The following is a 72089-nucleotide window of genomic DNA, read 5'->3' on the forward strand; positions in this document are numbered from 1 at the left end:
ACCGAGTATGATCCGTGCTCAGGACGGTCCACCTTCACCTAAGGATATCTCGAGGAGGGTGCATGTGGTGGGTAGGCCGATGCTACTGACTAATCTGCTCAATGCTGCAACCGGTGCTATGCGGAGTCTGCATGATAGTGTTCTTTCTTTGGAGAAGCGGCGTCTCTCCGAGAATGATGTGGCATACCCGGTTTTCGTGGCCAAGGTGCCAGAGGGCAAGGGCTTTGTGGATAGCGCCATCGGGGGTACGATCGTCCTGTGGTTTGATGACATCTTCGCTATGTTTAACCTTCATCCGCTGCACTACACCTTCGTTCGACTATTTAAGCTGAGTATGGAGATGCGGATCATTAGAGACAAGACCCCGGACATCGTGATAGTCGACCCCTTCTACATGTGTGCCAAGATCTTGGGCAGCGCTGGGGACCGGCAAGTCGCGAGTTCATACCTCGAATGCGTCATTCCGGCAAACCCAGATAAGGATAACTTCCTCGCGCCTTACTTTCCCGAGTAAGTCATCCCGTCACCGCCCGTAACATATGATTTCTTAGATTTTGATCATTCTTTTTTTCTCTAACATTCCGTGTTTTGTGCAGTGACACACATTGCACACTCATCCTCTTAAGCCCGAAATATTCCATGGCCACGTATTTCTCGGACCGTCAGTCGAAGAAAGACTACACAAATATCAAGAAAGTTCTTGATGATGTTCTCCCCGGCTACGCCAGATCTGGAGGCACCTCCAGCAAGCCAGTTCGTAGGTACGGCAAGCACGTGTTCACCCACAATACGACGTTCCCCTGCGTCAAGCAGCCATCTGGCGGTCAGAAGGATGCCTAGTACGCCCTCCATCACATGCGGGCGATCGTACGGGACCATAATCACCTTCTGCTACCAAATAATCTCAAAGATTGGGCCGCAAGCTTGTCGGCAATCCAGGACGCGGACATCAGACAAGAATTCTTTCGCATTCAGTCGGAGTTTGCGGAAATCATCCATCAAGATGTCCTTCGTAGCTCGGGGCAGTTCTACCTCAGATATCAACCGTCCAACAGTGAGATAGAAACAACGCTACAAATGCAGGCTGACAACGCCCGCGATTTCATGACCATCACGACAGACGGCGGCTTCATCCACGCTCCGGTCCCTGAGTCGAGTCGAAAGTAGTGATGCTATGTAGTTCTGAAATATCGATTAGCTCATGTTGTAATTAAACTTTAATGAACTTGTATGTCTCTTTGGTTTGGACAGTCGCTCAACTTATATGTAATCGATGCTATTTATTAGTAGGACCATGAATCGTGCTATTAATGTCTTGCTTTTCTCTTCTGATCCTTTTGTTGCATACTTATATATTGCTTATGTATTGTCCGTGAATTGCTACTAACATTTTGTTTGGCTAGTGCATAGAGATGCTGTCCTATGTCGTGTGCAAGGGTAAGGTTCCCGGAGTCTACGACGACTGGGAGGAGTGTCGGAGACTGGTTCACCGTTTCAGTGGTAACAGTTACAAAGGGTACACCACTAGGGCAGAGGCGGAAGCTAGATACGCGCGCAATCTAGCGGGAGAGAGGAGGGAGCGGAGGAGGAACCGGATGAAGACCAGTTTCATCGCGATGATGCTCATCGTGATGACTGTAGCTCTCTTCTATGTGATGGTAGTTTAGATTATCGATATCGACTTGTAATGTGAAGACAAACTCGCTACTCGCAGTCTCGAGACTTGTAATGTTCTAACTTTGTTCGGTATTTTGAATTCGGAGACTAGCTAATATGATGAATTGTATTCGGAGACTAATCTTCTAGTGTATTCGATGAATCTGCTATTTATATGTTTTGCTGTCTATAATCTGTGCAGTAATATATTTTGTAACCTGTGCAAATATCAGAAAAGAAAAAAAATAATTCCTAATATTCATACTAGTGGCGCACCATACAGCACATTAGTGGCGCACTGCTATAAAAAATACCAGTGGCGCATTATCTGTTAGTGCCACATTAGTAACCCAGAGCACAAGGTAAATATGGCCCCCTGGGAGGCATACTAATGGCGCACCAAGTTAAATACTAATGGCGCACTGCCTGGTGCGCCACTACTGTCTGGTATACTAATGGCGCACCAGGGGTGCGCCATTAGTATTAGTTACTAATGGCGTGATGATAGTGGCGCACCTGTAGTGCGCCATTAATGGCCAAAACAGGTGCGCCACTAACATGCCTTTTCCTAGTAATGGTACAATGAAAGAGTATGAGCACCGACAACTAGCAATGAGTGTGTGAACATGAATGTAATGTCGGTGAGAAATACGTACTCCCCCAAGCTTAGGCTTTTGGCCTAAGTTGGTTTATTGCCACGGATGGCCTGGCGGATATCCATAGTTGTAGTTGGGGTCGTACTGAGATGCGGCAGCTATTGCCTCCTGAGCTGCAGCGTGACGGCGACCTGCCTCTGCCCTCCTCTCGTACTCATCTGCCTCCTCTCTGGTAATAAAATGTCTTCCTTTTGCCTGATAATCAAAGAAGGCAGGAGCAGGGAGAGTAATACGGACAACACGACGTCTGTCAAAGATTAAGCGATACTGGAGAGGCGATTCATTCCTCTCAACAAACTGATGGTGAACCAAGCTCAACAAAATTGATAGCAACTACTGCTACAAGTGCCTAGAGACCATATCAAGCATTAGAACTACTTGGAACCATATAAATTTGACATGCAAGCTCAAGAACATGGTCACCTAGGCAGCACAAATTTGCAATGAATAAAGCACTAGAACAAAAACTAATTGGACCAATGGAGGAGTAACATACCAAGGAACGACCCCCCCAAGCAGTTTTGTGAGAGGTGCTTTGAGCAAGGAGATCGAAAATCGCAGCAAAATGAGCTAGAACTCGTGCTTGAGCTGAATAGTGATTTTTTTGGGAGGAAGAAGAAGTGTGTGGGTGCAGGAATAAGTAGAGGGGAGCCATCATGGGCCCATGAGGCAGGGGGCGCGCCCTGTAGGGGTGGGCGCGCCCTAGACCCTCGTGGCCAGGTGCTTGCTCCCCTGCTGTGTTCTCAGTGCCAGATATCCTCAAATATTCCAGAAAAAATCATATTTCAATTTCAGGGCATTTGGAGAACTTTTATTTTTGGGGTATTTTTATATTGCACGGATAATTCAGAAAACAGACAGGAAAATACTATTTTTGCTTTATTTCAACTAAATAACAGAAAGTAGAGAGAGGGTACAGAAGGTTGTGCCTTCTAGTTTCATCCATCTCATGCTTATCAAAAGGAATCCACTAACAAGGTTGATCAAGTCTTGTTAACAAACTCATTCTGAATAACATGGAACAGGAGAAATTTCGAATAACACTATGTTACCTCAACGGGGATATGCACATTAAGAATATCATATTTCTTTTTGACAGTAGGAAGAGGAAATTCAAAACCTCAAAAAATAATCGATGGAATTTTTCCAATAGAATTGATACTATGAACTTGAGGTTGTTTCCTCGGAACGTGTACCGTATGCTCATTACCATTAACATGAAAAGTGGCATTGCCTTTGTTGCAATCAATAACAGCCCCTGCGGTATTCAAAAAAGGTCTTTCAAGAATAATAGACATACTATCGTCCTCGGGAATATCAAGAATAACAAAGTCCGTTAAAATAGTAACGTTTGCAACCACAACAGGCACATCCTCACAAATACCGACAGATATAGCAGTTGATTTATCAACCATTTGCAAAGATATTTCAGTAGGTGTCAACTTATTCAAGTCACGTCTACGATATAAAGAGAGAGGCATAACACTAACACCGGCTCCAAGATCACATAAAGCAGTTTTAACATAATTTCTTTTAATGGAGCATGGTATGGTGGGTACTCCTGGATCTACTAGTTTCTTTGGTATTCCACCCTTAAAAGTATAATTAGCAAGCATGGTGGAGATTTCAGCTTCCGGTATCTTTCTCTTATTAGTAACAATTTCTTTCATATACTTAGCATAAGGATTCATTTTGAGCATATCAGTTAATCGCATACGCAAAAAGATGGGTCTAATCATTTCAGCAAAGCGCTCAAAATCCTCATCATCCTTTTTCTTGGATGGTTTGGGAGGAAAAGGCATGGGTTTCTAAACCCAAGGTTCTCTTTCCTTACCGTGCTTCCTAGCAACAAAGTCTCTCTTATCATAACGTTGATTCTTTGATTGTGGGTTATCAAGATCAACTGCAGGTTCAATTTCCACATCATTATCATTGCTAGGTTGAGCATCATCATGAACATTATCATTAACATTTTCATTAGGTTCATGTTCATTACCATATTGTGTTTCAGCATCAGAAATAGAAATATCATTTGGATTCTCAGGTGTTTCAGCAATAGGTTCACTAGAAGCATGCAAAGTCCTATCATTTTTCTTTTTCTTCTTTTTAGAAGGACTAGGTGCATCTATATTATTTCTCTGAGAATCTTGCTCAATTTTCTTAGGATGGCCTTCAGGATACAAAGGTTCCTGAGTCATTCTACCGGTTCTAGTAGCCACTCTAACATCATAATCATTATTCTTACTATTTAATTCATGGAGCAAATCATTTTGAGCTTTAAGTACTTGTTCTACTTGAGTGGTAACCATAGAAGCATGTTTACTAATGAGTTTAAGTTCACCTTTAACTCTAGACATATAATCACCCAAGTGTTCAAGCATATCGGAATTGTATTTCAATTGTCTACCAAAATAAGCATTGAAGTTTTCTTGTTTGACAATAAAATTATCAAACTCTTCTAAGCATTGTCTAGTAGACTTATAGTGAGGAATATCACCTTCATCAAATCTATAGAGAGAATTTACCTTTACTACATGTGTCGGGTTATCAAGACCATGAGTTTCTTCAATAGGTGAAGGATTAAGATCATATGTTTCTTCAACAGGCGGTAAATTAAGACCATGTATTTCTTCAATAGGAGGTAAATTCTTAACATCTTGAGCTTTAATACCTTTTTCTTTCATAGATTGGTTTGCCTCTTGCATATCTTCAGGACTGAGAAATAGAACACCTCTCTTCTTCGGAGTTGGTTTAGGAATAGGCTCAGGAGTTGGCTCAGGAAGTGTCCAATTATTTTCATTTGTCAACATATTATTCAATAGAATTTCAGCTTCATCCGGTGTTCTTTCCCTGAAAACAGAACCAGCACAACTATCTAGGTAGTCTCTGGAAGCATCGGTTAGTCCATTATAAAAGATATCAAGTATTCCATTTTTCTTCAGAGGCTGATCAGGCAAAGCATTAAGTAATTGGAAAAGCCTCCCCCAAGCTTGTGGGAGACTCTCTTCTTCAATTTGCACAAAATTATATATATCCCTTAAAGCAGCTTGTTTCTTATGAGCAGGGAAATATTTAGCTGAGAAGTAATAAATCATTTCCTGGGGACTACGCACACAACCAGGAACAAGAGAGTTAAACCATATCTTAGCATCACCCTTTAATGAGAACGGAAATATTTTAAGGATATAAAGATAGTGAGATTTCTCATCATTAGTGAACAGGGTGGCTATATCATTTAATTTAGTAAGATGTGCCACAACAGTTTCAGATTCATAACCATAGAAAGGATCAGACTCAACCAAAGTAATTATATCAGGATCAACAGAGAATTCATAATCCTTATCAGTAACACAGATAGGCGAAGTAGCAAAAGCAGGGTCAGGTTTCATTCTAGCATTAAGAGATCGCTGCTTCCATTTAGCTAATAGCTTCTTAAGATCACTTCTATCATTGCAAGCAAGAATAGCTCTAGCAGATTCTTCATCCAAAACATAACTGTTGGGGATATTACCACTGGGCGTAAACCGGCCAGGAGAGGCCGGGTTAACTTCATAAGTAGTTCATCTGTATCTGAAGCCCATGAAGACAGACGGTGACGCTTCATGAAGGCCTAGGGCCCAAAGCCGGTTTAAGGCCTGTAGACACAAACCGGCATTGAGATGTAAACTTGTGTTGTAAGATAGAAGTAGCAGGGACCGAGCCGGACACAATTATGAGCCGTCCTCGGAGTCTGTAAACCGACGGGCGTCAACCAATGTATATAAGGGGACGACCCGGCGGCGGTTCAGGGACAACAGACAACAACTCGAGACTCAGGCAAAGCGTATTCGCTCCCTGGTCATCGAAACCCCATCAATTCCATCACAACTAGACATAGGCTTTTACCTTCATCGAAGGGGCCGAACTAGTATAAAACTCTCTTGCGTCCCTTGTCCGCTTTAACCCCTTCAAGGTAACCCGTAGCGATGGCTCCATGACTAAGTCCTTTCTCTAGGACATCTGCCGTGAAAAAACCACGAGAGTTGGCGCCCACCGTGGGGCTATCGCATGATGGTTTCAAGTTCTTGGAGGGCAGCTTCAAAGGACTCAAGGGTTATGCTGTGGGCCGGATGACCAAGAGTCATCGCGGCAAGCTCTACATTGATGATGCAGGCTGGGGCCCCGAGGCCGGCTCAATCGAGTACGGGTACCTGGTCCCCTTTGGTGACATACACGTTTTCATTGGGCAAGATCGGTGAACTGGGCCCTGAGCCAGACATCTGCGCCGACCTCGTCAAAACGGCTCAGCATGCGAGATCTGCCCGGGTCAAGCCTGTCATGAAGCTTGCCTCCGTGGGAGTTATCCATGGAGGTGAATCTGTGGATAGATCGGAATCTGGTGGTGAGACCGTCGTTTATTCCGGCGACGAGTCATCGACTGGAGAGACCGAGTCGTTATATCAGTTACAAGATGGCGGGATTGGGGGCTGTTCCGATGGCGACAGTATTCCGGACCCCTTTGATCTGCCAAACCGGGTGGCGATCTTCATGGCCGGCACACAACAAGCGCTCCACTCTTCAACCGCAGCGCCGATGATTTCCGGATCAGCAGCGGCGGCAGCGGCTGGGGCAGGAGGCCCTGTGCGACCGCTGGCTCAAGTTCTATCTGACTTGTTTGATATGTTGGCAACGCTAATGGCGGAGGTTAACCCGGCGGATCAGGATGCACACAATGCGGAAGTCGCGAAAGTGAAAGATCAGATCACCCAGGCAAAAGCCGACTTAGCAGCTGAGGATACCAGGATAGCCGCGGAGCGGGCCGCTTTGGATGCACAAGCTTACCGGATTATGCTGGATCAGAGTGCGTCGAACGAAGTCCTGAAGAGGAGGCACCGATCTCGCCTGCCGCCGGTTTATGAAGCTAGAAATCTCTTTAACACCCCAGGAGCAGGAACCAACAATCCGCCGGTGGTCAACCGGGCAGAGGCACCCAGAGCAGGTGCGCCGGTTCAGCCACGTTTGGTGGATCCGCCTCGTCAGAACAACGTTGTGGTACCTCATGTCCCCACATCACTGGGTCATTACTCTAACCCAATGGACAACATTGTCGCTGCCGCTTCACGGCTGGCGGCCATCCCGATCGAAGACGATTCTCCAGCAGCGGTCGAGACGCGTCGGGTTAAGGAGCTTCTTCAGACAGCCTTGATTAAGCAGGAGGCTTATTCATATAGTCGCGATCGGGTTCATTACACTCCCCGTCCAAGCCAGAGTTACAGCAGGCGTATGGATGAACCGACAGTATCAAGCAATGCGCGGAACCGTGATCCGCCCCGTGGCCTAACCCGGCGGGTGGTACCGGTGAGGCCCAGGATGTGGTGGACCGGGCTCGGGCACGCAGAGAGGCCGAGTTAGCGGCGCAGCATGAGGCCCGACAACTTACTCCGGTTCGTCCAACCACATCGGTGGAACCAGGGGTTACCTCTAGTTACTTGGGAGTGCCATGTCTTGTCCCAGCGTTGCGCAATGTGCGCCTGCCCAAGGATTTCAAGGGCCCGCGCAAGGTGCCGAATTACACCGCCGATTTGTCCCCTGAAACATGGGTTGAAAGCTACGAGATGGCCATGGAGATGCTGGACGTGGATGATGCGGCATGTGCGAAGTACTTCACCATGATGCTAGAAGGAACGGCCCGCACTTGGCTAAAGAGTTTATCGGCTAATTCTATCAGGTCATGGGCTGAGTTGAGAGCCCGGTTTGTTCAGAATTTCAAGGATACATGCAAGCAGCCCATGTCAATTGTGGACTTAGCTGCCTGTGTCCAGGAGGAAGGAGAGTCAACAACCCATTGGGTGCGCCGGGTTTCGGAGATTTTGCATTCATCAGACCGCATCAACGCTGACACCGCAGTTTTAACATTGGAAGGCAATTGCCGGTTTCAACCCTTGAAGTTGAAGTTGGGACGGCTCAAACGTCATTGTAATGACATGGGAACTCTCATGGCTACACTAGTGAAGTATGCCGACTCTGATAGTACCAAGGATCCTGAGTCTGACGATGATAAGATAGGGAAGGGAAAGAAGAGCGGCAACGCCAAGGGGCAGCACCACAACCCGGCGATTCATGGAAACGGCGGCAAGCGTAAAGCGGACCACGGTTTAGACTTTGTGGCTAACACTAACACGCACGACAAGGGCCAGCAGCGTAAGGGTAAACCGCCCCAGCGGAATGGAATGCCGAATCCTAATCCAGACTGTTTGTCGTATCTGTTGAACCAGCCCTGTCCAAAGCATGGGACGAAGGAGGAACCATCTACACACCTCTGGAAAGATTGTTATATCATGCAAGAGTTCAAAAATTCTGATTCTTTCCGGTATGATCTTGGATCAGGAGGCGGTTCGGGCGCTGGCTCTCATGGGCCGGGTTATGGCGGAGGAAATTCCGGTTCGGGATTCCATGGCAATCAGGGTGGACATAACAATCAAAGTAATCAAGGTAACCACAGTGGCTATAATCATCAGGGCAATCAGCAGCAGCAGCAGTCGGGTTACCAGAGCAACCCGAAGCAGTTGAATAGCGGACATTATCATGTCTTCACCACTAGCTTGGACAAGCGCGATCAGAAGCTTCATAAAAGGATGGTGAATGCCGTTGAACCAGCGGTGCCCCATTATTTGCGCTGGTCCGAGCAGCCCATTGTGTGGAGTAGAGACGATCATCCACCCCGGGTTGACAATCCGGGTCATCTGGCTCTGGTGGTGGCACCTCAGGTGGGAGCTTATAAGTTCACTAAGGTACTCATGGATGGAGGGAGTAGTATCAATATCCTTTATTATGAAACTTTCCGTCGCATGGGGCTAACAGATAAAAATCTTAAACCGTCCAATACGGTGTTCCATGGTGTGGTGCCTGGTAAGTCAGCATATCCTGTTGGTAAGATAGCTCTGGAGGTGGCTTTTAGAGATGAGCATGACTCGAGATCAGAAACCTTGACCTTTGAAGTGGTGAAAATCAGAAGCCCGTATCACGCCCTATTTGGACGGCCAGCTTATGCTAAGTTTATGGCACGACCTTGTTATGTCTATCTACAGCTCAAGATGCCGGGTCACAAGGGAACTATAACCGTGCATGGAAGCCGCAAGATTGCTCTGGAGTGTGAGGAAGGTGATGCGGCTTATGCGGAGTCGGTTTGTGCAACAAAGGATTTGAAGTTTTACAAAGACAATGTTGATCCGGCAGATATGACTTCGTTGAAGAAACCAACTACGGAGCATGATCTGGCCCTGAAGTTTAAATCGGCTGATGAAACTAAACTTGTTGACTTCGTGCCTGGTGATTCGTCCAAGCAGTTTAGCATCAGCGCTAACTTGGATCTGAAATAGGAAAGCGCGCTCATCGAGTTCATCCGTGAGAATCGGGACATCTTTGCATGGAAGCCTTCTGACATGCCTGGTGTACCGAGAGAACTCGCTGAGCACACTCTCAATGTTGATCATAAGTATCAACCGGTCAAGCAGTTTCTCCGCCGGTTCAATGAAGAAAGACGCAAAGCTATTGGAGAAGAAGTAGCCAGGCTCTTGGCGGCTGGATTTATCGTTGAAGTATTCCATCCTGAGTGGTTGGCTAATCCGGTGCTGGTCCTCAAGAAGAATGGCACTTGGCGTATGTGTGTGGACTACACAGATCTCAACAAATCATGTCCAGCAGATCCTTTTGCCCTCCCCCGTATTGATCAGATTATTGATGCTACGACGGGTTGTGAGCGGTTAAGTTTTTTGGATGCATATTCTGGTTATCATCAGATCAAAATGGCAGTTAAGGACCAGGAGAAGACGGCCTTCATAACTCCCTTTGGAGCCTTCTACTATGTGTCCATGCCCTTTGGGCTCAAGAGTGCACAGGCAACTTATCAACGGTGTGTGCAGAATTGTCTTCATAAACAGATCGGCCGCAATGTTCACGCCTATGTGGATGATATTGTGGTGAAATCAAGGAAAAAGGAGACATTGATTGATGATTCGAAAGAAACCTTTGATAACCTCCGGGTTTATAAAATGATGCTTAATCCGGCCAAGTGCGTCTTTGGTGTACCTGCAGGCAAGCTCTTGGGTTTTTTGGTGTATAACAGGGGCATTGAAGCTAATATAGAAAAAATCAAAGCCATCACCTCCTTGGCTAAACCGAAGTGTATCAATGATGTTCAACGCCTGGCAGGCCGGATTGCCGCGTTGAGCCGTTTTGTCAGTCGCCTCGGCGAGAAGGCCATCCCTTTGTATCAGATGCTGAAGAAAACGGATAACTTCGTCTGGAGTGACGCCGCTAATGATGCATTTGAGGACTTAAAGCGGCATCTAGCTAATCCGACCGGTTCTCGCTGCTCCGGTTGACAAAGAGCCATTGTTGCTATATGTGGCAGCTAACGCTCGGGCTGTTAGTGTGGCTATTGTAGTGGAGCGCAAGGAGGCAGGAAAGGAATATCCGGTTCAGCGACCGGTTTACTATATTAGTGAAGTACTCATTGAATCCAAGCAGAGGTACCCGCATTGGCAAAAATTGGTGTATGGGGTTTTCATGGCAAGCCGGAAGCTTAAGCAGTATTTCCAAGGTCATCCCATCACGGTGGTCAGCTCTGCTCCTTTGGGGGATATAATCCAGAATAGGGAGGCAACTGGTCAGATTGCTAAGTGGGCTATCGAGCTCGGGCATCACGGGTTGATGTACATACCCCAAACGGCGACCAAATCTCAGGCACTTGTGGATTTCATCAATGATTGGACAGAATTACAAGCACCAGAAGAGAAGCTGGATCACACTTATTGGACTATTCATTTTTGATGGGTCCAGACAATTGGAGGGCTCGGGGGCTGGAGTCGTGTTAACTTCCCCACAAGGTGATAAGTTTTGTTATGTTCTCCGTTTAATGTTCCCTTGCACTAATAATGCAGCTGAATATGAGGCCTTACTCCATGGTCTTCGGATGGCTAAGGAGATGAATCTCAGCCGAGTTAAATGCTTCAGTGACTCGGATCTGGTGGCTCAACAAGTGTCTGGCACTTGGGATTCCAAGGACCCACTAATGGCAGCATATCGTCGTGAGGTGGATATTGTTGCAGGTCACTTCAAAGGTTATCAGGTGGATCATGTGGACCGGCGGAAGAATGAAGCGGCAGACGCTTTAAGCCGCCTGGGTTCCCAATGTAAACCAGTTCCACCTAATGTCTTCCTGGATGTTTTGCATAATCCGTCCGTCAAGCTCCCTGGTGAAGAGGATTTGGCTGTTCCTGATCCGGAGGCTCAGTTGGTGGCGGCTTTACATGTTATCCCGGATTGGACGATTCTGTTTCTGGCGTATATAAACCGGGGCGAGTTACCAAAGGATGAAACTTTGGCCAGGCAGATAACCAGGCGGTCCAAGTCCACGACTATTATCAATGGAGAGTTGCCTCATTGCAGTGTGACAGGGGTGTTTCAATGTTGTGTATCTCCTGATGAAGGCCGTGAAATTTTGCGTGAGATCCACGAAGGAGACTGTGGACACCACGTCGGTTCGAAATCTTTGGTGGCCAAGGCATTTCGTCACGGTTTCTATTGGTTGACAGCTCATGCTGATGCCAAGGACTTGGTTAAAAGATGTGATGGCTGTCAGAAATTCTCACGGCGTGCTCATGTACCAGCTCAAGAATTGAGGATGATTCCAATCACCTGGCCGTTTGCAACTTGGGGGCTGGATATGGTTGGGCCTTTCAAGAGGTCCAAGGATAAGAAGACCCACCTTTTGGTGGCGGTTGATAAGTTCACGAAGTGGGTGGAGGCAGAGCCAGTTAGTAAGTGTGATGCAGCCACGGCAGTTCAATTCATCAAAAAGGTGATCTTCCGGTTTGGCTTTCCACAGAGCATTATAACAGACAATGGTACCAATCTGTCAAAGGGTGCCATGAAGGAGTTCTGTCAATGTGAGCACATCCGGCTTGACGTGTCATCAGTGGCTCACCCCCAGTCCAATGGTCAAGCGGAGAGGGCCAATCAAGAGATCTTGAGAGGCATCAAACCCCGGCTTATGGTTCCTTTGCAACGGACGCCGGGTTGTTGGGTTGAGGAGTTACCTTCAGTGTTATGGAGCGTCAATACCACACCCAACAGATCGACAGGCTACACGCTGTTCTTCATGGTTTATGGAGCGGAAGCGGTTCTTCCTAGTGACGTCCGTCATGACTCGCCTCGTGTAGCGGCATATCTTGAAGCGGATAACGAGAAGGCATGGCAGGAAGCTCTTGACCTGTTAGATGAGGAGCGTGACATGGCGGCAGCCCGTTCGGCGATTTATCAGCAAGATCCGCGTCGTTATCATAGCCGCCGGGTTAGAACCAGAACCTTTCAAGAAGGAGATTTGGTGCTTCGACTCATCCAGGATCAGACGGATATGCACAAGCTATCCCCCCTTGGAAAGGGCCTTTTGTGATCAGTAAGGATTTGCACAATGGGGCGTACTACCTAATCGATGTTCGCGAGCGTAAAGACTCACGTAAATCGGAGGAGGAGACCAACCGGCTGTGGAATATTGCTCATCTTCGGCCCTACTATACTTGAGCTACAGGCTCTGCTTATGTACATATTATGACATTGTATATATTATGATCAATATAATAAACCGGAACCTCAGCTAAAGCGGGGTATCTGTTGTTTTCTTACATCACATGTGGTTACATGGAGCTTACAAAGCGGCGTCCGGTTTACCCCTTGATTTAGCTTCTTAAAGCTTGATATCAGATCACTTGGGGGCTTGGTCGTATCCGAACCATAGCTACACCTCTTGATCGGCGCAATGCCACAGCATCACTTGGGAGCATGGTCGAACCCGAACCATGGCTACGCCTCTTGATCGACGTAAAGCCACAGAATCACTTGGGGGCTTGGTCGTATCCGAACCATAGCCACGCCTCTTGATCGGCGTAATGCCACAGCATCACTTGGGAGCATGGTCGAACCCGAACCATGGCTACGCCTCTTGATCGGCGTAAAGCCACAGAATCACTTGGGGGCTTGGTCGAACCCGAACCATAGCAATGCCTTTTGATCGGCGTAATGCCACAGCATCACTTGGGGGCTCGGTCGAACCCGAACCATAGCAACACCTCTTGATCAAATTTGGGGCCCGGCAGCCCGTGAAAAGCCTCGACTACAACGGTTTTATTTGCCTTTTGCTAAGTTTCATTTTCTTTTGCTAAGATTTGTGATGTTTTCAAACCAGTGTTTATCAACCCGGTTGGGCTGTCAACTACAAGTTGTCAGTACATGACCAAGTTATAATTCGGAGACTATCAGCCCGGTCTGGTTTTGACTCATAGTCACCAGTATGGAATAAGCCGGTGTTTATCACAACCTCGAACGGTTTTGTTGTAAACCGGCATTATATAACAAGAGATACTTTTACTCCGGATTAAGGTTATTACCTTCATTACAAGGTTGGTCAGCCAACACTATGCCTAAAGGTCGCAAGTATCATATATTTCCATACTTGGTTTTCTTTTACAACCTTGGTTATAAAACTTGGTCACATATATAGTTGGGTATCATGACCCGCCCGGTGGTAAACCGCTAGGGCGCTTTAAGTTTTTATTTGCAGGAACAACGGGAATAAATAGCTATGGATTATGAACATCATATCTCAAGCATGGCGGATTAACACGCATCAGTTTCAGATAAATATGCACGAAGGCATAACAGACCAAGTGTTTTAACTAGCCTATTACAAGGCGTTTCAGTGCCCAAAGGAATAATTGTTTCTCAATAAACATTGCAATATGGAAGATTAAACTGGCCCCCGGGTTATGATCACTGAGCAGCTTGACCTGACGGCTGCGGGTCATCTTGCATCGGTTCTTCTTCTTCGTCCCTACCGAGCGGCTGGAAGTCAACAATTGTCCAGTCGATCCCAGTTAAAGCTTGGAACACAGCTTCGTCGCTTATAAGGGTGGACGGTTCAATATCAGGGGCATAAGTGTGCTTACGGATTGGAGGGATCGGGTTTTGAGCCTCAGGAGCTGGCGCTGCAACCCGTTTGTTATTGATATCATAACTCGCCTGATAATGTGAAAGATCAGCCTCTTCAGCAAGTTGACAAGCCAGTGGACGTACTTCCCGGTTTATGGCGCGGAGATCTTCAGTGCAAAATTCTGATCCGTCTTCTTTCAAGCTTGGGTAGCCTTTAGCCACGTCCGTCGGGCATCCTTCAAACTCCCCGTGTACTCACACATCAAACCGGGGCGCCGGCTTAAGGGCAGAATGCTCCAGCTTATCCAGCAACGAGCAAGGTCAACTCCTGTCAAACCGTTCGCCATGAAGGCTCTAAGCTTTGATAGTTGGGGAGCATAGTTGGCCCGTTCTCTTGCTGTCATCCTCTGAGGAAACGGGTGTGTGTTGCTCAGGCATTCAGGGCGGTAACCCGGCAGGGGGTTTTCATCAGATGGAGAGGTATCCATGCAGTAAAACCAAGTTTGGTTCCACTCTTTGGGTGACCGTGGAGTTTGGGATGGGGGAAGGTCACTTCTTTCCTCTTCTGAACCGCCATTCCGCCCAGTTCCGTATTGGGTCCATCTGAGAACTCGGTGCGACGGTTTAAGTGAAAGAAATCCCTAAACAGTTCGACTGTAGGTTCCTCTTGCAGATAAGCTTCACAGAATACTTGGAGATGGCAGATGTTGGTACCAGAGTTGGGACCGATGTCTTGAGGGTGCAGCTGAAAATTGGCTAGCACATCTCGGAAATTTTTTGAACCGGGAGGGCTAAAACCTCGTCCAAGATGATCAGCAAACACGACTACTTCTCCATCCTTGGGTGGAGGAGGATTTTCCGGGCCAGGGACCCTCCAGTGGATGACATCTTTCGTGGCTAGGGCACCCGTTTTAACAAGGTTGTTTAATTGCTCCTTGGTTACTCGAGAGGGAGCCCAATTGCACTCATAAACTTGTTTAGCCATGACAAGGAAAATCTGAAACATGAGTATTACCGGTTTAAGATTTACAGTGGACAACTATACAGCGGTACGAGGATACTAGCATATTGGTAAACCGGAGTCTGACAATGGAACGGTGTAATGCATTGGCGGTTCAACAGGGGACTAATGGTATCTACCGGGTCATCATTTTTTTCTGTGAGGTTAAACCGGCCAATCTGGTATTCAAAGGGTGTAAGAGAAGGAAGAAACAAGTTTCACATCTTGCTATGGTAATTTCAGATGTACCGCGCATAGGAAAAACAAAATATATTCTGACCTAAATTCCAGTATACTGAAGGTTCACCAAGATGAGATGAGTTGGATATCAAACAGGTGCTGAAACTGCTAAAGCACGAGATCTATGTGGTTTAAACTACTACCGCACGAGACCTATGTGGTTTTTGGATCTAACCCATGGATATAAATAAGGGAAAAGAAGGGCGGCGACGAACACTGATGAACGGCAGAAACCCTAAGTGCAGATCTATGGTAAGAGAAAGAGGAGACTTACGGATGCTGTAGAGCAGCGGCGGCGCGCGGAGGAGCTCTGGTACGTTCAGCTCGATGCAGTGGCCAAGGTTGGTGCAGCAGTCGAAGGTTGACGGCGGCGGCCGAGGTCGAAGGTTCGGGCGTCGCGAGGAGGAAGATGAAGCGAAGAGGCACGAGGGGGAAACTGGAAAGACCCCCTGGCCCTATTTATAATGAGATAAAACGACAGATGCAAAAATCGAGGAGCCGGATTTTTTGATATGAGGTGATGCTGTCGCCTCGATTGTCGGAGGCTTGTTAATGACAGGTGACGTCACGGCGGTTTACCATGATCCTAGCAAATGATGTCACGGCGGTATACAAGATTGTGTGAAGATGTTGAAGAAGAAATTTTCTTAAAGTATTGAGGATTGACATGAACCAGTTCAAATCAATCTCGGGCCTAATGTTGGGGATATTACCACTGGGCGTAAACCGGCCGGGAGAGGCCGGGTTAACTTCATAAGTAGTTCATCTGTATCTGAAGCCCATGAAGACAGACGGTGACGCTTCATGAAGGCCCAGGGCCCAAAGCCGGTTTAAGGCCTGTAGACACAAACCGGCATTGAGATGTAAACTTGTGTTGTAAGATAGAAGTAGCAGGGACCGAGCCGGACACGATTATGAGCCGGCCTCGGAGTCTGTAAACCGACGGGCGTCAACCCATGTATATAAGGGGACGACCCGGCGGCGGTTCAGGGACAACAGACAACAACTCGAGACTCAGGCAAAGCGTATTCGCTCCCTGGTCATCGAAACCCCATCAATTCCATCACAACTAGACGTAGGCTTTTACCTTCATCGAAGGGGCCGAACTAGTATAAAACTCTCTTGCGTCCCTTGTCCGCTTTAACCCCTTCAGGCTAACCCGTAGCGATGTCTCCACGACTAAGTCCTTTCTCTAGGACATCTGCCGTGACAAAACCACGACAATAACCCTCAAGAACTACATGCAATTCATATTTATTAGGGGGAGAGTCTGCATCATCACTATCTTCAATATTATCAGTTTCAATAATTTCATTCTCTCTAGCCCTAGCAAGTTGTTCATCAAGAAATTCACCAAGTGGCACAGTAGTATCAAGCATAGAAGTAGTTTCATCATAAGTATCATGCATAGCAGAAGTGGCATCATCAATAACATGCGACATATCAGAATGAATAGCAGGAGCAGGTTTAGGTGTCGCAAGCTTACTCAAAACAGAAGGTGAATCAAGTGCAGAGCTAGACGACAGTTCCTTACCTCCCCTCGTAGTTGAGGGATTAATTTTTGTTTTCTCGTCCTTCAAGTTCTTCATAGTGACCAGAAGATATAAATCCCAAGTGACTCAAAGAATAGAGCTATGCTCCCCGGCAACGGCGCCAGAAAATAGTCTTGATAACCCACAAGTAGAGGGGATCGCAACAGTTTTTGAGGGTAGAGTATTCAACCCAAATTTATTGATTCGACACAAGGGGAGCCAAAGAATATTCTCAAGTATTAGCAGTTGAGTTGACAATTCAACCACACCTGGATAACTTAGTATCTGTAGCAAAGTGTTTAGTAGCAAAGTAATATGGAAGTAACGGTAACAGTAGCAAAAGTAATATTTTTGGGTTTTGTAGTGATTGTAACAGTAGCAATAGAAAAGTAAATAAGCGGAGAACAATATGTGAAAAGCTCGTAGGCATTGGATCGGTGATGGAGAATTATGCCGGATGCGGTTCATCATGTAACAGTCATAACATAGGGTGACACAGAACTAGCTCCAATTCATCAATGTAATGTAGGCATGTATTCCGAATATAGTCATACGTGCTTATGGAAAAGAACTTGCATGACATCTTTTGTCCTACCCTCCCGTGGCAGCGGGGTCCTAACGGAAACTAAGGGATATTAAGGCCTCCTTTTAATAGAGTCCCGGACCAAAGCATTAACACATAGTGAATACATGAACTCCTCAAACTACGGTCATCACCGGGAGTGGTCCCGATTATTGTCACTTCGGGGTTGCCGGATCATAACACATAGTAGGTGACTATAGACTTGCAAGATAGGATCAAGAACACACATATATTCATGAAAACATAATAGGTTCAGATCTTAAATCATGGCACTCGGGCCCTAGTGACAAGCATTAAGCATAGCAAAGTCATAGCAACATCCATCTCAGAACATAGTGGATACTAGGGATCAAACCCAAACAAAACTAACTCGATTACATGATAGATCTCATCCAACCCATCACCGTCCAGCAAGCCTACGATGGAATTACTCACACACGGCGGTGAGCATCATGAAATTGGTGATGGAGGACGGTTGATGATGACGACAGCGACGGATTCCCCTCTCCGGAGCCCCGACGGACTCCAGAACAGCCCTCCCGAGAGGTTTTAGGGCTTGGCGGCGGCTCCGTATCGTAAAACGCGATGAATCCTTCTCTCTGATTTTTTTCTCCCCGAAAGTGAATATATGGAGTTGGAGTTGGAGTTGAGGTCGTTGGAGCGTCAGGGGGCCCACGAGGCAGGGGGCACGCCCCCACCCTCGTGGACAGGGTGTGGGCCCCCTGACGTGGATTCTTCTTCCAGTATTTTTAATATTTTCCAAAAATATGTTCCGTGGAGTTTCAGGTCATTCCGAGAACTTTTGTTTCTGCACATAAATAACTCCATAGAAAGTCTGCTGAAAACAGCGTCAATCCAGGTTAGTTCCATTCAAATCATGCAAGTTACAGTCCAAAACAAGGGCAAAAGTATTTGGAAAAGTAGATACGACGAAGACGTATCAGCCACTAATTCTCAATATGGTGCGCCACTACTATGAATATTAGGAATTATTATTTTTTGCTTTTCTGGTATTTGCACAGGTTACAAAATACGTTACAGCACATAATATAAACATCACACAATAGAATTCATCATATTAGTCTCCAAATTCGAAATAGCGAACAAAGTTCAAACATTAGCCAAGTTTAGGTCTCGAGACATTAGCAAAGTTCATCATATTAGCCGAGTTTGTCGTCACATTACAAAGTCGATATCGATCATCTAAACTACCATCACATAGAAGAGAGTTGCGGTCACGATGAGCATCATCGCGATGAAACTGGTCTTCACCCGGTTCCTCCTCCGCTCCCTCCTCTCTCCCGCTAGAGATAACACGCGTATCTAGCTTCCGCCTCCGCCCTAGTGGTGTACCCTTTGTAACTATTACCGCTGAAACGGTGAACCTGTCTCCGACACTCCTCCTAGTCGTCGTAGACTCCGGGAACCTTACCCTTGTACACGACATACGACGGCATCTCTATGCACTAGACAAACAAAACATTAGTCGCAATTCACAGATAATATATAAGCAATATATAAGTATGCAACAAAAGGATCGGAAGAGAAAAGCAACACACTAATAGCACGATTCATGGTCCTACTAATAAATAGCATCGATTACATATAAGTTGAACGACTGTCCAAACTAAAGAGACATACAAGTTCATTAAAGTTTAATTACAACATGAGCTAATCGATATTTCAGAACTACATAGCATCAATACTTTTGACTCGACTTAGGGACCAGAGCGTGGATGAAGCCGCCGTCTTTCGTGGTGGTCATGAATGTGCGGTCATTGTCAGCCTGCATTTGTAGCGTTGTTTCTATTTCACTATTGGACAGTTGATATTCGAGGTAGAACTGCCCCGAGGTACGAAGGACATCTTGATAGATGATTTCCGCAAACTCCGACTGGATGCGAAAGAATTCTTGTCTGATGTCCTCGTCCTAGATTCCCGACAAGCGTGCGGCCCAATCTTTGAGATTATTTGGTAGCATTAGGTGATTATGGTCCCGTACGATCGCCCGCATGTGATAGAGGGTGTAGTAGGCATCCTTCTGACTGCCAGGCGGCTGCTTGACGCAGGGGAACGTCGTTACGTGGGTGAACACGTGCTTGCCGTACCTACAAATTGGCCTCCTGAATGTGCCTCCAGATTTGGCATAGCCGGGGAGAGCATCATCAAGAACTTTCTTGATATTTGTGTAGTCTTTCTTCGACTGACGGTCCGAGTCAAAATACGTGGCCATGGAATATTTCGGGCCTACGAGGATGAGTGTGCAATGTGTGTCACTGCACAAAACAACGAATGTTAGAAAAAAGGAACGATCGAAATCTATGAAATCATATGTTACGGGGCGGTGAGGGGATGACTTACTCGGAAAAGTATGGCATGAGGAAGTTATCCTTATCTGGGCTCGCCAGAATGACGCCTTCGAGGTATGAACTAGCGACTTGCCGGTCCCCAGCGCTGCCCAAGATCTTGGCACACATGTAGAAGGGGTCGACTATCACGATGTCCGGGGTCTTGTCTCTAATGATCCGCATCTCCATACTCAGCTTAAATAGCCGAACGAAGGTGTAGTGCAGCGGATGAAGGTTAAACATAGCGAAGATGTCATCAAACCGCAGGACGATCATACGCCCGATGGTGCTATCGACAAAGCCCTTGCCCTCTGGCACCTTGGCCACGAAAACCGGGTATGCCACATCATTCTCGGAGAGACGCCGCTTCTCCATAGAAAGAACACTGTCATGCAGACGCCGCATAGCACCGGTTGCAGCATTGAGCAGATTAGTCGGTAGCATCGACCTACCCGCCAGATGCACCCTCCTCGAGATATCCTTAGGTATTGGTGGCCCATCCTGAGCACGGATCATACTCGGTGCCGGTTGTCTCGCACCCTTGTTATTTTTTCTTTTCCGTCCCTTCTGCTTCTTCTGCTGTAATGGGATCGAGTTCTGCTCAGAGACCACCTTCTTGAGTGTGTTGGGGCTGATAATATTTCGCACCTCGGCTATTTGAGTCTCGGTGAAGGCGGGAGCTGGAGGCGTCTCCTGAGAACTGAACGCCAGACGACGCCTGTTGCAATTGGGTTTCTCCGCGGTACCAGCTAGATCACGATCGTCTTTTGCAAGGTTGGGTTCTTGAGAAGGAGGCCCCAAGAATTCGTCACCGTACCCATGTTCATTGAAGTACTTATCGATGTTGGAAAATGTACCGTTGTCATCGTCCGGATCCTGTGCCATATGCATGTCCGGATCATCTGACGGCGGTCTTGCCATGCCTTGGCGTCGGCACGACTGGCGGTGTTGTCTGTGGGGTGGTGTCCCCCGCCCCCAAACGAATCTGGCTCTTCGGCCAAAGCATGGACCAGCCTAAGAAGGCGCTGAGGGTCATCACATCATCTACGTCGGCCCCAGGGGGTTGATACGGAGGTAACAAGTCGTCGCAGCCCCGCAGCACCCGAACCAGTTGAACCCTATACACGGTGGGTGGCATCGGATTACCGTGGAACACGCGGTTGCCCGGTTCAACGATTTTGGCCTTGGCGACATCGATCAACTCGCCGTCCACGAAGTGCAGGAGAGTGCATGGAACGTTGGCGGCACCCTGCGAAAACATGTAGGGCGTCAGGGATGCCCAGTCAAAGGCAAGGAGATGAAGTCATCGGCCGAGGCTTAGTTAACGTGATGGCGTCGAGCTCGGCTAATGTCGAGGCACCGCCAACGGCGGGCGTGCAAGTGACGGAGGGGCCGCTTGCTGCCGAGGTGCCGGCCGGCGTATTCTTCCCACACCCGGGTGCATTAAGCTCCAATGCCGGCGCCGACGCCGGAGACACCAATGCCGCCTCCGCCGGAGACACCAATGCCGGCGTGTTGTGCGAGTTGCTGCCCGTGAAGCTGGGAATCGGGTCGGCCCCTGTTGGCCGCCCGCAATCCACGCCTGCAGCCCCTCAAGCAAGGTAGGCATAATGGCGGTGATCGTCGCTCCCAGTTGGTCTCGCACTTGCTCTTGGACTATCTCCGGAATCCATGCCACTTGTGCCTTGAGTTCTTTAACCTCGCGCTCCTGGCTTTCCGGGCTGGTCTTTCTCTCCTTTCGCGGCGTCCTCATAGCTGTGAGGTTCTTCCTCCATCTCTTGGGACAGCTCCTAGAATGGCTTGCCCGAACCGCCGGCCTCATCGTTGTCGGCCATGTTCGCTCTAAATAGGAAAAAAAGGCTACTAGAGTTATTGGATGAGATCAGGGTAGTATCTATTCTTCTCAGATTTAGAGGAATATTTCTGTTTCGGTTGAGAATCGGGCACCTTCTAGGTCAAGAAAATTGGGCATGACCTTTGCTAATTTTCTTGACCTAGGAGTGCCCCATTCTCAACCGAAACGGAAATTAATCAACATTTCACGAGAAAGGGGTCCTTTCACATCAGAAGCTGCCAGCATTGGAATCAGAAGCTGCCAGCATTGAACATCAGAAGCTGCCAGCATTGGAATCATTTCATAAGATATTTTTATCAAGCATCCACATCCACTCGAATCAATAGAGCAAACGGATCATTTCATCTAGCTCATGCCAGGCAATCAACCAAACCAAATATGTACATGAAAGGTTCATCAACATCAGTCAATTAAGATACTACACCATAAGCTTCATCCAGCACATGCCAGGCAACCTAGCAAATATGTACAAGCAAGGGGTCATGTTTACCTATAGTTATTAGGCCTTGCCTCACTGCTACTATTTTGTAATTAGTACACCTCATACACTAATGCTCCCAGCTGTGCTAACCACTTAACCAACAAAGACTCGACTGTTGTCATATATCAATGTCTTCCAGAATTTGTGAACAAACACAATGTATTCATATTCTTCAGTTGAGAAATTTATTTAAGTTCCCAAGTCAATTATAAACATGTTGTTGTGTGAACCGGAGGAAAGTAGATGCTGTAAAATTACAGCCAAACAAAATGAACGATACAAATTGTGTGCTCATAAGGAAAATAGCAGTACTACCGTCATTAATAAGTGGAACATAGCAGAGAAATACAAAATACGTCATGACCAAACTGCAGTAACAACCAGCAGTCATATTCAACATTTAATTAAAGTATAAGAAATTATATGACACCAGTAATGAAACAATACTCAGCATGATTGATAATTGCCCATAATCAGGAGTTACAGTTGACACCTAAATAAACTTCAAAACTATATAACAGTATAAACAAGCTGTCAAGTGACCCCTGTATGTACATGTGACATAAAGCAGTAGCAACTGACTAAAAAAGTAGCATGCCTCATGATAGTAGTACTGAGCACAATCAGTAAAGCCTTAGACTAGTAATTCATGCCTTTTATCCTAACAGTGTTACAAAACTGATAACAATAGCACAATTAACAGTACTAGAAAACCAGCAACTATATCCATAGTGCCAACAACAGTAGAAACAACCTAGAACCACTTGAACTACATACAGTAGGATGTCAATAACATAGTGGCATTATCCAAGTTCTTACACAAACCAGAACAACAAATCATATACATAAGCAAGACCATGACCACAGGAGCAACTAAAGGGATAGCAGCAATTACTGGCAACATTAGAATAACCTTTAGTTTGTCCTAAAACAATCACCAGTAGCAACAGCAACACACAGCAGCAGGAGCCGCGGCGGCCAATAGAGCAGCAAGCCGCAGCCGTAGCGGAGCAGCAGAAGACCGCGGCGAGGCCGGCGTGCACGCCCAGAAGCAGCCGCAACACGCACGCACACACACACGTACGTACGCGTATTCGGGAGCTCGGACGAGCTCGGAAACGACGGCAAACGGTGACGAACCGAAGGGGAAAAGTAGGGGATCGACAGAGGAGCTCACCGTGACCTGCAGGTGAGCAAAGCGGGCTCGGGGGAGAGCTCGCCGGAGTGAATTGTCGACGGAGTCCACCGGGCCGAGGAGGAAGCCGGTGGCGGGGAAGGCGTCACGGGGGCGTCCGGCGTCCTGCGGCTTGTCTGGGGAGACGTAGTCAAGGGAGGTGGAGTGCTTGGGCACGACGGTGTGGCACGAGGTCGACGGTTGCCACGGCGGTGCGAGGTGGCCGGTGACGGGCGCGTCGCGCGCGGGTTGCCGACGCGGATCTGGGGGAGAGGAGAAGGCGGAGAGGGCGAGGGGAAGCGCGAGGGGGCAAGTGGGGAGGGGGCCCGAGGAGGCAGGGCGGTGGCGCAGTGGGTCGGGGCGGCGGCACAGGTCGGGGGCAGCAGGTCGAGGGCTGAGAGAGGTGTGAGATTGGGGATTGGGGATTTGGGATCTTTTAGTGGGGGGAGGGTTAGCAATGGCGCACCTTTTAGGGGTGCGTCATAAAAATTGGTATATCAATGGCGCATCTTTTAGGGGTGCTCCATAAACACCGTGATAGCAATGGCGCACCTTCTCCTGGTGCGCCATTACTAACTTCTTTTTTATTTTTTTGGATTTTTAGTTGCATGTAATAATTTAAGATTTAAGATAAAAGAAAAGGAAAATGCAAATGGAGTGATAAAACCATTGTGCAAAGATTTAGAATTAGATGACATGGTTGAAATCAAGTGATACATGTAATAATTTAGTTGCATGTAATAATTGAGCTTGCCACTGACACACACACGCGGCCGACACGTCGTGATTCGATCTTAGCTATCTTTTCACAATCTTCTTGCCCTTCTTTTTCGCAAACGGAGTTCTTCTCTTGAACGGACGTCCTTTAGGTAGGGTGGTCCTGCTTCTTCTTGTGGTGTATGGTACTTCATCGTCGTCATCATCTTCCATCTTCGGGTCGCCGTACTTGTCGAAGTCTTGCTCATTGGCGACTCCATCCATTCCGATGATGTTCCTTTTGCCTCTCCTCACGACAACACGACTGGGCTTTGACGGGTCGGTAATGAAGAAGCATTGGTCCACTTGGTAAGCCAGTACCCATGGCTCTTTTTCGCGGTGACGTTTGCGCCCGCGGTCTTGGATTTTTCTCCAGGTATAACCATGGTGGTGAAATACCGGTCTTTTTTTAGGACGCTCTTGGCCCATCTGACACGGAACATCGGGACCTTCTCCCCAGCGTAGCTCAGCTCCCAGATCTCCTCAATCCTTCCGTAGTATCTGTCCTTGTCGTTACCGGTGTAGGATTCCATCGTTACCCCGGAGTTCTGATAATCGCTCTTCATGTCCTTGTCCTCGGTGCAGAATGTGTAGCCGTGTGATATCGTACGCCTCATAGGTCATCAGGTTGTGCTCGGCGCCCTGTGACAAGGCGAATATGAGTTTTTCTTTTGCGGAAGAATCCTCATGTAAAGGGTACGACAGAAGCTTCTCCTTGAACCAACGCGTGAAACATGAGTTGTGCTCTTTGATTATATCTCCGTCCGTCCTCTATTGGCCTCGGTCATTGTACGTCTTCTCAATAAAGGTTTTGTGCTCTACCACCCAAGGATCGACCACATCTATGTGTTGTAGCGCGACTAGGTTTGCTCTTTCAAAGTCGGCGAGTCGACCCTTGAAGTCGACATGCATTTCGCGACGACCCTCGCGGTGACCCCATCCAGCGAGCCTGCTGAGGTGCCTGTTGACGGGCAGACCAACGGGGTTCTAGATGCCTAGATAATTCATGCAATAGGAGATGCACTCTTCGGTCAGAAAGCCCTTGGCTATGCTTCCATCTGGACATGCCCTCTTGCGAACGTATCCTTTGATGACACCATTCATCCTTTCGAACGGCATCATGCTGTGCAGGAACGTCGGCCCGAGTTGGATGATATCCTCCACGATATGGACCAGTAGATGCACCATAATGTCGAAGAATGCGGGCAGGAAGTAGATCTCAAGCTCGCATAGTATCACCACGATCTCTTCCTGTAGCCTTCTGAGTTGCCTCAAGCCAACCGACTTTCGAGAGATGATGTCGAAAAAGTTGCATAGGCCAAATAGCGTTTCACGGACGTGCGCGTCCATGATCCCACGGATTGCAACTGGAAGTATCTGCGTCATCAGCACGTGACAGTCGTGAGACTTCATCCCGCTAAACTTCTGCTTCACTGAGTCTAGGTATCTGCTTATCTTCACAGCGTAACCGTAAGGAAGTTTTACTCCTACGAGGCAGGTGAAAAACTGCTCGATCTCCTCCTGACATAGAGTGAAGCACGTACGCGGGAGGGCAGTCATATTCGATCTTCATGGCCTTTTTGCCTTTGCGACGACTTTCCGTGTCCTTCGCCTCATCATCATCATCATTAGGGCATTTTGCGTGAAGCTCCGCCCTGATGCCCATTGATTGCAAGTCTGCCCTTGCTTTCGGCCCATCTTTGGTCCTTTCTGGCATATTGAGCAGGGTACCAAGCAGACTCTCGCACACGTTCTTCGTGATATGCATGACATCAAGGCTGTGAGGCACACGGAGGATCTTCTAGTACGGCAAGTCCTAGAAAACAGACCTCGTTTTCCATACCTTCAGCAGCGGCTCTGGCGCCTTTCGCTTCTTTCCGGCGGTGGGCACTCTTTCCAATTTTTCAACAGCTCGTCTATTTCCTCGCTGCTCCTCGTACACGGGCGTCTTCGGGGTTCAGTTTCACCATGGAACAGATCCTTGCGTTTTCTCCATGCGTCATCGTCGCGAAGCCACCTTCGATGTCCCATGAACACGGTTTTCGAAGACCCGGGATCTCTATCTAGCTGGCGATACTATGTGTCATCCATGCACCTGACGCATGCACAAAATCCGTGGACCACCTGCCCCGTGACATATCCGTAACCGAGATAGTCGTGCACCGTCGTGAGCAGTGCGGCTCTCATAGGGAAATATTCTTTCGCTGCGGCGTCCCACGTATTGGCTGGCGTTTTCCATAGCGTGTCTAGCTCCTCTTTCAGCAGCCCCAGATACAGATTGATGTCGTTCCCTGGTTGTTTCGACCCTTCAATTAGCATACTCATATGAATGTACTTCCTCTTCATGCACATCCAGGGGGAAGGTTGTACATCCACACAAACACAGGCCAGGTGCTATGTGTGCTTCTCTAGCTGCCAAACGGATTGACTCTATCGGTGCTCACGCCCAGCACGATGTTCCTTGGATCGTCCCCAAATTCTGGGTGTTCGAAGTTCAACGCTTGCCACTAGCTCGCATCCTTAGGGTGACTCAGCATCTTGTATTTTTTATTTATCTCTGGATCATTTCCGTCATCTTCTCGCTTCTTCTCGTCCCTATCCGCGTGCCAACGTAGGAGCTTTGCTAGCTTAGGGTCCGCGAAATACAGCTGCAGACGAGGAGTGATCGGAAAGTACCACACCACTTTTCGAGGAGCTTTCTTCCTCTTCTTGTATCGAGTGACGCCGCACACCGGACATATGGTAGACTCCGCGTGCTCGTCCCGATAAATGATGCAATCGTTTATGCACACATGGTATTTCACGTGCGGTAAATCCAGAGGACACACGATTTTCTTCGCCTCCTCGAAACTGGTTGGGCACTTGTTCCCCTTGGGAAGACGTTCGTGCCAGAATGACATGTTCTCGTCGAAGCATGCGTCGGTCATTTTGTGTTTTACCTTCATCTCCAGAGCCATGAGCGTTACTTTCAGGCGGGTATCCTCGGGCCTGCATCCTTCATACAATGGGGTAACCGCGTCTATCTCCAGTTGATCCAGCTTGGCTTTCTCTCAGGCGGCAGCTCTTGCGTTACCCGTCTGCTTGAGAAGCAGCTGTTGAATATGAGGGTCATGCACCCAGCCCATCGATGGTCCATCGTCATCTGCTCCGGCATCTTCATATTCATGATCATGCCCTTCGTCTTGATCTTCCTCATCATCATGTCCGGAATCTTCTACACGATGATTGTGTCCTGCATCTACTTCGTGATCATGTCCTGGAGATTCTTCATCTTCTCGCCCGCCCTCGCTGCTATTGTCTTGCTGCCCTTCCTTATTTCTTGCCCGGCCCCCATAGACTACTTCATAATCATCTTCATTACCTTGCCACTGATAGCCATCCATGAAACCACGCAAGAGCAGGTGGTCCCGCACCTGTCTGGAATCCGGGTCCATAAGGCTCTTCAGCTTGCATCTTCGACACGGACATGTTATCTCCGTCTCGTTCTTTTGAAGCATCTCGGCCTTCGCGGAGCTCAAAAACCTATTCACGATGCCTTCGGTCATCGTGCGGACCATGGTCGCCTGCGGGGTAGAGCAAAACGATATTTTAGAACCAAAAAAAATTGGCATGACTTTGCCTAAAAATAGGACCAAAAAGAATGCATAGTGCCAAATTCTCACCGAAACGGAAATGAATCAACATTCCGGCAAAATATTGGCAACTATCGCATTTCAAATACCGGTACCTGCAAACACAAACATATGCAACACCACAAACATACGTAGATCTAGGCCATAAAAAGTGTGTACGTTGTTGGAGGGAGAAAAAAGTAGATCTAGAACATAAAGAAATCTTTCGCCATACTTACCCATCAAAAAAAGGAAATTTAACCACTTAATTTGGGTGAATCTATGGTGCAAATGAGGTGAGGAGGAGGAGGCAGCCGAGACCAAGCTTGGTAGAGGTGGAGAAAATGAAATGAAGAAAGTGAGTGTGGTAGGTGGCTGTCAAAAATATCTAGCTGCTCTCAGGTTACCAATGACGCACCTCCTAAGAATGCGCCATTGGTAACCAGGGTTACTAATGGCGCACCTGGTGTGTGGTGCGCCATTACTAGTTTTGAAAAAAAATAAAAAAAATTGTTAGTAGTGGCGCACCGTGGATGTAGTGCGCTATTACTAGTTAAAACTAGTAATGGCGCACCAAACCACGGTGCGCCACTGGTAAGTCTGGGGAGGGGGGTGTGCCCAGGAGAAACTTAGCGGTGGCGCACCACACACAAGGTGCGCCATTAGTAATATAAACATTAGTGGCACACCCATGCATGGTGCGCCACTGCTATTTATACATAGTGCGCCACTAATGTCTATATTAGCTATAGCTTTTTTTCTAGTACTGTTGGCTTAACAAAATGAACTAGCTTCGCTAAATGGACATTTATGTAGCACAACATTAATAGTCTCATTCAAACAAGGAGCAATCTTTTTGCAAAGGACGCTAATAGCCAGCAAACATTCGTTGGGGGATGGGATTTGCGAACGTTTTTACTGGTAGATTGATCAGAGACGCATGACAATTCTTCACAACCTCATGGCAGTTTCCTCAGAGAAAGACATTTTGTCTTCCAAAAACTGCCACCATTTGATCTCACGTCGCAACTAAAATTCTTAGAAAAATGTGTTCGTTTGCCACCCCTCCTCCCAGGGAATGCTCGCCAGTTAGTGTTTCCGTTTCACAAAAACAATGTCTCTCTTATTACAAGACATCCATTGAGTTTCGTTTTCTTCTTGCTAGAAATTAAGACCCAGCATGAAATCCAATAGAAAGACAAGGTGAATATATGGTAGTATCTTGTTTTCTTTTCGTTGCTTTGTTATTTTGTGAGTGCCGAAATTGTTCAAAATAAATAAATATCGAGTGCTGCCAATACCATAAAACGGCTCTCACACGCCACCTCTTATAGTGCACACCCTTAGTCTCCGGCAACGATGGTTACTTGTCTTCTTCACATGGGTGTTGCCTTCTTAGAATAAGAACATGAGGGCCGTTGCTCTCCTCTGTGGAAAAAGATTCGCCCTACTGTGACCGTCAGATGCAGGTGATTTTTCAGCCTCATGATTTCTGTGGCGTTCCTTAATTTTCTCACATACTCCCTCCGTCCCATAATGTAAAACGTTTTTTCACACTAGTATAGTGTCAAAAAGCGTCTTACATTAGGGATGGAGGGAGTACTAAGTAAGTGCCAAAAAGAGATAGAGAGTGCCAAGGAACCTTTGTAAAAGGATGGTTACTTGTCCTCTTTAGTTAGACACTGGGAGCATGGCGGGGGTGCGTGTGTGTGTGCATTTGGGTGCGCGCGTGCATGTACACGTGATGCGCCGTAGTAGTAGGACTCCGTTGGCGAACTGGTCCGGGTGATCCAGGCGGTCTGTTGCGGGCTCGACGCGAGCTGAGCGCGTGCGTGCGCGTAGTGGCCGCGGCCAGAGCGGGCCAGATTGTGGACTCGGTTGAGTGGAGGCGTGTGCGTCGTGCCCAGTGCTGGCCCAGGGTATAAAACCCGTGTGGGGTTCGTTGTAAACGGTGTGGTGTAGCTCGAGTTTGTTGCTTGAGGAAAAACTTGGCCGTCGTTCTGGCTGGGCGTTCGAGCGCCGGGAGCACCACCATGTCCTCTGTTCTTCTCCTTTTTCTTCTTCCTCCGTCGGGTTTGAGCCACAGCGAGGCGACAAAGATAGAGAGAGGTAGGCTAGAGGGAGAGCTAGTGCAAGGTTAGACACCAACAGATTTTGTTCTAAAGAAAGTCTGCAGGGGACACATAATCTGTTTAATTTTAGACCTCAAAGTCTAAACAAAGTCTTAGGGGACATATTTTGTCTTATAGAAAGTCTCTAGTCTGTTCTATAGAAAGTGTTCATTTTGTTCTATAGAAAACCTAAAGATCAGCAAACAAAGTTTATTTATTCCAAGAAATAAAATATTAAACAAGGCACAGTCATTAGATTGGCTTAATCTGGGGAATAAAATATTAGAGCGGGAGGAACCGTCATTAGAATAGCTTAATAAAGTATTAACGAAAAAGGGTTTCCCCGCTTTATAGTATAAAGAACAACCGCAATACATCCGAGAGACGATACAAACTCATGCCACCAACGCACACAACACACACACCCAAGGAAAGATACAAAGGTGCCGGGCACCGAAACACCACTCCACCGACCACCAAGCTAACTACGAATATGCAAAGGAGACCGCTTGGAGCCAACGGAGACCTCCATCATGACAAACCACCTTGGAGAGGTGAAACGGACAACGACAAAGCCAGGACTCCAGAGCGGTGCCTCCCAGAAGGTAACGACCATAGAGCCGCCACCTCCCGATCCAGAGATCAGGTTTTCACCTGGAGGGAGGCGGAGGGAGAGGGAACGCCGCGACGGAGCCTTCGGGAAGGGTACGACGTCACCGACGCCGCCACCATCGGCCAAAACACGGCTGGACAGGTGATATACCCCGGCGCTCACCCACCCCCCCCCCCCCCCCCCCGCCCCCCCCCCCCCCGACGCACCCTAGCTTTGCCAACCACCCACAACCAAGCCACCCGCGTGGCCATTGTTGCTTGCCCGCACCTGAGACGCATGCTCCGCCCAAGAACGCCGCGCCTCCCACCACCCGGGTCGCCGGCCTACATACGGACCTCCCCAAGAGCAGCCAAAGTGACCAGCTTTGGTCCGAGAGGACACCCAAAACCGACGCAACCGCAGCCCCCATCCCGCCTTGAACTGCCTGGAGCTGCCGCCACACACAAACGGATGGGGAATGGGGAGGAGGGGGAGCGGACGCATCCACGGCCGGCACACCTCGTGCCGGCAACGGGCAACCTGAGCGACGACGCCGCCCATCCCTCCCACCAACCTCCCCACCGGACACCCACTGTGCCGCCCCACCGCGGCGGTCGAAGTAGATCCGCACAAGGCCACCAACGAAGGTCCGTCCACCGGCAAGGGGACCCCGCAGACCGCCACCTACTACCAAGATCGCTCACCGAGAAGTCCAACCATACCGCTCGCCGACGTCCAGCCACCGAAGCCAGCTGGAATCCGGCCAACACGTCCGCCAAGGCCGCCGCTGCTGCGCCGCCACCCCTACCAGCCACCAGCCGAGGCAAGGGCGGCCGCCCGCAGCCCAGGTCATCCTGGACCCGCACCGCTGGCCAGGCCGGACCTGGAGCAGCCGCCGCTGCCCGGAGCAGTCACCACCGCCGTCCCACCAGCGCGCACCACCAGCCATCCACGCCCACAACCGCCTGACGAGATCCAGGTCGGGCCGCGACCTAGACCTCCGCCATCAGCGCTGCAGGGACGCCCGCCACCTCCCAGCCGCCGGATCGGCGTGTCACTGCCACCGGGAACCCCGCCGGATCCCGCGCCCCCACGAGTAGCATTGCCCGTGCCGCCGGAATCCCGAACAGGGGAGAGAGGGAGATGCCCAGCCGCCACCCGCGGCGCACGGGCTTCGCCCAGTGGCGCGCTCCAACGGCGGCGAGGGGGAGGAGGAGCCGAGAGGGGGAGCTTGGGCTGGCGGCGGATCTAGGGCTCCCGGACGGGCGCGCGGGGCGTGTCGCGGGAGTGGTGGGGGTGGGGGGGGGGGGGGATTTCCAAAGTCCTTTGCTTAATAAAGTATTAACCAAATTAATGTGGTCATTCATGTGACAGATTGCATTTCTAACCGATATTGATGTTATTTAACACAGAATTTTCATGGAAGATCGTGAATTGATGTATACTGGCTGGCACCTTGGTCAAGCTGCATCCAGTGAATGGGTTGGTCGAACCACACAATTTGTAGAGCATGCATTCTCTAATCCCAGCCTAGTTGAAGGTGACACAATAAAATGTCCATGTGCGAGGTAATGATACAGCCCTCATGTTCTCATTTTAAGAAGGCAGTGTCTAACTAAAGAGGACAAGTAACCATCGTTTTACAAAGATTCCTTGGCACTGCCTATCGCTTTTTGGCACTTACTTAGTATATGAGAAAATTAAGGAACCCCACTGAAATCATGAGGCTGAAAAATCACCTGCATCTGACGGTTACCGTAGGCCGAATCTTTTTCCACAGAGGAGAGGTGGCGTGAAGGCAACACCCATGTGAAGAAGACAAGTAACCATCGTTGCCAAAGACTAAGGGTGTGCACTATAAGAGGTGGTGTGTGAGAGCCGTTCTATGGTATTGGCAGCACTCGATATTTATTTATTTTGAACAATTTCGGCACTCATAAAATAACAAAGCAAGGAAAAGAAAACAAGACACTACCATATATTCACCTTGTCTTTCTATTGGATTTCATGCCTGGTCTTAATTTCCAACAAGAAGAAAATGGAACTCATTCTCGAGATATATTGGCCGAATAGCCACAGGCTCGAAAGGAGGTTATGTTAGGCACGGTAGACGTATCAGAGGTGGAAGATGGACTTTCTGTTTTGCATTTCAATATAAAAAAATCGGCAAAAGCATTATCAGGTATCCCCTTCACTTACTGACTTCTCTCATCTATATATAGGCGCTATACTGAAGGTACGTAGGAGCTGCATATCAAGCAACTGGCAGTTCGGCACAGTCAAGGCAAGAAGGCGGAGCTTTTCTTCAGAAATCGGCAGCATGGAACGAAAAGGTATGTGTTTCATACATAGCTCCACACTCGTCTTTAGGCAGAACCTTGTGACCATTTATGGAAATGATGTGCAAAGTTTATTTGCACATACCATATTCTGAATATTCTAGGACATGACAGTGTTGGAACTAATCTTGTTATTGGTATTAAGTTCATAGGATCAGATCATGTTTGTTTCATGAGTAATGCATGTCGTCAAAGCTGCGGCCGTATGTGCACGCAGAGTTGTGTTCTGGTGCACAAGGCAAAGCTAATTAAGTTGTATTAGTTAGCTGCATGCATTATGTTCCGCGGAGTCCGAGCGGCCAAGTCGCGTAGCAGATAGATATGGAGAAAGAAGTGGGCGTAGTAGTTGTGGCATGCGCAAAGTGAGCTCCTAGTTTGTTATCTGCGTAGACTTGCAAGTGACTCAAACATGTACGTGTGTAGCTAGCTAAGCGGACTAGTAATCGGATCTAAGCCGATGTGTATGGCTGGACCGTTGTGTGTGCATGCATGCATGCAAGTAGTGGGTGTGTGTGTGTGCATGGTAGTTAGTAATGGGTTAGTGGCTGCGTTTTAGCCGTGAGTGTCCCGCTATTTAAGCCATGTAATCGCATCTGGTGAAAGCGAGAAGAAATACAAAAAAAGGCACAAGATGTGTGCGTGCCAAGTCTGCGTGTGTGTTCTTCTACCCCTACTGTGCGTGTGTGTTCCTTCTTCCCTGGGGCAAGGCCAACAGCCAGCACGAAGAGGGCTGGTTCCTCATCCTTTTCTTTTCAAAGAATATACGAGAGTAGATGGATCTAGCAGAAATGGAAAAGGATTCATTTAGTAGGTAGGAGCATGAATGGTTCATACTTAATACCAAAGAGAGAAAGTGGAACCTATATATATAGGTAGTTTAACTTTTGTAAACGAGTGCCCACAAGCTATAACGTCATAGCAAAATAAAAAAACAAAGATATTAGAACCATGGGAAATCGGTGCTAGATTGTGGTAAAAAGATCAGTAGCCAATAACAGTGAATGGGAAAAAGGAGGAAGGCGTTAGAAATGTATTACACAATCAACGGAAGAAGTAAGCCATAAATTATATTACAAAACAAAGTGATGTTCAGAAATTGGATTAAAAAATATTGGTTTTGCTAATTATCCCATTATTGGCAAAGAAAATTAGTCACTTGATCTTTCGTAAAGTTCCAATTTTATAGCCTCATATGTGCTGAGATATGTGTTTGTTTTAGCTATTAGATGTTCCTCCGATCAACAAATAATTACTCTATCCATTATAAATGAAAATTAACTGAAGTTCCAGCTCTGTTGTAAACTGACAAAAATAGTTTAACCAGGCTATAAGAATAAATCCATATCTTCAACACTAAATTAATTTCAAGATTCATCATAAAATACACTCACTCCATTCACAAATATATGATGTTCTAACTTTTTCTAAATCAGATGTATATGTACATGTTTTACTCTATTTGTTCATTCATTTCAGTTCTTTTGTGGTCCATATTGAAATATCCAAAACATCTTAAGTGAAGTGTATTGTAGGTCCCTGAACTTTTTCAGGGTTGTCACCTAGGTCCTTGAACTATGAAAATCATCATCGGGGTCCTCAAAGTGCAGTAAGTGTGTCATCTAGGTCCAAAATCCGTTCAACATTAAAGTAGTCCGAGGACCTATATTTTGCTTAGCATGACACACTTGACGTACTTCGAGGACCTGGATGATGATTTTCATAATTTGAGGACTTATGTGGCACCCTTCAAATAGTTCAAGGACCTACTATGCACTTGACTCAAACATCTTATATTTATGAACCGGGGAGGGGGGAGGGGGTAGTATTTTCATACTATACGTATGTGATGTCGTAGATATTAACATACTCTCCTTCCCTTCCAAAATAAGTGAACCATGACACTTATTTTGGACCGGCAAGAGTATTTTTCTGTAGACGAAGGGCAATATATTAATGTCAAGATGACATAAACACTCACCCCACTTCTGCAATGACACAATGTAATAAGAACTAATGGAGACATTAGTAGTAGTGGCTTATTTTTCTAATCGAAACGTCAAGTACCTGATGATGTATGGACAACCACAATTATTATGTCAGCAAGTCTCAATACTGAAACCTTATATATATAGAGCAGCTGAAACAATGTCTATTGTGCTACATCTGCGCAGTATTATAATCGTGAAGTTACAGCAGACAATAATTGCTAGACATGTTAACTGCCTTGTTTTTTAAGTGTAACGTATGCAAATACTTTGAAGCTGATATTTCTGTCATCTTTCCCAGGGTCATCGATGTTTCCTGTTCTTGTGCTGCTTCTCCTGTCATATGTACTGCAACCAGCATTGAGTTCATCTGTTCAGGCACTAGAGCGGTTGTTCCAGCATACAACTGACAGGGATACCTTGCTGGCCTTCAAGTCAAGCCTAAGCAACCAACCGGATGTCCTAGCTGCATGGAACACTACTAGTGACTTCTGCCGGTGGCCAGGTGTCGTTTGTGGCGCTAAGCACACAGACAGGGTCACGGTGCTTAACCTCTCTTTGGAGGGACTTGTTGGCCCGATAATACCTTCCATTGGGAATCTCACCTTCTTGAAAATTCTAGACCTCAGCTTGAACCATTTGCATGGTGAAATACCTTCACAAATTGGTCATCTATCTCGGTTACGATATCTTGACTTGTCCAACAACTCGCTTCATGGTGACATGAACGCTGGGTTGAAGAACTGCACCAGCCTTCAAAGCATCAATCTTGGGTCAAACTTGCTCACTGGAGAAATCCCTTCATGGCTCGGAGGCTTGTCAAGTCTCCGGACCATAATCTTGCAGAAGAGTAACTTCACAGGGATTATTCCGCCATCACTGCCAACCTCTCAGCACTAGAAAACATACATTTAAGATCAAACCAACTTGAGAGCTCCATCCCCGAGGGCCTTGGCAAGCTCGGTAAACTCTTTTACATTGACCTAGGAGAAAACCACCTGTCCGGCACTATTCCTACAACTTTCTACAATCTGACAAGAAGTATTCTGGCGAAACGACACGGGATGAAACCACGAAGATGAACGAATCCTCACGATCACAACGACACGGGAACTAACAAGAAGAAGCACACACCATGGTAAACACACCGCACATGAACAAGGCATGATGCTCAACCAAGTATGAGGCATGACAAGGCTACTTGAAGCTACTCATGGCAAGAGATGATGCATACAAGAGCAACACATCAAAGCAAGTTTAAATGAGGCCGGAAACAACATATAACAAATCCGGTAAGTCTGGTCCGCACTCTTTCGTTGTGCTGAGATATGTGTTTGTTACGGTAGACAATAATTGCTAGACATGTTAACTGCCTTGTTTTTTAAGTGTAACGTATGCAATTACTTGAAGCTGATATATCTGTCATCTTTCCCAGTGTCATCGATGTTTCCTGTTCTTGTGCTGCTTCTCCTGTCATATGTACTGCAACCAGCATTGAGTTCATCTGTTCAGGCACTAGAGCAGTTGTTCCAGCATACAACTGACATGGATACCTTGCTGGCCTTCAAGTCAAGCCTAAGCAACCAACAGGATGTCCTAGCTGCATGGAACACTACAAGTGATTTCTGCCGGTGGCCAGGTGTCGTTTGTGGCGCTAAGCACACAAACAGGGTCACGGTGCTTAACCTCTCTTCGGAGGGACTTGTTGGCCCGATAATACCTTCCGTTGGGAATCTCACCTTCTTGAAAATTCTAGACCTCAGCTTGAACCATTTGCATGGTGAAATACCTTCACAAATCTCACCTTCTTGTAGTTACGATATCTTGACTTGTCCAACAACTCGCTTCATGGTGACATGAACGCTGGGTTGAAGAACTGCACCAGCCTTCAAAGCATCAATCTTGGGTCAAACTTGCTCACTGGAGAAATCCCTTCATGGCTCGGAGGCTTGTCAAGTCTCCGGACCATAATCTTGCAGAAGAGTAACTTCACAGGGATTATACCACCATCACTTGCCAACCTCTCAGCACTAGAAAAAATACATTTAAGATCAAACCAACTTGAGAGCTCCATCCCCGAGGGCCTTGGCAGGCTCGGTAAACTCTTTTACATTGACCTAGGAGAAAACCACCTGTCCGGCACTATTCCTACAACTTTCTACAATCTTTCTTCTCTGACCCGCTTCAGGGTGACAAAATAATGAGTTGCATGGTACCCTGCCATCTAACTTAGGGGATCACCTCCCAAATCTCCAGTACCTACTCAACAACTTTACAGGAAGCCTTCCAGCTTCTCTTGTCAATGCAACTAAGATATACTCCCTAGACATCTCATTTAACAACTTCACCGGAATAGTGCCTCCTGATATTGGCAAGCTTTGTCCAGACTTCCTCTCTCTAGAAACAAATCAGCTCATGGCAGCTACAGCTCATGATTGGAAGTTCGTCACGTTTTTCGCAAATTGCACACGTCTACGCTTGTTCAACCTCCAGTATAACAAGTTAGGTGGCGTACTGCCAATCTCTTCTACCAACCTATCATCACAACTCCAGATTCTATGTGTTAATCACAATGAGATTTCCGGAAAGATACCATCTGGGTTAAGTAATCTTGGTGGGCTAAATTATTTGCAATTATCTGACAACAGATTCACTGGTATCTTGCCGGATAGCATCGGACAGCTAAGTTCGCTACAAGTCTTAGTCTTTAACGGAAACCGGTTGACAGGATTCATTCCCTCCTCCCTTGGGAACTTGACGAAGCTATTACAACTTTACGCTGGCGAAAACAAGTTTGAGGGACCACTTCCAACAAGCCTAGGGAGACTGCAGGAGCTAACAATAGCAACCTTTGACAACAATAAGTTCACTGGTCCATTGCCTAAAGAGATCTTCAACTTGTCATCCTTGTCATATGCTCTAGATTTTTCAAATAATAATTTCGTTGGCCCTCTTCCACCAGAAGTTGGCTTCCTCACACAGGTTACTTACATACACATCCACTGGAACAACTTACAAGGGCCGTTGCCTAATACACTCAGCAATTGTCAAAGCTTAATAGGTCTTCGGTTTTTTTTTTCTTTTTCGAAAAGGGGGGACTCCCCGTATAGGTCTTCAATGGTAGCATTCCTACAGCTATCAGCAAAATGCGAAGCTTGATATTGCTTTCTTTAGCAGAAAACACACTCTCAGGTGTGATTCCTCGCGAGCTAGGGCTCATGGCTGGCATTGAAGCAATGTATCTTGCATCCAATAAATTGTCGGGTCAGATCCCAGAGGATATGGAGAACATGACATCAATTTACCATTTAGACCTGTCCTTCAACCATCTAGTTGGCAAGGTTCCATTACAAGGTGTGTTCAGTAATGTGACTGGTTTTTATTTTATGGGAATTTTGGGCTCTGCGGTGGCATCTCAGAATTACGTTTGCCCGCATGCCCACCAGAATACACGGAACACAGCTTACGGATACACCATGTCCTTCTAGCAATAGTAATGCCGGTTGTTGTTGGCATCATTATATGTTGTAGTTTGGCACTTATATTCTTCACAATAAGAAGGAAACAAAGGGCTCAGTCCACCAGCATGAGAGGATTCATATTGGTAGATGGAAATTACCCTAGAGTTTCTTATGCTGAATTGCTCCAAGCAACAAGCTGTTTTGCAGCAGACAATTTGATTGGTAAAGGAAGGTATGGATCTGTCTATAAGTGTGACCTGCTGCTAAAAAATATGATGACCACAGTTGCTGTGAAGGTTTTTGATCTTCAACAATCTGGATCCTCCAAAAGTTTTCTAGCCGAGTGTGAGGCACTAAGTAATATCCGCCATCGGAATTTGATTAGTGTCATCACTTGCTGCTCAAGCTCGGACTCAAACCAAAATGACTTCAAAGCCATTGTGTTTGAGTTCATGCCTAATGGGAGCCTAGACAGGTGGTTACATCAAGATGTACATGCAACACAACAACTTCAAGGCTTGACACTAATGCAGCGATTAAATATTGTCGTTGATGTTGCAGATGCACTAGATTACTTGCACAACTGCGAACCACCAATAGTTCACTGTGACTTGAAGCCAAGCAACATTCTTCTTGATAGTGATTTACTTGCTCGCATTGGGGACTTCGGCCTTGCAAAGATTCTTTTAGATCCAGCAGCTGAGCAACAAATTAATTCAAAGAGCTCAGTTGGAATAAGAGGAACAATTGGATATCTCGCTCCAGGTACCTCAAATTTTTTCTAGCACCTACTGTCATATCAGAAATTTTGAATGCCAAATCATGATCTTTTTTCTATGCAATGTAGAATATGGTGAAGGTGGTCAAGTTTCTACATCTGGAGATGTATACAGCTTTGGAAGTGTCATCCTCGAGTTGTTTACAGGCATGGCACCGACGCATAACATGTTCAAAGATGGGCTGACCTTACAGAAGTATGCCAAGAATGCATTCCCAGACATGTTAATGAAGATTGTTGATCCAGCCCTACTGTCCTTTGAAGAAGCTTATGTCAGAAGTTTGCAGGGTGGAAGCTACAAAATGGAAGATGTCTGCAACACCATGTTCTCAATCATGGAAATTGCAATATCATGTTGCAAGCAAGCATCATCAGAGAGGATGTGCATGAGAGATGCAGCAGCTTGGATGCACAAGATAAGAGATAACCATGTTGAAAGAAGGCAAAATGAGCAAGTCATTATAACTGCATAGATGCATTATATGCACCATGCAGTAAGAATAATATTGGCAAGACATGTACAGTATGTCACGCATTCTGCTTGCCATTTGAACCAGAATAGCATTTGTTTAACCTAGCAATCAGACATGGGTTACCACCTGTCCAAACTCCCAGGCGGGCATGGAGCTAGAAAATATTGGCCTACTATTTTGGGTTTTAAATTTATATATTGAAGTATCTATGAAGTATTGTTACACTGAACCGGGTACATAAATTAATATTTATCCATGCATTTTGACTAGTAGCCCTAGTCATCTCACCATGTTAGGTGCACGGGGTAGTATTTTTATGTATTGTACGTGTGATTTAGAAATGTGACACACCCTTTGAAAGGTGTAAGGCCTGAAGCCTAGTAGTGACTGTAACTCCCGAGAGAGAAGCCTACTGGATGATCCAGCCCACTGTTGAATACAAAAAGGCCTGACCGGGTGGTCACGTACGACACGGACGTACAGCTCCGGAGAGCTAAACCAGCGCTTCTTCGGCAGCCTCCCAACGATCACTCCGGACTGGGCTGAGAGCGTGTCACATGTTGTGCTCTGGGCGTTTCTTCCAGATTTTTTTTCATGCGTTTTCGGCTTTTTAGACGTGTTATTTTGGTTTTCACTAGTCTTTCTTAAAAATTCGAAGAAAAATTTGCACAAAAAAACGGTTTTTATTTTGCTTTCGCGAGAGGCATGGTTTTGCTTTCACGGCCGTGCATCTCGGAAATGAAAAAACACATTTTCTTTTTTTCCCTTCTGCGAGAGGCACGGCTTTGCTTCCGCGACAGACACGGTTTTGCTTTTCTCTCAGAAAAGAAAAAAAATGTGTTTTCTTTTTTCTTTTTCCTTTCGCGAGAGACACGATTTTACTTTCGCGAGAGGTCGCCTGCGTGCAGGTCAGCCAGGACGGGCAGGGGAACAGCTGCTCCGGCTCCCGGTGCCAGTACAACGTCACCTACGGCGACGGCTCGAGCACGACATAGACCTACGGCTCCGACACCCTCGCGCTAGGCTCCACCGCCGTCAAAAACTTCCAATTAGGGTGCAGCCAGTCTAACTCGGGCCTCCTTCCCAGGTAACAAACAGCGGGGCTCATGGGGCTCGGCAGCGGCGCAGAGTCTCTCGTGTCCCAGACCGCGGGGACCTTGGGCAAGGCCTTCTCCTACTGCCTCCCGCCGAATCCAGGCTCGCGCGGGTCCCTCACTCTCGGTGCACCAACTTCTACTTCCAGTTTCTTCATGAAGCCGATGTATAGAAACCGCGGGGCACTGACGTTCTACGTCGTGCGCCTTCAGGCCATCCGGGTGGGAGGCAGGCAGCTCAACACATACCCTCCTCCGTCTTCACCGCCGTGTCCATCGTCGACTCCGGCACCGTCATCACGCACCTGCCGCCCACCGCCTACTCGGCGCTGGCCTCGGCGTTCAAGGCCGGCATGAAGCGCTACCCGACCAACGTGGGCTTCGACACGTGCTTAGACATCAGTGGCCAGTCCAACATCAGCGTGCTCACCGTCGTGCTGGTGTTATCCGGGGGCGCCGTCGACAACCTCGCCTTTGACGGGATCATTGTGACGCCCCATTACGTCCGACAGAGTTAGGTGTAATGGAAGCCGTCACTTCAAGTCATTTCTTTCACCTCTTTAAGTGGCGCGGCTAGGAGCCCACCCGCATGGGGAGGCCGCGTGGGGCCCTTTGGACCTCTTTAAGTCGTTTCTTTCACCGATAAATCCTGTATTTTGAGAAATACTTGTACCATTGTTTCATGATTTTTCTCGCTGCCACAAGTTTTTGTTCCGAGGAGATCCAATTTTGAGGCCTGTTTTGGCACCAGGCGGGAGTGGGAATCCATCACCGAAGCAATCTTCATCGACCTTCGTGTGAGTAATTTTCTTAAGACCTTAGGTTCCATATCAGTAGCTAGATGGCATCCTCTCTCCCTTGTGATTCAATACAAAGTTCCCGTGCGCTGCCTCACATGATCGACATCAATATGATGCAATCTGTTGCCGTGTTTGTTGGGATATGATGAATTTTCACTTTATGATATGATGTTCATTGAATTATATTGAATCTTATGAAGTTTATTTGTTGTATAATTAAGAAGACATGTATGCTTTCTAATCTATTTGTTTTCTCTAGCCAAGATTGATAGAGAGTTCTTCAGAGGGAGGTGTGCATGGTTGTGGGTTCAATCTTGAGTGATCTATCACAATGACTAAAAGGGAAACAAGCACGTATTGTATTGTTGCTATTAAGGATAAAACGATGATTTTTTTAAATAATAAATTATACTTTATTTGAACAAAATTATTATTGAAAATCTCTTTCACATATGAATCAAATAGTGTGCCTTTTGTGTTATATACGCTAAATTTCAAAAGTCAAATTTATAATCAAAGTTTAACATAAAATACGAAGGCAAGACTAATAAACTCTGAAAGGAGGTAGTATTTGTCTATTTGATAGGACAGGGCTAGGTTAGAGTTAAATTTAATGCACTACGAATGAGGTGATAACCATTTTAAACACCACATTTCGTAAAAAGCTCTTCCGGCACATAAAGCTTTGCCGGGTTTTTTTCCAACCGGGCATCCCCTTTTCATTACTCACTCCGTTCCTAAATATAAGTCTTTTTTAGAGAGATTTCAATATAGACTATATATATACATATGTATATAGATATATTTTAAAGTGTAGATTTACTCATTTGGCTCCGTATGTAGTATATATTGAAATCTCTTAAAAGACTTATATTTAGAAACGGAGGGAGTAGTTGCTTAACGGAAATACAAAGTTCGATGGCCTCATACAAGCATGGAGGAGAAGGGAAAGAAGGGAAGCAGGTTGGTGCACTGTCAGGAAACCGCTGCGAATATTCGGCTCAAAACATTCTACGGGCGAAAATGCGAATGTTCGGCTCAAAACATTCTACGGGCGAAAACCTGATAACATAGTTCACTTAAGTTTTACAGATACTACCTCCTCAAACAATTTATTTCCTACACAAAAACTCATGGTTTAGTGGCCACACTCACTAGTAGAAAAAGGGCCATTTGTCCCGGTTCGTAACGCCCATTTGTCCCGGTTGGGGAACCGGGACTAAAGGGTCGGTACTAAAGCCCAATACCTTTAGTCCCAGTTCTTACACCAACCGGGACAGATGGGCCTCCACGTGACCGGTGCGGCGAGCCCAGGCAGGAGGGCCTTTTGTCCCGGTTGGTGGCATCCACGCGTCAGCAGCTGGCAGGAGCTGAGGTTTTTTTTGAAAGGGGGTGGGTTTAGGGGGTTTTGGTGGGTTAATTTAGGTGTTTCATATATAGTGTTAGCTAGCTAATTAATAGAGAGAAGTGGCCTCTCTTATCTCCGTGCTTGGTCGATGCTACGTACTATATGTATAGAGAGGACTCGACACGCTAGCTAGTAAGCAAATGAAGGAAACAGAAGATCATCATGAACATATGCATACAGAGAGAAGTGATATCGACCTCTCCTTCTCCGAGAGATTGGTCGAACAACAAGTTTTCGTATATCTATCCGACGCTACTGGCTACATATATAAAATACAAGATCTCTTATAATATAATCCCCTAATTCTATATGAACACAGGGTCCACATGGTATTCTCCGTCTTTATTGATCACGTGGTCAAGAAAGAATGCCGCCAATTCCTCTTGAATTGCTCGCATGTGATCTGGTGATAGGAGTTCATCCCGCATCTGGAACATCTATTAATTTGAAGAAGGGGGTCAATACATATGTATGAATGAATGAAACTCAACACAAATGATGGTAATAAAATAAAATTGTGAATATTATTGCTTACGCACTTCATATTTTTTTTAGAGTAGCCCCGCTCACAGGTCGTGTGGCGGATGGACTAGCAAACGTGCTATCCACAGTAATTATTCCCGGCTTCCTGCCACAACCACTTTACAAGAAATAGAGGTCAATCAAACTGATAAGCAAGCATGCTAAATGGTATTGATGAAACTAGCGCTTGAATCACTAGGAGATGCGCGGAACTAGCTAGTAGTACTTACTTTCGGGTGTCTAAATCGCAGCTTCCCCGGCAGTCTCGGAGCTTTTGCGGTGAATTTTTTCCAAACCCTGCCAGACAAAGAAAACAATTACTTGATATCAGGAAGTGAACAAAGTTGCTGATATGGTGCGATAATGATCGATTTAACTTACTTCTCGAGCATTTCAGTCATGTCCGCATACTCCTGGGGATCTTTTCGTCTCGAGTCTAAGACAGTTACTAGTCCTTGCTCAAGCTTAATCTCTAGGAGAATATAGTGGAACCTGCGCACACATGCATAACTCATCAATTACATTACTATAACCTCGACTAATAAGGGAAACCGAATATGCACAAGACAATAACTCTCACTTGAAGTTGTAAGGAAAGAGTATTATATCTTTGTTTTGATTTATTACCAACGATCGTAGCAAGTTGGCCTCGGTATCTTTGGCCTGAAATTCAACCGTATATTGATCTATGAGATTTGTGTTAATGAACCCAATATCACCATCTGTCTTTTCTTCAATTCGGCGATCTTCAATCTGCATAATATAGTGAGGATAATTATATATACATGCAATGAAAGAGCTGAGCTATATATAGAGACTTAATGACAGAAGTAGTACTTGCAGACAGTAGCAAGTGACCGCTAATTTATCGAGGGCCTTTTGATTGAAAAACTGGAAGAACTCCTCAAATGGAACAGACAACAGTTCAATTCCAATGAGGTCATGCTCCTCTTTAACTCTCAGCGTCAAAGTATTCTGCCTCCCAGACTCTCTGCAGGTTTTCATGTAACAATCATGGAATCTTCGCATCATCGTTGTTAGAGATCTTTCATCTTTGACGAGAGGCTTCCCGTAATGGTATTTGTGTTCCTCCACCTCCAAGAAATCATAATGTACATCGTCGGGCAGGTAATCTCCAAGATTGGTATTGGGCAAAATCTCTGGATGACTAGCGACGATATTGCTAGACACCTTGAGCGGGGGGCACGATTGGTTCGCTTGTTCGCCGAGCTGGGCAATTTTTCCCAGCTCGTCGTTCTGCTAACCTTCGATCACTGATAGTACTTCCCGACCGCTCCGCTTCGATATATGACCTTTCAATAATGCGATCATAGTTGTTTTTCGGTGGAGACTTTGGTGGTTTCTTCAGGGCATCGATAGTGCGCTTCGCTTTCACCGGATCTATCTTCTCCTCCAGAGGTGGATGTTTCTTTGCTTTAACCGCTTCAAATAAGTCCCTCACTTCGGCTTTACTGATCTTTGCGTTTTCCTCGTCGGTACTCTCGTATGGTAACTTCTCTAGAGGCTTGAGAGATGGACCGAATCTGTATTGCCTCCCGCCTCTTGCTGTACTGCTAGACGCCAGAGTAGAGGAGCGGCTGCGGCTGTCTTCTTTCCTTGCTTACGAGGTGGAGGAGAAGGACTACGACGCGCCGGAGCAGCCGGAGCGGCGGCGGGTCTCTTCCGCCCTTGCTGACGAGGCAAAGAAGGAGGAGGCTGGCTGCTCGGGCGCGTCGGCGCAGGAGGAGAAGGAGGCGGAGTGCCGCCACGCACCGGAGAAGGAGGCTGAGTGCCCTGATCACTCACCAGAGGAGGAGGCGGAGGAGGAGGCGGAGTGCACTGACTCGCCGAAGAAGGAGGAGGAGGCGGAGGCGTCCAGTTCAGAAGGTTGATGAGCTCCTTCCGCCATAGGCATGGAGTCTTCAGAGCAGAACCCAGCCAAGTCTCCCCTTCACCGGTAGGGTGGTCAAGCTCGAGGTACTCAAATCCCTCTGTTATTTCGTCCACCGCCACCCTAGCATATCCTTTTGGAATTGGACGGCAGTGAAAAATTGCGTCGGGTTCAGGAGGTCGAACAGAGCCGACAGCCGCCTTGACTTTGAAGTTCTGCCTTTGCGTCATAAGGTGGCAATGTTGAGATTATGTGATAGCATCCATGGGGTAGCTAGCAGGAGTCGTGAAGACAGGCTCCAGCTGAAGCAGCTCGGTGCAAGCCACGCTGCTTCTCCGCTAAGATGGCGGGGTAGCTTCGGCAGGTCGCTTGCTGCGAACTGATTCTCGTTCCTCTATCACTTGTACCCTTGCGTGCAGCGCCTGTAGTTGGGTCTGCTCCACTTTCTTCCTCCTCTCCTGGCATTTGTAACCGCCTGCGTCCGGAAACCCAGCCTTCCACAGAACGGAGCCTGGTGTGCCTCATGTCCGTCCAGGGTGCTCAGGATTCCGAAGGGCCATTGTGAGCTCGTCGTTCTCTCTGTCTGAAACGAACGTCCCTTGCTGCGCTGCGGCGATATAGTCCAGAAGCTTCGTGACGGGTATTCGCACTTGCTCGTTCGTCCAAATGCACTTCCCTGATATAGGGTTCAAGGTTCCGCCAACCCCGAAGAACCAAGTCCGGCAACGGTCTGGCCAGTTCAATGTCTCTGGTTCGACCCCTTTATCAAGCAGGTCATTCTCAGCCTTGGCCCACAACGGCCGGGCTTTGAGGTAGCCACCTGACCCCGTGCGATGGTGATGCTGCTTCTTCGCAGCATTTTTCTTGTTTGTCGCTGACATCTTATTACTCTTGTCCAATGTCTTGTGGGCCACAAATTCGTCTCAGTGATCTCTGATCTTCTCATACCGGCCGATGAATTCTGTTGTCTTTTCTTGGTTGACAAACGATGTTTTCAGCTCATTCTTCCACCTCCTGAATAGATCTGCCATCTTCTTAGGAGCATGAGACTTGATCAATTGCTCTTTAACTGGCCTTTCTGGATCCTCCTCTGGCGGTAGGGTGAAATTTGCCTTCAGCGCGGTCCAAAGATCATCTTTCTGCATATCGTTGACATAAGACACCTCAGGGTCTTCCTTCTTAGGCTTTAACCATTGGTGGATGCTGATCGGGATCTTGTCCCTAAAAAGAACCTCGCACTGAGCAGCAAATGCATCCTTTGTCCGAATGGGTTCAATCGGTTGGCCATCGCGTGCGATTGCTGTGGTCTCAAACCTTTCATCCGAGCGCAACTTTTTCTTCGGGCCTCGTCTCTTTACCGAAGTTGTGCTCGATCTGGAGGGCTAGAAAAAATAAGAAAGACGAGAGTTAATATGTGTACATACCAAAACAATGAATGCATCAATTAGCTAGTCAGCACAGGCTTAATTAATATATATACCTGGCCGGACTCTGTTCGGTCACCGGAGCCGTCATCACGGTCTCCTTCTTGCACCGGCATTCGGTCACCGGAGCCATCATAATCATGTCTTTCCTCCTCCATTGTTCGATCAACGTAGCCTGCTTCTTCACCCTGTCCTTCCAGACCATCATTGTCGTTAAGATACGACAAGACATCCCTCCGGCTAAGAGTATGTCCCCCAACACCTCTTCTATTGCCTCGTCTCGTCCGTGCTCCATTGTTTCTGCAAATATTACAACATGGCAATTATTATACAAACATGACAGCAGGTGGATATATTACTGGCAAACGTAGACCTAGCTACCTAATCACAACAAGGAATCATATTAGTGGCCTTGACGCTTCTCTAGGGTTTGGGGTGGCCTCGGCAACGCTTCAAGGGTTCGGGGTGGCCTCGACGATAACGCTCTTTTAACTTGGTAAATTTGGGTGGCCTCAGCAACGATTCAAGGGTTTCGGTCAACTTGTGCACATTGCCAGACCCTCGACTGCTCGGCGATCCTCGACCATCGACCCCTCGGTGACCCTCGACCCTCTACCCTAGCTAGTTCCCGACCCTCGCCCCTCAAACCCTCGGCGACCCCCCCCCTCATGTCGAAGTTATCGGGGACGGGGTATATCAATAACTACATACCCGATAAAAAAAGAAAAGGAAGAAGAAGAAAAAAAAAGAGTAGAAGAAGAAAGGAATAGAGGAGAAGAAGAAAAAAATAGAAAATTCTATTTTTTTCTTCTTCTCCTCTATTCCTTTCTTCTTCTCCTCTTGTTTTTTTTCTCCTTTTTTCCTCTTCTTATTTATTTCTCCTCTTCTTCCTCTCCTCTTCTTCTCCTTTTCTTTTCCTTCTTCCTAAACTAAATATAAACTAAAATAATCCTAAAACTAAACGAAACTTCTCCTCCTCCAAACATTTTTCTTCTTCTTCTTCTTTGTTTTCATCCTAAAACTTTATGAACAAAATTACAACAGAAAAAACAATAAAAATTCTATGAACAAAATTACAACAGAAAAAAATCATAAAAATTCTATAAAAAAATGACATATTCTTTGCATATGAACATACAAACATTTGCATATTCTACAATAATATCACCAAAAAAATTCTATGAACAGAAAAAATCCTAACTTTTCCATATGAACATACATAGATCATCTACTACTACTACAATGTGAACAGGGCCTTCGTCGTCGGCGTCGGGGCGGGCGACGGCGTTGGGGCGGGCGCACGGCGGCATTGGGGCACGGGGGGGAAGGGGGAGAGGAGGGGGAACGGCGCGGTGAGGCTCATAGTGCAGGCGAGCGGCGGCGAGGTCGGGGTAGGGCGCTTGGCGTGCGCGACGGCGAGGTCGGGGCAGCGCGCACGCGGCGAGGTCGGGGCAGGGCTCGGCGACGGCGCGGTCGGGGCAGGGCGCGTCAAGGTCGGGGCAGGGTGCGGCGAGGCCGGGGCAGGGGCGACGGCGACGAGGGAGACGGCGGTCGGGGGCGGCAGCCTGGCGGTGTCGATGTCGTCGGCGTCGTCGGGGCGGCAACTGTGAGATGCGAAGTGAATTTTGTTACAAGTCTTGCTTACATACACAAAGCATTGGTCCCGGTTTGTGGCACCAACCGGGACCAATGTCCCCTTTAGTCCCGGTTGGTGCCACCAACCGGGACCAAAGGTCTCTTTTCAGCAGCCCAAAGGGCGGGAAGCAGAGGCCTTTGGTCCCGGTTGGTGGCACCAACCGGGACTAAAGGGTGGGCATTGGTCCCGGTTGGTGCCACGAACCGGTACCAATGCACACCTTTAGTCCCGGTTGGTGGCACCAACCGGGACCAAAAGCCTTGTACTGGTGTGGTGCGGTGGGAAGGTTAGTCCCACCTCGCTAGTTGAGGAGCTCTGGCACCTGTTTATAAGCGCTGATGTGCCATCCCATTCGAACTCCTCACTATTGCAGGCCTTCTGGCCTAAACTTGTCTCCGTGCCTGTGGGCCTACTACGGGCCTGAATCCTGGCCCAATGGGGTTTCTAGTCGTATTCAGGCCGTGGTGGCCCATTAGGTGGCATTTTTTTCTAGTTTTTTTTGTTTTTTGCATTATTTATTTTCTTTTGTTTTTTGCTTTATTTCTTTAATTCGTTTTTTCTGTTAGGTCACAAAAATTATAGACTTTCTGTTAGTGCTATTAATTTTCAAATTTGAATAGTTTAAATTTGAATTCTTTTAAATTAGTGTGAATTACTAGTTTGTGAATAACTTTACTAAAAAAATAGATTTTTGAATGATCCGTTTTCCAGCTACTTAATATTATTGTGTTTTATCATTATATTAAATTTGAGAATTTTTAGGTTATTTTAAATCTCTATTTTAATCAAGAACAGATTTTGTTATTTTATTTTTCTACTAAAGCTTTTAACAAAAAATTTCTTTATGAATTTTTTTTGCCATTAATGTTTTGAACAGAAAATACTTTGATAATTTCAATTGCATAAATTTTATATAATTTTAGTTTAAAAAATCCTAGAGGTTTATAAAAGCTTTTTAGTTGATTCCTTTTGCTATTAGAGTTTTATAAAAAACTTTTTAGTTGATTGTTTTTGCTATTGAAGAATATTATAGTTTTGTTTTAGTTGATCATAACATAATATTTTAATTGGTTATTTTAAGTTCATTATTTTTGCTATTAGTTCATTCTTTTTGCACTAAATGACCCTGAAATTGAAAAGCAATACAAATGAACTCTGAAAAGGTTGAAAGTTGGCATGGTATCATCATTTCACCCACATAGCATGTGCAAAAAAGTTGAGAGGGTTACGATAAAACTAGATGCACTTCATGTACAAAACGGGCAATCTCTTTCGAAGTATCAGGGTTTTGGACGAAAACTCATCTGTTACAAAGGGATTTCATTTTTTTGAACTTATTTGAACTCCAGACTTTTTGTGTGTTCAAAATGCACTAGTCAAAGCCACATCATCAATTTTCAACCCTTTCTGACTTCATTTGTTATTTTTCATGTATTTACTGATTTTTTTGAGCTATAAGACCCTGAAATTCAAAAGCATTTAAATGAACTCTGAAAAGGTTGAAAGTTGGCATGGTATAATCATTTCACCCACATATCATGTGCATAAAAGTTGAGAGGGTGACGGCAAAAACTAGATGCACTTCGTGTACAAAACGGACAATCTCTTTCGAAGTATCAGGGTTTCATACGGAAACTCATCTGTTACAAAGGGATTTCATTTTCTTCAACTTATTTGAACTCCAGACTTTTTATGTGTTCAAAATGCACCATTCAAAGCCACATCATCAATTTTCTACCCTTTCTGACTTCATTTATTATTTTTTATGCATTTACTGTTTTTTGAGCTATAAGACCCTGAAATTCGAAAGCATTTCAAATGAACTCTGAAAAGGTTGAAAGTTGGCATGGTATCATCATTCACCCACATAGCATGTTCAAAAAAGTTAAGAGGGTTACGGCAAAAACTAGATGCACTTCATGTACAAAACGGACATTCTCTTTCGAAGTATAAGGGTTTCATACAGAAACTCATCTGTTACAAAAGGGATTTCATTTTTTTGAACTTATTTGAGCTCCAGACTTTTTGTGTGTTCAAAATGCACCATTCAAATCCACATTATCAATTTTCAACCCTTTCTGACTTCATTTCTTATTTTTCATGCATTTACTGATTTTTTTGAGCTATAAGACCCTGAATTTCAAAAGCATTTTAAATGAACTCTGAAAAGGTTGAAAGTTGGCATGGTATCATCATTTCACCCATATAGCATGTGCAAAAAAGTTGTGAGGGTTACGGCAAAAACTAGATGCACTTCGTGTACAAAACAGACAATCTCTTTCGAAGTATCAGGGTTTCATACGGAAACTCATCTGTTACAAAGGGATTTCATTTTTTGAACTTATTTGAACTCCAAACTTTTTGTGTGTGCAAAACGCACCATTAAAAATGCATTATATATAATTATGTGTGTCAAAAACTATTACAGATTCACATGGATAGATAAGTGACCAAACTAATAGAAGTTCATCATCACATTAAAACCAAAGTACATACATAGTTCAAATTGAACAACATATAGCTCTCCAAAGCATCTAGTTAAACCATACATTGAAACTATGTAAAACCTTTCAATGCAATAACAAATGCGATCATAATCACAACCAAGGTAACAATTGATCCAATGGCATGATGATACCAAGCCTCGGTATGAATGTCATATTTTCTAATCTTTCTAATCTTCAACCGCATTGCATCCATCTTGATCTTGTGATTATCGACGACATCCGCAATATGCAACTCCAATATCATCTTCTCCTCCTCAATTTTTTTTATTTTTTTCTTCAAGTAATTGTTTCCTTCCTCAACTAAATTTAACCTCTCGACAATAGGGTCGGTTGGAATTTCCGGTTCAACTACCTCCTAGATAAATAAAATATATGTCACGTTGGTCGGCATAATTGCCATAAACAATAAATGAACCAAATAGTTATAAAAGGATAATAAATACCAAATCCGAATCATAGACAGGACGAGGGCCGACGGGGGCGGATACCAAAACAATCGCACTATATAATAACAAGGAATAATAAAAGTACGAAAATTAGACAAGTATCTATTTGAAGTAACAATTTTTTGCTTTCAGAAAAAGATAAGAACAAGAGGCTCACCACGGTGGTGCCGGCGACGAGATCGGCGCGGGCGATCGACGGCGATGAAGACGGGGACGGGACGTGACGGACCGCTAAACCTAGACAAATCTCGGGGAAAATGGAGCTCGGAGGTCAAGTTTCGAGAGGAGAAAGCTTAACTAGTGTGTCTCGGGCATTTCATCGAACACCTCATGTGCATAGAAGGTGAGCTAGAGCACCCAAATGCCCTCCCCTCGCTGGCCAGAAAAAACAAAGCACTGTGGAGTGCTCTGCTGCGGCGATGGGGTATATATAGGCAACTCATTTGTCCCGGTTCGTGGCTGAAACCGGGACTAAAGCCCCCCTTCTGTCCCGGTTCGAGCCAAGAACCAGGACAAATGTATGTGGGCCAGGAGCGGGGCCTATTGGTCCCGGTACGTAACATGAACCGGGACAAATGGGTCCAGACGAACCGGGACCAATGCCCACGAGGCCCCGGCCGGCCCCCTGAGCTCACGAAGCGGGACGTATGCCCCTCATAGGTCCCGGTTCGTGACTGAACCGGGATTAATGGGCTGGACAGGCCGAACCAAAGCCCTGTTTTCCACTGGTGACTCTTTTCAGTTAGCGTGTAGCCAGGATAGAGCGAGACAAGTAGCACTAACGATTCCGATCCAATGAGTTACCGTGGTGTTTTACTTTGAAAAAAAAATGATGGAGTGTTGGAATATAATCCACAACTTTCGGCCTTTGTTTGAATCGGAATCGTGCTTTCCATCGAGTCTTGGCTTTGCTTACATGAGTAGTACTAGTTGGAAATCTCTGGGGTTCGGAGCAGCAACAATCGATCCATCATCCCAACTAACCAGCTTCGAACGTTCCTCGTCGAGGTACGGCCGAAGCAAACCATCATCAGCGCAAAGCGCTAATCGATCGTGCACGGCTAACATAAATAACATGGCGGACGCGGCTGCTAATACACGGAGATGCACGGACGCCATCGCGGCCTTGCCGGAGGACGTCCTCCTCGAGGTCCTGTCCCGCGTGGGCAACGTCAAAGGCCTCTTTATGCTCGCCATGACATGCCGACGGTGGCTGCGCCGCTTCACCGACCCGGCCTTCCTCCGCGGACTATGCCCGGGCCAGGGCGTGGGGCACCAGGCGCGCCTCCTCGGCTTCTTCTTCCAGCAGACGAGATTCGATCCATGTGGAAGGATGATGGATACGCGGATGATGCAGCACACCTCTGTCTTCGCACCCACCTTCCTACCGTCGCCGGGGTCGCCGCTTGGCCGCAAGGCATGTGCCCTCACCTCCTTCGTCGCTGACGACGACGGCACCTTCAACTACGCCAAGCCCATGGCAGCACGCCGTGGCATCGTCCTGATGAAACTCATCCCCCGCACCTTGGACACGAGCAGCCATCACCTTGGCCTCTGCAACCCTATCACCGGCGAACGCCATGTTATTCCGCCTCTCAAGTGCTCCGTCTACGTGCACGGCTACGCCATCATCACAGCCGCTGACAGCGACATCGATGGGAAGCAGCCGCCATCATCGCCAGGGCGCTTCGCGTTCTCGCAGCTACTCCTCGCCACCCTAAAAGATCATCAGGTGTATCTCAACTCTTACTCCGCTGCCACACGCAGCTGGAGCGCGCCCACCCTATGCGCGCCCACCCTATGCCTGGGCAGCCCCCGCTTCTCCCGTGTAGCTGAGACATCCGCCGTCGTTCACCAGGGCGCGGCGCACTGGCTATGCATTGATCGAGTTCACGACCTGCTGTACAAACTCAGCGCGGATGTGGGCACGGGCACGGGCACGGGCACGGCGCGCGCCTCCGTGACGAAGCTCCCTATCCGTGCCGGAGGCTCGCCGCTCCTCTGCGTCAGCAGAGACGGCAAGCTTCGGTCGCTTGCGTGTATCTCATGCACGTGACTGTTTGGACGCAGCAAGCCGGAGAAGGTGGCGACGACATCCCTGCAGCGTGGCTCCGCACTGTGATCAGAATTCCAATGGCGGTCCCGTACCCAAAGTATCACCCGCTATATCAGACCTTTGAGAAGTGGTTTGACTTCGACATGGGAGCTCTGCTCGTGCTGTACAGGAGCAGCGCTATCTTCGTCCTCGACCTCGAGAAGAAGGTAATGGAGAAGGTCATGGATTGCTTGCGGCCTCTATCCAGTGATAAACTGAGTCGGACGCCTGTGGCGTACGAGATGGACCTGGTGGAGTTCTTTGTGCTCCAGCTTGGCGGACTATGTAGGGGTCTTATAAAATAATAGCTAGTAAACATGTCCGTGCATTGCAATGGAAAAAAAAGTTATCACACGTCTCTAGACGAATAAGCATGGATCAAGACCCAGTAAAAACATGTCATATGTTTCAACACGGCAACACACCTGTGTTGTCGCTTATCTTTTTTTTTCCTTCGCTGATGGTGTCTACGATTTTTCACATGGTCACAATGCATCCAATCATGGTCATTCCTAAGACGATGAACCACTTGATACACTTGTCACCAAATCTGCACCAGCACAAGGGAATATTTAACAAGACTTTGAAAACTAATCTTGTCGAGTTGAATGTGTGGGCCATCCTTCGTGAGCTACTCCCTGCACATGGCCCATACACCGGCCCCCTCATAAGGTTTGGAGGATTGGCTACGATCAAGAGCGAAAAGACATTATCAAACACTACCAGGAAATTTGCGGAGATAAAACATGTGCCTTGTCATTAATTAAGAAATGACTCCTAACCCAAGCCGGCTCCGGTAGAGGAGTGGTGACATCGACGTGTCGGTGACTCGTTCTGGCAGTAGTAATGGTCGTTCGGTGGTCTTGAAGAAGGTAATGGAGAAGGTCATGGATTGCTTGCGGCCTCTATCCAGTGATAAACTGAGTCGGACGCCTGTGGCGTACGAGATGGACCTGGTGGAGTTCTTTGTGCTCCACCTTGGCGGACTATGTAGGGGTCTTTTAAAATAATAACTAGTAAACATGTCCGTGCATTGTAACGGAAGAAAAAATTATCACACGTCTCTGGACGAATAAGCATGGCTCAAGACCCAGTAAAAACATGTTATCTGTTTCAACATGGCAACACACCTGTGTGGTGTGTTGCCACTTATCTTTTTTTCCCTTGCTGATGGTGTCCATGGTTTCCACATGGTCACAATGCATCCAATCATGGTCAATCCTAAGACGATGAGCTCGGCCACTCCTTGACACACTTGTCACAGAATCTGCACCAGCACAAAGGAATATTTAACAAGACTTATAAAACTAATCTCGTCGAGTTGAACGTGTGGGCCATCCTTCGTGAGCTACTCCCTGCACATGGCCCATACACCGCCCCCCTCATAAGGTTTGGAGGATTGGCTGTGATCAAGGGCGAAAAGACATTATCAAACACTACCAGGAAATTTCCGGAGATAAAACATGTGCCTTGTCTTTAAGAAATGACTCCTAACCCCAAGCCGGCTCCGGTAGAGGAGTGGCGACATCAACGCGTCGATGACTCGTGCTGATAGTAGTAATGGTTGTTCGGTGGTCTTTAAATCTTGATATAATTTTTTGAGATGTTATGTACTTTCGGCGAAGTTTTGCAGTAGTTCCGATCCTTTTCGTATAAAAAGGAAAAAAAAAAGGATAGAGCGAGACAAGTACTAATACTAAACGATTCCCATCCAATGAGCTGGCGTTGTGTTTTACTTTGAGTGTTGTATTTCTACTACTCTTGACATCATGTTTTGATATATAGATAGTACTACCATTGTTACAAGAGAATGCTTGTCAAATTTCTGGCCATATTGATGTATTTCTGGATGGATGGATGGATCATGCTTGATTTGATTGATTGCTTGAGTTTGCGAGCAAATAAAATCTTGTCATCTCTCCCGTTTGTGCCTTTTTCTCTGGATGATTGCATTGATCGCACTGTGTTGTTGTTTGTGTATGCCAAGGAGAAGCATTCATTGGCTTACAAATCCATCCTGGTGTTGATGATGACACTGGAGGAGGCAAAGCACAAAACCTGTTTGGAAAGGTGTCAAACAACAGCCAACCAGTAGGTAAATCACACAAATGGCCATGAACGTGTCCGACCAGTCAGTCAGCAGCAGGTACGTAATGTTGCGTTCTAGCAAGAAGAGAAGAGTAGGGCCAAAGTAGTTAGATACTAGTAGTACTTAGCATCAGATTGCTTTCAAGATAGATATATACGCAGTTGAGAGATAGGCAAAAGTTTTTCTCCAGGCCATTAACAATAGTAGTAGTCCTATCACGATAAGCAAGAAATTAGTTAGCTCGACCGTCCAAAAATATATGAATACTCGTGTAGCAGCAGTAGTAGTATTTGTGGACCTAGCAGATTTGGCTTCCAATTTACAGTATGTACATAGATAGATACTGGCCCCTAAAAACAGGGAGGCAGTTGGGTTGGGTAGATACGTGGTAGAGAGATTCATATATTACTACTACTGCTGCTACTGCCATATATGAATCCTCAGATGTCAAATCCTCAGATGAATCCTCAGATGTCCAAGACACCTCCCCTTATCTACAACACAACCACACATGGAGGCCAAAAGCTGAGCCACGCCGTTCCGATGATGCACTGCCACACTGATCGACCAGGTCGTGTCGTGGTCGGCAGGGCTTGTGGATTTGATCTGCCCTCTCGCGGAAAGAGTGCACCATGTCTCTCGATCTGACCTTCGTTCTTTCCTTCTCAGGCATGGTACAACTCAAACTGCTGATGAGCTTTCTGGTGATGTAGATGGTTCCAGCTACTACTTGTCAGTGGACATGCAGGCAAGTAGAGATGGTGAATTTGATGGACAATGGCAAATGGATTAGGTGTTTGTTCCTCTTGAGGATGTGGATGCAGGTATGTTCCTGTTGATGATGGATTAGGTGTTTGTTTAGCTATGGATACATTGGTTGCAAGGGGAATCAAATTGACTAATGTCGAACCTAGCCATTAACTAGTTGAAAAAAGTAGCCAAACCCATTGATCTTGTAACACATTGGCTCGGAAATGTCACCCATAATGAAAAGGCACTAAACACTCGTGTTGCTTCCTGTACCCGAGAGGGTCTGGGGCAGTGTATTTGTTTCATACTTCATGAGTTCTTGACATTCATTCAAGAGATAAACGAGGATTGGAATAGATACCCTACAAATATATGGGCATCCTCCTCTTGGTCGGTTTAGGACTACCGGCAGGAGCATGCCTCTAAATCTAATTATGATATATGCTTCGAGCTTTTGTGTTTTTCCTCTGGTTTGCTTTGGTAAGCTGAACTTTGAGTCAATCTGGAAATGCCAATAAGCGGTTTTATTGACATAGATGTTGCCTTCTTATGAAGAAACACATTTTTTTTCTTGCTCTGACCATACTTTGATCAAGTTCTTCTTTGAATTGTATGTGATACTTGTTGAATACTAGTATATATCAGTTTGCTTATTAGATTGCTGTATTCTGCTCTTCTTTGCTTTGCTTTGGACTGTTGGATTACAAAGAATGCTCAGCTGTTGTTAGACGTTTACATTTACTTCCATGCTTACATACCAAACAAAGCTACGAAGCATCAACTTGATAAGAAAGCAAACTACAACTATCTCTTTGAAAAATAGTACGTACTTACATTTTTCTGGGTGTACTTCGGAGTAGTCGCTTCTTCTGAAACTCAAAGAACTTTGCTGTTGTTGCACGGTGGAGTAGTGATACTAGCATTTTGTTTGTTTCGGCAAGAACGAACTGGGGGTAAATTGAACTCAACTCATCCATCTTTCTTGGTAACTGGACTAGAGGTGTTGGTTGGCGCCTTTGCTTGCTGCTACTGGTGCGAATGTCTAAAGTGATTCATTGATATAGTAAGTACATTTGGTTTGATGCATGCTAGCTAGGTTAGGGCTGAAAATGTTAGCAGGCAATAGGTTAGTACTATGAGTTTGGTAAGGCAGGCATCCAACAAGTAAAAGCAACTAGTATCAAAGACTTGGTTAGTACATTGTGTTGCAATTCTTTCTGGCTGCTTAACAAAAGAGAGGAGTGATCTGGTTAACAAATAACCTAATCAGACGGTGTTGTAGGGCAGGAAAAGGCAACACAAAAGAGTACTAGAGTGGTCTGAAACCTCCTTAGCGGCGTAGCTAATAACTTGTGCTTCCTCTTTTTGGAATAAACAATCTATAAGGTAGAAGTCTGTAACTAATTCCATGCATGGGAAAGATGGAGGCACCAAGAAGCACTAGAAAAGAGAAGGCCGGCATGGCTGTGGAGCGATTTGAGTTGTGCATGCATGTTTTGCGATGCTTCGTTCCCAACCAAACAACGCGTTATGCTGCCGAAATTTTTGGTGGGAATTTGCCTGACATGTCGAAATTTTGGCCTTATTTGTAAGGAAATGGGAACTTGAGGGTGCTGGCTGCCAATTGTCAGGGACTCGATTGCAAGTTTTTGTTGTTCTTGAGGACGGATTGAAAAAAGAGTTATGTGTATGGGAGAACGATGGACAGTTTGAGAAAAAAGAATCGATAGAGCCCTTGGGCGAGCTATTTGAATGAACATCCATCCATTCATCCATCCAGTTTTTTTTACAGCGAATAGACTTTATTCCTCACATAATAGACAAGTCATTTACAAAAAGAGGAGAAATAAAGTTCGGGATAGAACCATCCCAAAATCCCGAAGATCTAATGGTAAGAGAATTTCTAGCTAGGCTATTTGCTACCTCATTCGCTTCACGAAAACAATGCACAAAGGAAGTCTTTGCAAATTCCAACTCCATTTGCTTACACTCCCTGATGATAGCCGCCTTAGGACCAAAGTATGTTTCTTGTTGATTAAAGGCTTCCACTGCAACCGTACTATCAGATTCAATGATCAGTGAATTACACCCAATCCTTGCTGCGAGAATCATTCCATTTCGAACTGCAATTATTTCAGCTGCATCAACATATGCACCAATTAGCTGCTACAATAAAATCACCTCTGTCATCACGAGCAACAGCACCTGTAGCTCCAGATAAATTTTCAGCACAAAAGGAGGCATCAACATTTATTTTAACTGCCCCTCTAACTGGTTTCTTCCACATATGATCATGTTTTCGAACTGGTTGTTTAGGAGTTGTCGCTCTAACAAAGTTAGTGCAGATAACCTTAATAGCAGTAGCAGTGCGGTTAGGGACCAGAATATTTTCTCCCTTCACGAATTGCCGTTGCTGCCACCAGATGTACCAGGCTGCAACTGCAATTAATTCGGGCAACGTCAACTCTCCTGCAGCAACTTGAGCCCTACCAATGATCTCCATGGTGACTGATCCAGACCGGTCTTCAGCAACCGCCTTTGTGATAACATCTACCAGACCAAGTTCATACCAAATTTCAATAGCACGAGGGCAAGTGAATAAACAATGTTGGATGTCTTCAAACCCAACATGACAGATTGGGCACTCTCCACTTGTTGGGATATGACGTCCCGCAAGAACTCCGAAACAAGGTAGTACTCCCCTAAGCACTTTCCAAACGAAATGCTTCACTTTACCTGGGATATGAAGACTCCAAATATGTTTCCATATAGTGTTCAGTTGGGAACTGCCTTGACCCTCCGGCCAATTCCATTGATGACCGAACTGATGTTCAAATTCCACATGATAGGCCGACCGAACAGAGAACGTCCCTGATCGAGTACCACTCCATGCAAGAAAATCCTCTAACACTTCCACCCGAAGAGGTATTTGGAGGATTCGATGAACATCCACAGGCGAAAAAACTGATTGAATAAGGTCAACGTCCCACTGTCCAGTGTGTGGATCAATTAATTCTTCAACTTTTCCCAGTAGTGTATCACCCCTTGGGGTTATTACTTTTCGAATTTCACTTGATGGTATCCAGGGATCTTGCCACATGTTGATTTTTGATCCCGTGCCAACATGCCATATGCAACCCCGTTTAAAGGTTTGGATACCCGAGACAATGCTCTGCCAAGTGTAAGAAGAACCCTTCTTCGGTCCTGCATTCAAGATGTTTCCGTCGGGATAATATTTTGCACTAAGAACACGTGCACACAAAGAGTCTGGATTCTGCAGCAGTCGCCAACATTGTTTTGCTAACATAGCAAGGTTAAAACTGTGAAGGTCCCTAAAGCCCATACCACCTTTTTTCTTTGGAACACACATCTTCCATCATGCAAACCAATGCATTTTCTTTTTCTCCTCCTTATCAGCCCACCAAAATCCCGCAATCTCATCAGTAATAGATTTGCAGATCCCTTTTGGAAGTTTAAAAACTGACATAGCATACGAAGGGATTGCCTGTGCAACTGATTTCAAAAGTATCTCCTTTCCTTGCATTAAGAGGACCTTTTCCTTCCAAACTTTCAAACGCTGACATATTCTATCAATGAGGTGTTGGAAGCAGTCACTACGGTCTACCCCAACCATGGTGGGCAAACCTAAATATTTATCAGAGAGCGCTTCCGTCAAAATATCCAACTCCCTACAAATATCTTCTCTAACACTGACACTAGTATTGGGGCTAAAGAAAATACTAGATTTTGCATTACTCACAAGTTGTCCCAGACTTCCACAATAGGTATCCAACACTCTTTTCAAAGTATTAGCATTATGAACATTAGCCCTCATGAGAATCAAGGAATCATCGGCAAAAAGGAGGTGGGATATAGATGGAGCGTTTCTGCAGACTTGTATGCCTTCAATTCCACGAACTTCCTCCTCATGAGCCAACAAGCATGAAAGACCCTCAGAACATAACAGAAAAAGATATGGTGACAAGGGATCCCCCTGTCTCAGGCCTCTAGTTGGCAAGAATTCCTCAGTCTCTGTATCATTAAATCTTACTCTATAGCTCATGGAGGAAACACATTCCATAATCAGATCAACCCATTGCGAATGAAAACCCAACTTCAACATCATCTGTTTCAAAAAAACCCCATTCAACTCTATCGTATGCCTTTAGCATATCCAGCTTTACTGCACAGTACCCATTGGATCCATGGGTCTTCTTTTTTATTGCATGAAAACACTCATAAGTCACCAACACATTATCTGTAATCAGTCTACCCGGCACAAAAGCACTTTGTGTTGGGGAAATAACTTCTGGAAGAATCTTCTTTAGTCTATTAGCCAACATTTTGGAGATGATTTTATGGACAACGTTGCATAGACTAATTGGCCTATATTGAGTGATTACCTCTGGACTTTCTACCTTTGGGATCAAAACAATGTTCGTTTGATTCCATCCATTTGGAATTTTCTTGTTATTAATTGCATCAAGAACCTCATTAGTAAGCTCATCTCCAAGGATATGCCAAAACCTCTTGAAGAAAATTGCATGCAGGCCATCCGGGCCGGGTGCCTTCATGTCCCCGATCTAAAACAGAGCCTTGCGCACCTCATCCCTAGAGTATGGCGCAATAAGAAGCCTATTCATACTGCTCGATACACGTGGCTTGACCGCATGCATGAGCTCCTGGTTGATCTCGGCTGAATCAGACTTAAAAAGGTTACCAAAATAATCACAAATTAATGGATTGAGGTTATCATTACCCTCAACCCACCCATTATTAATATTTCTCAGTTTTTTGATCAAATTTCTCCGACGCCTAGCAGAGGCAAACTAGTTAAAATACTTCGTGTTACGGTCACCACGGAGAAGCCAGGTAACACGGCCACGCTGCGCCCAGTAAACTTCATCTTGATCAAGCAAATTTTCAATAAGAACCGATAGTTCCTTTTGTTTCATCTTTATTTCATCAGTGTATGGAGCACGCATCAGATTTTCAAGCTCCCTGTGTGCCTTCTTAAGACGGGTTCGAGGCCCGTTGAGAACCTGCCTGTCCCAAGCGTGAATGTCCTTATGGACAGACTCCAGTTTTTCTCTAGCCGATGGACACAAGCCTTGATGGACAGCTTTCAACCAAGCAGTTTTTACTATTTCCTCCACTGTTTCTTCTTCTAACCATCTTGCTTCAAATTTACGACCATATTTAGGCCTGCTCTCCGCAACCCCTGACAGATATTTCGTGTCCAAACAGATTGGGCGGTGATCAGATTTACCCATCTCTAAATTGTTTAGACCAACCAACGGGTGCATAGCCATCCATTCAGAATTTGCTACAGCTCGGTCAAGCCGCTCCTTCAGACCTCCATGAAACCAGGTGAATTTTCACCTGTAAATCCTATATCCTCCAAGAAGCAATCCGAGAGTGCGTTTTGGAACGCCTGAAGCCTTGACTGGTGTCGTGGAGCCCCGCCTTCCTTCTCCGAAGAAAAGAGAATTTCATTAAAGTCCCGTATTACAGTCCACGGCAGATTAGACTGGGCATGTAAGTCCCGTAGTAGACGATACGTACGCTCTTTACAGTCCCAACTAGGTTCACCGTATATACTAGTTAACCTCCAAATATCACCATTAGCCTCTTGTACTGACACATCAATGAAATCAAGGGTGGAAGCTGTTGGAGAACGTAGCAGAAATTCAAAATTTTCCTACATGTCACCAAGATGAATCTAGGAGATGCTAGCAACGAGAGAGAGGAGTGCATCTACATACCCTTGTAGATCGCGAGCGGAAGCGTTCAAGAGAACGGGGTTGATGGAGTCGTACTCGTCGTGATCCAAATCACCGATGATCCTAGCGCCGAACGGACGGCACCTCCGCATTCAACACACGTACGGAGCAGCGACGTCTCCTCCTTCTTGATCCAGCAAGGGGGGAGGAGAGGTTGATGGAGATCCAGCAGCACGATGGCATGGTGGTGGAAGTAGCGGGATTCCAACAGGGCTTCGCCAAGCGCTGCGGGAGGAGGGAGATGTGTCACGGGAGGGAGAGGGAGGCGCCAGGGCTTGGGGCGCTGCTCCCATGCGCCTCCCCACTATATATAGGGGTGGAGGGGGATGGTTTCTAGCCCTCCAAGTCCATTGGGGCGTTGACAAAGGTGGGGGAAAGAAATCCCATCATTTCCCTTCCCCACCGATTGTTATCCCCCTTTTTTAGGGATCTTGATCTTATCCCTTCGGGATATGATCTTATTCCTTCTAAGGTGGGAACTTGGTGCGCCTTGACCAGGGGTGTGGGGCCTTGCCCCCACTACCCACGTTCATGTGGGTCCCCCCATGCAGGTGGGCCCCACTTTGGAACCTTCTAGAACCTTCCCGGTACAATACCGAAAAATCCCGAACATTTTCCGATGGCCAAAATAGGACTTCCCATATATAAATCTTTACCTCCGGACCATTCCGGAGCTCCTCGTGACATCCGGGATCTCATCCGGGACTCCGAACAACTTTTTGTTAACCGCATACTAATAAAGCTTCAACTCTAGCGTCACCGAACCTTAAGTGTGTAGACCCTACGGGTTCGGGAGACATGCAGACATGACCGAGACGACTCTCCGGTCAATAACCAACAGCAGGATTTGGATACCCATGCTGGCTCCCACATGTTCCACGATGATCTCATCGGATGAACCACGATGTCGAGGATTCAATCAATCCCGTATACAATTCCCTTTGTCAATCGGTACGTTACTTGCCCAAGATTCGATCGTCGGTATCCCAATACCTTGTTCAATCTCGTTACTGGCAAGTCACTTTACTCGTACCGTAACGCATGATCCCGTGGCTAACTCCTTAGTCACATTGAGCTCATTATGATGATGCATTACCGAGTGGGCCCAGAGATACCTCTCCGTCATACGGAGTGACAAATCCCAGTCTCGATTCATGCCAACCCAACAGACACTTTCGGAGATACCTGTAGTCCACCTTTATAGCCACCCAGTTACGTTGTGACGTTTGGTACACCCAAAGCATTCCTACGGTATCCGGGAGTTGCACAATCTAATGGTCTAAGGAAATGATACTTGACATTAGAAAAGCTCTAGCAAACGAACTACACGATCTTGTGCTATGCTTAGGATTGGGTCTTGTCCATCACATCATTCTCCTAATGATGTGATCCGTTATCAATGACATCCAATGTCCATGATCAGGAAACCATAACTATCTATTGATCAACGAGCTAGTCAACTAGAGGCTTACTAGGGACATGTTGTGGTCTATGTATTCACACATGTATTACGGTTTCCAGTTAATACAATTATAGCATGAACAACAGACAATTATCATGAACAAGGAAATACAATAATAACCATTTTATTATTGCCTCTAGGGCATATTTCCAACAGAAGCCCGGGAGTAGATCCTCACCTCCTTCTTCCAGGCTAAAAGCAACCCACCCTTTCTTCCATCTATGCTTGGCTCCACAATCATCTCATCCGTACCTAGTTTCCTCTTCAACGCTTCTGCCTTAGAGTCATCCAGATGCGTTTCAGACAGGAAGAACGCATCGGGGGCATGCCGCCTCTGGATATCCAGAAGCGACCGAATTGTCGGGGCACCGAGAAGACCCCGACAGTTCCAGCTAATCAATTTCATTGCTGACAATTACTTCAGCAAAATTCTACCGATCATCCAAAGAACAGCAGCCAAACCAAGCCAAACAGACGTACGTCCAAACCCTAACTCACAAGGAGCACAGTTGACGGAGAGCAAGACTGCACGAACCTTGCCGAGAGATCGGCCAGCACTGCAGGATAGGAAACCGAACGCTGTCGACACCAGCGCCGGGACAAAACACCGATCATTGCCGAAGCCAACGCCGGGACAGAAAATTGAACAAACACCAGATTGTCTCCTAATCCAATCAACAGCCAAGTCCCTGATGCATAAACACCAGAGAAACTGTACGCATCAACGCCATGGAAACTTAGCAGCAACTCACGGGAAGTTACAGCCGGCCGCGCCACCGCCAAGAGGCGGACGGCAGCGGATCAGCCCAATCGCTAAGAGGTATCTGCCAACAAAGGAGATCCCGCACCGGAAGTATCTCAATGTTGGTTGAGCCCTGCCCCATTCATTCATCCATCCAGTTAATTCCACTTGAGCCGGTCGTCGGCTCCCTGAGTCCCTGGAACAAGAGGCTTGCTCCGGAGCACCCCCCCTGGGCTGAACGCGAGGGGGAGAAACACAAGGACGGCTGAGATCTGTCAAAAACGATTCGTGAAGAGGGGCACGATCGTCTTTTTATGCCCGCGGAGAGCGCGTGTACAGCCCTGTACAAGCCCGCACCGGCCCGATTACTTTTGTACACTGGGGGTATACATGTATTGTACGTGGGCGATTTGTTTTCCCTTGTCACGTGCAGCGGTCGTGGGCGTGGGCGGCGGCGGTCATGGGCTAGCCACGCGGCCACGCGGTGCACAAAAAGTTCCAAAAACGTCACATCTTATAAAGAGGGAGGGGAACCACCACCGGCCGCATCGCCCCCCCAAATCGGCTCACTCCCTCTCTCCTTGCCGCATCGTCTCCCCCTCGTCTCCATCGCCCCGCCACTGCACCTACTCCCTCAACCTCACCGCCTCCCTTTTCCGGTGGGTTCTCTTAGGCTTCGATGGCGCAAGGTGGTGGCGCTGCCGCCACTGCGCACGGAGTTGCGGTCGAGGCCGCGAACACCGCGGCAGATGTCGTCCAAGAAGTGGCCGCCGTCGGCGGTGCGGGAGATGCTGCACCCGCAGTCGCTGGATCGGTCGCTGCGGCGGCGGATCTGGTGGAGCAGGGGGTGGTGGGCTCGGACTCCGTCGTGCCGGACCTGGTGGTGATGGCGTCTGGCGGCGCACTGGATGCAGGTGCGGAGGCGAGCGACAAGCAGGTGGTGCATGTGGTAATCCTTCTAGTTCCCCTCCTCTCTTAGTTGTAGTTGTTAAGCAGAAGATTTAGTAGATAGGGGTTTTTTATTGTAGATTTGTGATTGAATGCGGCACCCCCTTCTGCTTCTTAGGGTTTTTTGATTGAATGGGGAACCCCATTTGAGAGTTAGGGTTTTTTGTAGTTGATTCGTGGTTGAATGCTAGAGAGATCATAATGAGAGTTAGGTTTTTTATATTAGAATCTGGATTGCCTCATGTGCTCAGATTTTGTTCTATGCTGTATATGTTGTTAGATTTGTTTTGCATATTCCCTCAGTGGGCCACGGCAGGGGCTGAGCCGCCACCCAGTGTATCTATTAAAGTTGATATTGTACAAATGAGGTTAAAATCCTACTTTGTTGATTTGATGCCTATCAATTAATTGTTGAAATGAACACAGTACGTTTAACTAGTGCACAATTTCAAAATAGTTAGGAGCTTCACTTCATTATCCATAAACTAAAATTGTAGGTAGGTTTTATTTTTGATCTCTAGGATTGCTGTACTTATAAAGTAAACCATAAGTAGATTTGCTAGACATGCAACTATGCCAGATGACCAGGTCATATTAAATTTATGTTGCATAACTCCATGAATGAATGTCATATGAAATAGTTTCACACCTAGCACCAAAAATTGCACTAAGATTTCCTTTCCTGAAGCTCATGGCATTACAATATACTATCCAATATAAGGTTCAGATTATAGGGTAGCTGATGCACCACTATGTACATTACATGAGCCAGATGAAGTAAATGCAATTACTTGTTGTCAACCAATGTACTACTTCCATTAATTGGCAGACCTGAGCACTCACAAAATTATTGTTGGTGCCCAGTCTGGCATTATAGTTTGAAGGACCACAGTCAGCATGATCTAAAATTTTAGTTTGACCAAGCTATCATTGTAGAATGCTTGACCTTTGGATAATTTGAGGTCAAAGTAAAATTTTAGGTTATTAGAAGCACATTGCACATTGCTTGACCTTTGCATACTATGTTATATGTAGTTAGTAGTATAATTGAATTAATTACTTATATTGCAAATTGAGGAAGCTGTTGGCAACAAGAGGAAGCTGGACATCGCTGGGTTCGACGACCCGTCTGATTCTGACGACGAGGAGGAGGTAACCCCAAGTTGTTTTTGGTCTGTTTATTAATCTGTGTGAGATGTTGTTTGTTGATGATGCCCTATATGAATGCCTCTAAATTGGAATGTTATATAGTTTATTCATTGATATCATAAAGTTGTGTTGTTTGGTCATTAATTAGCTCTAAATGGCATATCTGTGGTCTTTGATCATGAAACCATATCTGAATGCACATAAATGGAAATATTGTGTTGTTTGTCCATTGAATTATTCTAAAATGGAAAGTTTTGTTGTACTTTCAATTAATTCCTCTCAAAGTTGTGTTGTTTGTGCATTAATTAGCTGTAAATGGGATATGTGTGATGTTTTTTCATGAAACCATATATGAATGCATATAAATGGAACTATTCTGTTGTTTGTCCATTAAATTCTTCTAAATGGAACTATTCTGTTGTTTGTGCATTAATTAGCTGTAAATGGGCTATTATGTTTGTTTGTTCATTAACGGGCAAGTAAATGGCAATTATTTGATGTTTGTTAATTACATTACTCTAAATGGGAAGTATGTATTTATGCAAATCATTTGTATGTGCAATACAACTCTGGAGATGAGGTGGAAGAGTGGAACCACAAGTCCTTCATTGAGCATGAAGCCAACAAGATCAGGGAGAAGGGGAAGGCGGCGTACTACAAGTGGGGCAAGTTCAGGTGCCCATACTGCACCACTAAGCCAATTCCCAAGGATGGGCTGTATGAGCACCTTATGTCCCATGCACGTGGTGTAGCGACGAGTGGGAACGACGTGAAGATCAGGGCAGAGCATGCAGCCCTCCTAAAGGCTATGGGTCCCATCTAGTCACCCTCTGTGAAGCTGGTAGTGGTACTCATCATCAATATAGTTGATGATGTTTAACTTTTGCGCTAGTATGGTTGTGAACTGTGAATCTAGAAGGTGGAAGTGTTTGTGAACTGTTAAGTAGTATGGCAGACTCTTAAGTAGTATGGCAGACTTTTAAGTATGGCAGAGACTTAATTAATCTAGTATGTCTCTGAAGTATATCAACTGTCTAGATGCAGGTCAGCTATGCTTTGTTGCAGTGTTTATATTCTGATGCTGCAATGATCACAGTAGGTGCTTCAATGTTGCTTGACTGATGAGACATGCTGCATACAGTGGGCATGTGCTTGGTAATGGTGTGTGCAAAGAACAAGCCTTATCTACATAGGATAGATAGTAAAAAACATTGACTTGAGGTTTTCATAAGTTAGCATGATCGAATCTTCCATTACAAACATATTATTAAATTTAGAAAATGTTGAAAATCATTTTTTGTCAATGTTCTTAAGTTAGCATGATTGAATATTCCATTTCAAATATATTATAAAAATTGGAAAATGTTGAAAATCCTTTTTTGTCAATGTTCATAAGTGAGCATGATTGAATATTCCATTTCAAATATATTTTTAAAATGAGAAAATGTGAAAATCCTTTTTTGTCAATGTTCATAAGTGAGCATGATTGAATATTCCATTTCAAATATGTTTTTAAAATTAGAAAATGCTGAAAATCTTTTTTATCAATGTTCATAAGTTAGCGTGATTGAAACTTCCATTTGAAATATATTATAAGAATTAGAAAATTTTGAAAATCTTTTTTTGTCAATGTTCATAAGTTAGCAAGATTGAATCTTCCATTTCTAATATATTTTAAAAAGTGGAAATTTTGGAGGTGGTCGATAAAATCACCGCCTTCTGGAGGGACCATTTGGTCAAACTTACATGGTGATTTTTTGCAGTTAGTCTATAGGGCAGTATAAATTCAAAAAAAATTAAAACTAATATAAAAAGTTGGAAACCAAGCTTTGTTTGTGCAAGAGATCATGTGTGCCCAAATTTAGGTGATTTGGAGGTGGTCGAAAAAATCACCGCATTCCGGAGGGGCCATTTTAAGCCTGTTTTTGAGCATAGGTGATTTTTTCCACCATCTCCAAATCACGCAAATTTTCTTGTACTTGGTGACCCACATGTGCCAAACATGGCTATGAAAAAAAAATTTGAAAATATATATTTTACAATGCCCCCTTGAGGTATAGACCGATGTTTTGACCAGTCAGCCTAGAGGGCATTATAAAATTAAAAAAATTAAAAAAATATAAAACCTTGGAAACCTAGCTTTGTTTGTGCAAGAGATCATGTGTGCCCAAATTTAGGTGATTTGGAGGTGGTCGAAAAAATCATCGCATTCCGGAGGGGCCATTTGGTCTAACTTAAGCCAGTTTTTGAACATAGGTGATTTTTTCCACCACCTCCAAATCACCCAAATTTTCTTGTACATGGTGACCCACATGTGCTAAACATGGCTATGAAAGAAATTTTGGAAAAATAATACTTTACAATGCCCCCTTGAGGCATAGACCGATGTTTTCAGCTCTCAGTCTAGAGGGCATTATAAATTAATAAAAAATTCAAAAAATATAAAACCTTGGAAACCAAGCTTTGTTTGTGCAAGAGATCATGTGTGCCCAAATTTAGGTGATTTGTAGGTGGTCGAAAAAATCACCGCATTCCGGAGGGGCCATTTTAAGCCAGTTTTTGAGCATAGGTGATTTTTCCACCACCTCCAAATCACGCAAATTTTCTTGTACTTGGTGACCCACATGTGCCAAACATGGCTATGAAAGAAAAATTTGAAAATATATATTTTACAATGCCCCCTTGAGGTATAGACCGATGTTTTGACCAGTCAATCTAGTGGGCATTATAAAATTAAAAAAATTCAAAAAATATAAAACCTTGGAAACCTAGCTTTGTTTGTGCAAGAGATCATGTGTGCCCAAATTTAGGTGATTTGGAGGTGGTCGAAAAAATCATCGCCTTCCGGAGGGGCCATTTGGTCTTAACTTAAGCCAGTTTTTGAACATACGTGATTTTTTCCACCACCTCCAAATCACCCAAATTTTCTTGTACATGGTGAACCACATGTGCCAAACATGGCTATGAAAGAAATTTTGGAAAAACAATACTTTACAATGCCCCCTTGAGGCATAGACCTATGTTTTCAGGACTCAGTCTAGAGCGTATTATAAATTAATAAAAAATTCAAAAAATATAAAACCTTGGAAACCTAGCTTTGTTTGTGCAAGAGATCATGTGTGCCCAAATTTAGGTGATTTGGAGGTGGTCGAAAAAATCATCGCATTCCGGAGGGGCCATTTGGTCTTTTAACTTAAGCTAGTTTTTGAACATACGTGATTTTTTCCACCACCTCCAAATCACCCAAATTTTCTTGTACATGGTGACCCACATGTGCCAAACATGGCTATGAAAGAAATTTGGAAAAATAATACTTTACAATGCCCCCTTGAGGGCATTATAAATTAATAAAAAATTCAAAAAAATGTAAAACCTTGCAAACCTAGTTTTGTTTGTGCAAGAGATCATGTGTGCAACATGTCTATGAAAGAAATTTTTGAAAACAATTATTTTACAATGTCCCCTTGAGGTATAGACCGACGTTTTGAGAATTAAATCAGGGTGTGTACAACTCTAGCTTGTTCTTGCCAAAATGCAGCATGATGGACAGGCTGCAATGGAAATAATGGTGACAGATGAAAAAAATGAAATAGACAAAAAAAAGCCCGCCTACTTGCCCGCTTTCACAATTCAACGGCCTGCATACGACTAGTAACCCAATCATTTATTGGGCCAGGATGCAGAGGCCTGCCAGATTGTGAAATCAGGTAGCAAGTAGGCCCCACAGGGCAGGGACGGAGACAGTTAGGCAATGTGCTGCCCGCTTTAGAAAGGAACTTGAGAGGGAAAGCTTAGCCCGCTATATAAACCGGTGCTAGCTCCCCTCGCTCGGCGAGGTGGGACTAAACTCCCTGCACCCCTGGGATGTGCCCGGCGCGAAGCTCGCTTGGGCCTAATTCGGGTGGGCCGTCCCATGCCAGCCTCACCCGCTGGGTCGCTGGATGGACCGTTGGGCCATCTCGTTGTCTGCGCCTGATGCCTGCATGCATGGGAAGGGCGGCGACGTGGGTTCGCATGCGCGGGTGGCGGACGTGCATGCATGCGAGCGAGGCGATTAAAACCTTGTTTTCACACTTTTCGATTCAACGTGGCAAATAAAACCTTGGTTTCACACTTTTTTGATCCACCCGCATGTATTCAACGTGGCAATTAAAGCCTTGGTTTCACACTTTTTTGATCCACCCGCATCTATTCAACGTGGCAATTAAAGTGGCATATGGATCGTTCGACGCGGCTAGTTTGAACGTAAGCGCGGTAGGTTCCCTTCCCTTCCCCTTTCCCTATTTAAACCACCAGCCCTCACCTTCTGCACACATCCATTTGCGCTGCCCTTCTCTTCTTCCCCAAACCCAGAGCACTCTCTGAGCGAGCCGCGAGGATGCAGTACAACGGCCCCACCTACCGGCTCCCACCGACCGTGCCGGAGAGACAGTATGCGGCCGGCGTCGTCGTGGAGAGCACGCTTCGCGTGTGGGCGTTCTCACGCTGGAGGGGTGCAAGGGGCTTTGCCCAGTGGTTCCTCCGTGCGGGCTTCGCGCACCTACCGGCGGGCTCGCCGGTGATGTTCCGACTGGATGAAGTGCGTCCAAACTCCTGGTCTTCGCCGATAGGGCTCACCGTCACCTTCACCAACAGATTTGATGCGTACTACCTCCTCGGCAAGGTGTTTTGGTGTGGATGCGAATTCATCGCATTCACAACCCACAACATCTTCACAAACTTCGACTGCGTCTTCCCCACCCGCGACGGTATGCACACCCTCCCCTACTACATCGGCGAGGACGGGATGGAGAGGAGCACTGGAGAGGAGGCGCAGTGAAGATGGTGGTGAAGGCCCGGTCTCGTCAGCTTGACTTGCCCTAGCATGTTAGGGCAAGTTTTTTATCTTTTAAATATTTCTATTAAATCATGTTGTTGGTTCTACCGTGAACTTTATCTATCCGAACTATGTTATGATTTCTACCCGTCTATTTGATATGTTGTTGGTTATCTGTGTTTTGCTTGCTATTTCTATCTTCTTCCCTTGATATTTCTATCTTATTTGACGTCAAAACCAGCAAGTTTTGGGGTTAGCTCAGATTTCACGCAGCCCACGGGGGTGTGCTTGCGCGCTTGATGGAAATTTTTTTGAAACCCTTGTACCAACATGACAAGCATCCATGCCAACTGGAAATTGTTTTGCGACGTTGTATGGTTTTGTAGGCTATAATGATTACACGTGTAGATGAAAGGCACGAAAAAACAGTTTCAACAAAGACAACATAAATGATTTTTTACAAGTTTTATAGATGGAAACTTCTTTAGATGCAATGCCATCTCACAAACAACTCAGAAACAACTGTATGATTGATCATAAAACACATGCATTGTTGTTCAAAGAACTGTCTCATGAATAAATTGTACCATAATTGCGAACATAGTGTGAAACAGAAAAAAAATGTTTGTTTGCAACAAAATAATCCTGGTTTGAAGCTTAAACTAGTTGAAAAACATTTGAGCCTACTCCATATGGTCTTCTGCACTGCCAAAATCCAGTGACCTCTTGCGTTGCGACGTTGGAGATTGCGTCGGGCTTGGCGACGACCCATGTGCTTCAATCTTTTTCTCTTTAACATCAATGTAACCATACAACTGAAGTTGTTCTTGTTCTTTCTCCGCCAACTCTCTAGCAAGACCCTCCGTTTCTTGGATTCTCACTTCCTGTAGGAAACCATAGGAATTCTATTAGGAAGAACTTAAAAATGA

At 46.0% G+C, this 72089-nt stretch overlaps 1 protein-coding gene and 1 pseudogene across 1 annotated transcript; both read left to right on the top strand.

Annotated features, from left to right (window-relative positions):
* The first annotated feature begins 33902 nt into the window (after nucleotides 1-33902).
* On the top strand, nucleotides 33903-39598 carry LOC109753193 (uncharacterized). The gene is made up of 8 exons (XM_073503074.1): nucleotides 33903-33954; nucleotides 35188-35736; nucleotides 36322-36563; nucleotides 36701-36983; nucleotides 37120-37868; nucleotides 38156-38240; nucleotides 38306-39112; nucleotides 39195-39598. The coding sequence occupies exons 1-8, from the start codon at nucleotides 33903-33905 to the stop codon at nucleotides 39596-39598; spliced, it is 3171 nt and encodes a 1056-aa protein (XP_073359175.1).
* A 1097-nt stretch (nucleotides 39599-40695) lies between these two features.
* Nucleotides 40696-41210, top strand: LOC109753194 (aspartyl protease family protein At5g10770-like; annotated as a pseudogene).
* Nucleotides 41211-72089: the final 30879 nt, after the last annotated feature.

The sequence above is a fragment of the Aegilops tauschii genome, chromosome 7 (genome assembly GCF_002575655.3).
Source record: "Aegilops tauschii subsp. strangulata cultivar AL8/78 chromosome 7, Aet v6.0, whole genome shotgun sequence".
Lineage (NCBI taxonomy): Eukaryota > Viridiplantae > Streptophyta > Magnoliopsida > Poales > Poaceae > Aegilops > Aegilops tauschii.

Coding starts and splice junctions, on each gene's coding strand:
- LOC109753193 (XM_073503074.1), top strand. CDS start 33,903: ATGGGAAAAAGGAGGAAGGCGTTAGAAATGTATTACACAATCAACGGA. Junction 33,955..35,187: donor TTACACAATCAACGGAAGAA/GTAAGCCATAAA, acceptor CATCTTTCCCAG/GGTCATCGATGTTTCCTGTT. Junction 36,564..36,700: donor AGCACACAAACAGGGTCACG/GTGCTTAACCTC, acceptor ACCTTCTTGTAG/TTACGATATCTTGACTTGTC.